Source organism: Crocodylus siamensis, chromosome 5 (assembly GCF_052110815.1).
Source record: "Crocodylus siamensis isolate JL-2025a chromosome 5, ASM5211081v1, whole genome shotgun sequence".
NCBI classification, from domain to species: Eukaryota; Metazoa; Chordata; order Crocodylia; family Crocodylidae; genus Crocodylus; species Crocodylus siamensis.
This window is the reverse complement of record NC_143399.1, coordinates 32801706-32872882: the sequence shown is the minus strand read 5'-3', so window position 1 is coordinate 32872882 and position 71177 is coordinate 32801706. Positions and strand designations below refer to the sequence as shown.

Sequence of the window (71177 nt, the reverse complement as noted above, 5' to 3'; positions counted from 1 at the left end):
TGGCCTGATTTAAAGTAGGAGGCAGGGGGGCTGGAGGAGGGGACCATGGGAGGACCCCTGCCAGCCCCCATCTGCTCCCCCATCCCCACCCCAGGCTCCCACCTGCTCCCCCAGCCACCCCATGGCTGTCTTGCCCGCCCCAGCTTCTGGTGCTTTAATAAAAAGCCCCCACTCACCAGGTACTGCCAGGCAGGGGGGAGAGGGCTGTGATCCCTGTTGCCCCCCACTATGTGGGGGGCTCTGCCTTGCTCTCCCAGGCCCCCTCATGGCTGCCCTGCCCAGCCCAGCTCTGGCCCTTTAAGAAAAAAAAAATGGTAAGAAAAACCCTGTGACTCACCAGCTCCTGCAGGGGGCTCGTGCAGACCTCCCACATGGTGCAGGGCAGCGGGGATTGCCACCCCACTGGACAGGAACAGCAAGTACAGGGGTTTTGTTTGTTCTTTTTCTTAAAGGGTCGAAACTGGGGCAGGCAGGGCAGCCATGAGGGGAGCTGGGGGAGCGGGGGGGGGGGGGGGGGGGTCAGGGGGCTGGTGCAGAGCCCCCCCCATGCAGCATGGGGCAGTAGGGGGCAGCAAGGATTACCCCCCTGCCCAGCAGTTCCCAGTGAGTGGGGGCTTTTTTTCCTCTCCAAGTGCTGGGAACAGGGACAGGCAGGGCAGCCATTGGTAGGCTTGGAGAGCGGGCAGGGGATGGGCCTGGGCAATTTGGAGATTTGACAGCAGCAGAATCTCCGAATCAGATTTGGCTGAATTGATTTAGGATAGTAATTCAAATCACCAAATTGAATCACTGTCCCCCAAATTGGCTGAATTCAAAGCAAACACTAGCTGATTCACACAGGCCTAGTAAATACCCAGTGGCCAATGTCCCCTTTCCCCAGTATTCCCTGAGCACAGGAGAAAGCCCCTGAATGGCTGGACGCTAAGGAAGATGACGCTAACTGCAATTTTCCAATTGCCCTTCTCATTAACATCGACCTGAATAAAGATCATTCCTGCACTTCAAAATCTGTGTGAGGTGCCCAGGTGTGTGGCAGGGGAAGCTGCTTCAATGTTTCCAAGAGCTGGGTGCTCTGGGGCCGTCAGAGGTTTTGTGGCTTTTAAAGAGTACTTTCTCCCCCAAGTCTTCCTGGGGGTATGCAAAGGGCTGTCCCTAGGGGGTGGTGAATTGGGGCGACCGCCCTCGGCCCTGTGCTTTGGGGGGCCCTGCAGAGCAGAGCGGAGTAGCAGCGGCACAGAGCTGGGCAGAGCCACAACTCCGCATCCAGCCACTCACTACCCCGCCTGCTGATGGTGGCAGTGGCAGCTTCTTTGGGTCCAGGACCCATGGGATCAGAGTGGGGGCAGGGCCCTGCATGGGCTGATTTGCTCTGGGCCCCACACCCTGCTCAGGCCAGGTCTGGGTATGAAAGTTAAGAGCCCTTGTACTGCAATCAGAAAATGAAAGGTGGCTAGGGTAGCAAAAAGAATACAAGTGTACTGTGGGCCACATTCAGACACATCTAGCTAGTCTTTTACTATGTGCTCATAAGACCTCACTAAATGAAATGGCACATTTTCTAACAGCTGTTGTTCCAACGTAGTCTCTTAGACTAGCTCACACAGAGGATCCAGTATGGTTAAACCCAGAAATAACCACGCCCTATCAAGGCCCTTGTCTAAAACAGCGTTTCTCAACCCGTGGGTCACGACTCAAAAGTGGGCCGCGAGAATATGTGAAGGGTCACTAACTTTAAACAAGGATTCTCCTTTAAAGGAGAAAAATGTGGGAAACTGGCTTCTCCCTTGCAGACTGGCAGAGCTCTAGCCTACGAGGGGCTACTTGGGGCTCCCCCTGCCCCACACACTGGACGCCTGGGGGCAGTGGGTCAAGAGTGAGGGCACTGGGTCAGGACTGGCCATCGATGTTTACAAATAGGTCCTGGCACAAAAGAGGTTGAGAACCACTGCTGTGAAAGGACAGGCTGGTATATCACAGGCAGATTCAACAGCAGGTTCTCTGCCAGGCCTCAGGCAACGTTAGTGCTCTGCATGTGCATAAACAAGCTTCACAAAACAGGCCCAAGGACTTCAAATAAGAATCCATCACGTTAAAAAAACCAAACAAACCCAAAACAAACACTGGGACTTGCCGTGGTTTCCCCAGGTTTTTTACAAGAGAAAAACTGCTGCCCTGTTTTTCCATAGGCAGGAAAGCAGAGTGGGCCGGTTCCCAGGGAGCCGGGACGGGGAGGGCTGAGGAACAGACGGGACCGCGGCCCTCTGCGACCTTGTCACATGCGGCCTCGGTGATCCGAGCCTGCGGCCCGGCAGCGGAGGAAGCCACGTTGAGACCCCTCTGCTGCCGGCCGGGCCCGGCGCGGGCGCTGAAAGGAAAAGAAAACTTCACTTCAGTGACAGCCCCTCTGTCCGGCCCGGCCCCGCCCCGCGGGGAGGAGCGCATCGCGTTGCCTAGCAGCGTCCCCCAGCCGCGGCTGCCGGCGGGCTGCATAGGGAGCCCAAGGCCGAACGAGAAGCGGGCGATGCGGGGCTGCCCCGAGGCGCAGGGGCACACCGAAGGAGGCGCCCCCGCGGGCCGCAGCCCAGCTCAGCCAGGCCAGGCCAGGGGAGGGAGAAGAGCGGGCTCACCGCCGGCACAGGGCCTCGGGCGCGACCTCCTACGCCGCCGCCCACACCTTGTGTCCCAGACTGTCCCGCGCGTCGCCCGGTCCCCAGTGTTCGAACGGCGCGGGCCGTTACAACCGGCCGGAACAGCCACCACATTCCTCCTGCGCACGCGCGAGTCGCGCCCCGCCCTTTCCCTCCGGCCCCTGGGAGCTGTAGTCCGGCACCGCAGCCTTGCCGCCTCCGGCCGCGCCCGCAGAACTGCGTTTCCCACAACGCCCCGGCAACCTGCGTGTCCGGGAGCCGGGAGTCCCGCCCCGCGTGAATAACCCCTTCGGTGCCAGGCTCAGAGGCGGAAGCTTGGGCCGCTCTTCCCCAGCGCAGCGCCCTGGGGCCGGGAGGCGGCTGCGGGTCAGTGGCCTTCAGAGACTCGCGCCTCGCCGGGCAGGGGTAGGATGGGGGCGCAGATCCTCCGCCTCGTCGGGCCCGCGCTGCTGCTGCTGTTGCTGCTGCGGCCGCCTGCCGGCGCCGCGGAGTTCGCGCAGTCCCTGGACGGAGACTTCACGTTCACGCTGCCGGCCGGCCGCACGGAGTGCTTTTTCCAGCCCATGCGCGCGGGCGCCTCGCTGGAGATCGAGTACCAGGTGCAGCAGCGCGCGGCGCCGGGGCCCGCGGGAGGGAGGGGTGGGCGGCGGGCCTGGGAGACGCGCCCCGGATCGCCCGTGACAGCGGGTGCGGCCGGGGTCTCCTCGCCGCGTGGCGGGCCAGTCCCTCCCGCGCGGACACGCGCTGCTGCGGCTGAGGCGGCGCCGGGGCCGGGCTGCTGTGGCGCCACCCGATAGGCCGCCGGGTGCTCCCACAGCGCCCTGCCCGGGCTCGGCCGGCGGCTGCCAGCGGCTTGTCAGCGCCTCTTCGCGCCTCGCCTCCGGGCTCGCAGATCGTCGTGGCTCTCACTCATCCCAGGCGCTTCCCAGCTCGCTTACTTCTCCTTGCGCAGGGCTTATACAGCCAGCGCGTCTCGCTGCCGTCCCCTCCCCTGTGGGACCAACTTTACGTGAGTGTCGCAGGTCGCGGTCTGGAGCCCAGTCCCAGGGCAGCGGTCCCCGGTGCGCTCTCCTTGCACTGCTGCGCCTTAGTGCAGATGAATGCTTTTTTTGTGACGGCGCATATTAGATTGCTGTGTGTTAATGTTTTTTGCAAGCCATTGCGTATTAAGCATCTCATACAGCTATGCTCCGTGGGGAGAGAAGTGTTTAAAAAAACAAAAGAAATAAAAATTAAAGCAGAAAAATTGGCAGGGTGGGCGGATAGGAGCCCTGCTGCCAAAATTGGGCTTTCATTTTTTGCTTCAATAGGTTTCAAAGTGACTTGATTTTTAAATAGTAAAGGAAATACAAGGGCTGCTACTTGTTCATTTCTTTCCTGCCTTCTGTCCCTACATCCGGCCTATGTCTTCAACACATTTCAAATGTGGTTTTGGTAAGGCTACCAGTGACAGGGATGGTGGGGTGTTCAACAGAGCTTGCCATGGAGCAGGGCCTGTTTCCAGTCCAGCCTACACCACTCCCTGGTTCATCCCCTTCCCATACCCTGTCCCACATTTCTCCCAGCCATCATGTAGGCAGACCTCTCTGCAGCCTGGACAGAAGTGATAATTTTCACCTGATCTGGCCACAGAAAACAGTTTATAGCTGTGACCAAGCACAACTGCATGACTGCAAACAGTTTTAAAAATGGCCAAGAGGGTGAAATTCTCACCCCTCATTCCATGAAGTACCAGATAAGGGCATTTCAAAATGTAGCATCTGCTGTAACTTGTGTCTGTGGAGCTCTCAGCCTGTGGCTGTTTTCAGAATGGGAGGGGGGAAAGGAAGCAGAGGGAATTCAGTCTGCCTGCCCCCAGACTGGAGCGGGTATATTGGAACCTTCCCAGGTGGAGGGGCTCCAATTCACCCACCTCACCATTTGGCACCAAGAACGGGCTCCCTCTGCTGCCTTCCCCCCTCCACCCTTCTGAAAATATCAAGCACTGCCACATTGCTATGGTGCTAACTCCCAACCCCAGCAAGATTCTTCTCCCCTCTGGAACCAACAGTGAACTTCTGTTTAGTCTGGGGTAACACTGTAATCCAGAAGGCTTTGCAGAAATCATTCTGAGTTACAGCTGGGAGCCACACTTCTGTCTGCAGCAAGTTCTTGGGCGCTTTATTTTTACATTCACTTTCAGCATATAAAAAATAGACTGAGGCATATTTTCTCACATGCAGTGTGCACCAGAGTAAGATGTACACCTTGTTTTTGAAAGGCAGAATGAAGAATAAAGGGTGCCTGTACACAGGCATAGAGGCTGCTCAGATGTGCTGTAAATACCATGTTCCAGCAGACTCCAGCGTCACGTGTCAGTGTCCCCAGGCTGAAAAATGGCAGCAGGGATGTTTTAACTAAAGCCTGTTGTAGTTATAGCGCCCCCTGCCACCACTTTTCAGCATGGGGATGTTGATACACATGACACTTTGGGCACTTTAATTAGAGCAGCTCTCAGAGCCACTCTAATTAAAGTGCCCCCCCACCTCCCGGAGCACATGTATAAATGCCCAAAATTCTTTCCTTGTAGTACATAACTGAGTAGTAGGAGCTAGTGAACCAAGTCTACTCACTGTTCTGCTCCCAGTGGATCAAGCAGCAGAAACTGCTCTTGCTATATTTCTCATATCCAATATGCACTCCAATTTCTGGCAGCTGTTTCTTGGAGAAAAAAGATGTGCACTGTATGTAAGAAAATTAAAGCATACCTTTTAAATACATTGGAAAGGAAATGAATCATTTGATGTTTAGAAGATGTTTGACCCTATCAGATATTCGTATCATACCAGCCCTGCAGTAGTCCTGATCAGTCATTGGGGGTTTTTTGTTTGTTTTATCTTTAATTTTAATTGTGTTAAGTAGAAAGGATTCAAGTTATAGTTGTGAATGGCTAAGCAGAAAAAAAAGTATTTAAATGTACAAGTCATGATGACTAAGTACAAGGAGAATTTTACCTATGGTTGGTTCAAGTTTGCCAGTGACAAGTCAACAATGTATGCTATGACATCCGAATTCTGATCCAGCATGCTTAGATTATATGGCAGCTTCAAAGTTAGGTTGCTAGTGATCTCTTCATTTTGGTCAGCATGTGTCTAATTATTTTCTTCCCTCTTCATTTTCATAAACTCCCAGTCTTGCAGCAGTTAAAGTCAGTGTAAGAGTTGTCATTGACTTCAGAAGGAGGAGGATGTTATACATTTCCTTAACATATCATGGATAGGTTAATGTCTATACTGGAATTTGAAAGAGCATTAAAGCCTCTCTTGGAAGAACTGCTTTTAAACCTGAATTTGGCTAACTTTGTTTAAATTCTAGGTTAGGTGTATTTGTTCTTAAGAAATTGCTGCACAGATTAATACTAATAATTATTAGTAGTATTGTAGTAGTATTTAATTTTTTTCTTTCAATAGCTCAATGGCAGTGGACATTTATTTATTTTTTTGGCTTTACAGGTTCTGGATGGAGCAGGATTAGATGTTGATTTTCACTTACAATCTCCAAAAGGTGTCACCCTCATTTTTGATCGGAGAAAATCTGATGGAGTCCATACGTGAGTTTTAAATCTCTAAACTTAAACCTTCTTGTCATATACACCACTAATCGCTTCTCGGTCTCTTGAAGGCTCAGATCGAGTGTTTATTCAAATACGTTTTCAGAAAAGTTAAGTTAGGACTTTGAAATCATGGCTGTTTTTAATATTCATAAAACCTGGCTTTGGTGAACATCAGGAACCTTAAGTCATTCTTTGAAAGTTAAATCTAAAAGGCTAGTCAGTGATTGCTAGAAAATGTTTGATAAATAAGGGTATTTCAGAGTGTTTGATTTGTGTGGATATAATATGGACTTCTTTACAGAGCAGCTTGAGCTCATGAATATTTGTTGTGGTATGATGTTCATCTGTTCATTAGAGGTGCATCAATACATTGGTCCTGTATGATATTGGCACTGATAAAAGGAAAATTGACATGATCGGCAGTCGGCTTTTTTTGGCTGATATGGTCAATAACGTCACCGATAAATGTCATATACATGTGCGCAGCTGCGGCGCAGCACGCAAGCAGCCAGGAGCTCAGCCCAGCAGTGTGAAGAGAGCAGTGTCTGGCTGGTAAGTCAGTTCATGAACACCTCACGCCACCCATAGGCAGCGGGAGCGGTGTTGATAGGGACGTGGTGGCGACAAGCAGGGACCACCCGCAGATGTTGGGGGCGGGGGAGTGGAACGTGAGCCCCCCAGATCTATGCACAGGGCTAAGGCAGGCTGCTACTGCAGGCTGGGCCCAGGGGCAATGCTGGTCTCTTCCCAGTGGGAGGCTGAGCTAGGGCTGTGCTCAAGATAGGCGGTGGCAGTGTTAGAAAAGGTGCTACAGGGTAGGCTATAGCCACCCCAAAATTCTCTGTAGCCACCCTGTAACAGCATTGCTGCCACCCACCTTGAGTGCAGCCCAGCCCAGTCCCTCTGCCAGGAGCCCAGTGCTGCCCATGTCCCCAGGTTGCAGTGGCAGCCTGCCCTTGCCTCATGTACAGATCCAGAGGACACATGCCTCCCCCATGACCTCCTGGGGTGCGTGCAGTGGTGAGAGCCAACCCCCCCATGCCCAGGATGAGCCACAGATATGTCCCACGCCCTGCCTCACCTGCGCAGTGCCTGCCCCAGCTCCACTCCCTCCCTCACCAGAGGGGCCTCTATCTGCTTCCCCACACTCCTTCCCTCCCCACTTTTCCCTTCCCTTTTCCCTCACAAAGGGACATACCAGCCGAACACGCTCTCCATGCTGCTGGGCCGCATAGCAGCAATCGGACCAGCCAATGTGGCTCATGAAAAATCAGCCATCCGTACTGGCCCAAAAAAATCTCTACTGGTGCACACCTACTGTTCATTAGCCATCAAGAGATCAAAAGAACTTATTTGTGGAGTTCAAAAAGGTTCTTTCTTTAATATACAAAATAAACTTTTCAGTAACCTATAACCATTTCAAGGAGTTGTGGGCTTGGCTTGTCAATCTGATTCTTCTCTACAAGTTTGTATATATGTTTTCTAAATAGTACAATTAAATTAAAATTATACTTTCCCATTGACTTGAGTGAAACAGGATCTATTTGTGAAGATGGGAGTGCTCCTTTTTACAGCCAGTGCTCAATTTAAACTTTAGCTATGGTAAAACAAAAATACAAGACAACAGTCAGCTTGTACTTAAAGTGCTGATTGCACACAATAATCTTTCAAAGCTTGAATTTAAAAAAATTCAAGGAAACCACTGTTCCTTAGGATCAGATTTCAACCTAGCTGGAGCATATGTTTTTAAGAAAACAATGTAGATGTTGTAGTAATCCCAATCTGTAGCGTGTCCTAACTTTTCATATACATTTTATAGTGTATTTATTTATCTGTAATCACATGACTAAGTGATGTAAAGAACTGTATTTAAAATGCAACTTTAGAGTCAATATTAAAAATATAATGTGTTTAATTGTATTTGCTTATATCAGCATAGAAGCAGAAGATGGAGATTACACGTTCTGCTTTGACAACACGTTCAGTACCATTTCAGAGAAGGTGATTTTCTTTGAACTGATCCTAGATAATGTGGGGGAAGAAGGACAAGACCAAGAAGACTGGAAAAAGTACATTACAGGCACAGATCTGCTAGATATGAAACTGGAAGATATTCTGGTAAGTATTCTGTTCTACAAGCATCAAGTGACTCAGGTTTTAAAACATTTGAAAGAGGCATCAACTTTTTATTCTGGGAGATAAACCTTTTATTCTGGGAGATATGCCTCCTTGTGCTAACATGATGGTCCTTACCAGCTCAGATAGAACAGTTGGTCAAGTCCTTTATAGCGATACATAGATTTCATAGACGTTAGGGCTGGAAGGGACCTCAGAAGATCATCAAGTCCAGCTCCCCTCCCAAAGGGCAGGAAGTCAGCTGGGGTCATAGGATCCCTACAGCAGCATCAACTCATTCTCCAAGGTAAAGGTTTCTTTTTTCCTTATGCATTCTCTGTGATTTAACTGCTTGTTGCCTTTAAGAAAGGCTTGATACTGAAGTAAGAAAGCCCAATTAGCTAATTTATTATAATCCTTAATCAGGAAAATGTAAAGCTGTGTGGATGCTTATCTTGCTGGGATCCTATGACCCCAGCTGACTTCCTGCCCTTTGGGCAGGGGGCTGGACTCGATGATCTCCCGAGGTCCCTTCCAGCCCTAATGTCTATGAGATCTATGAAAATCTAACCATAGAGGAATGGTCAGTTATGGCAGAGGATGCAGCATGGTAACATAGCATTAGTCAAGCTTTCAGGATCAACCTAGTTGTTTACAAATGATGAAACGTGTTCTTTGTTGTAGCTTATGCTTTGCAGCCTGTAAAGTCTCAAAAGTTAGGAAACTCAGAAGAACATTTTCACAACTTCCTCTTATGTCTTTGTGTCCTTGCTGTTGGGGTCTCAACTGGGAAACAGACCAGCTTTTACTATGTTCTGATTAAAGTGTTCTGAAGCTCAGCAAAAAACAAAGTTGTATTTTGCTTTTTCTACTCAAACTCTGATACAGAATATGTTTGCTAGTCCTTAAAATGCACCTGACATTTTACTTGGCATAAGCAAAAAGTGTTTGGGGAATTGTTTAAGTATAAAGTATTAAAAATGCCAGATATAAGTTATAGGGCAGCTTTTCCCAACCAGCATGCGATGCGGCATTTTGGGCTGGAGCTATGCCCCACCACCTGCTGCTGCTGAGGACACAGACAGATGGGGAGCGTGGCTTCATCCAGGCAGGGGGCATGGCTCCAACCCAAAATGCTGTCCAGCTGGCCGTGCACCACCCCCGCTGGTGTGCGGTGGTGCTTTATTTAGGTAAGTGTGCCGTGGACTGAAACAGGTTGGGAAACGGTGCTACAGGACACTGAGTCATAGGCCAAAGAACAGCACTGAGAAATAAGAGATCTGGATTGTAGTTCTGACGGTCATGAACTTGTTCTTTAAACTAGGCAAGTCATATAATCTCTTCATTGCTCAAGTAGTAATCCCAGCCAGAGAGTTATTAACTATATCCCAGGGGAGTTTTGAGGCATAATTGATTAAACCACATTGAATTTCTTGGAACATGATTTAGGTATGGAAAGTGTTTCTATTAAGATTAAAGCAGGCTCCAAGTAAGTACGTTGGTAGAAGACTTTATCGCTATTTTTTGTCTGCTGGGATCTTGCTGTATCATAGCTTTTATTTTAGATGTAAGAGAATGAACTTGATACTTACATAGCTGTACATGTTAGGAATCAAACTCAAGGTCACAAACAAGGCAGTGAATCTGACTCCTCCAGTAGCCATATAAGCTGACCCCTCTTATCTTCATATAAGCAAACTTATACACGGCCCTGCTCTTAGAAGGCAAAAAGGAATAGCACAGCCTGAGGAATACTATTTTCAATGAGCCCCTAAACATTTATATCAGTGAACTGCCTTCCTGAGTACTTTAGTTTTTCTTTCTTAAATACAGCTCTTCTGCATACTGAGTCAGATGGCTTCTAGTGTACAATAGGATCACTGGAAATTCTACTGTCAGCCACTACATACATTGCTTGCATTGATTGGGCATTACTTAAATTTTACATTGGCCCTACTTTGTCTTCTTCTCTGCGTATACTCCAATTACAGCCTTCCATACCTCCCTACACTGTTCCTTTCACTGTACGCACTGATGCTTGCTTGCATTACTGTGACCATTTTTTCACATTGCTGTGTAAACAGCTTTGCACAAGCTTCAGGCAACTACTGGGCCTCAGCAGTAGTGCAGGGATCCAGAGTACCAATTTTAAACAGTGTACAAACAGGCTGCAGTATTGAACTCTGAACTCACTTGCTGGTAAAGCGGCTGTCAAAGCAGAAACACAGTGCAGAGAGAATCTGTCTTGAAACAGTAGTTGATTTACACTGCATCAGTTGTCCCATGAATCAGTTCAGAAAGTCATGCATTTTTATCATGCTCTAATTTTATAATGAAGCAATAATTTGATTTAATAAATACCAAAATTATTAATAAAATGCTTGAGATGCCAAATATGTAATGTATTTTATTTTTGAAAAGTAGATAGTTTTCATTTTGCCAGTACAATTAAAGATTTTAATTACAAGGTACATGGCTTTTCTAATCCCTAGAGCCATATAAAGGATTCAGGAAGGCTTAATGAGTCTGACAAGTCCTGATGAGACAACACAGATCTGAACTCTGCCTCAAATAGCAATGTCATGCCAGTTCCCCTTTTAAAATTGGGGCCATGCCAATATCTAGTTAGAGAAGGTAGTTAGCAGAATGAGCAGCAGGAGAAAAGCAATTCTTAAGAAAAATATCCCTCTTTCATGCAAAGTCATTTCTAAATGTTCTTCTTCAAAGAGATACTTACGCAGAATTTTGAGCACTTGGGCATCAGTAAATTTCACTTGAGCATCAGTAAATTTTAAAGATGAATAGTAATGTAAATGAATGATATGGTTATTTATAATGCTGTCATTAACTTAGTCAAGTTATTAATTCTGTGGAATTCCTGGAAGAGCTTTTAAATTAGATATTGCATAAGAAACTTGCTGGGGAAATTGAAGAAGTGTAGGTAGGATACTTTCATATGCAGACTGCTTTGGGCTGTAGATACTCAGTGTTCAGTAACATATTATCTTTGGCATCAACATCAAGTTACTGATATCCAAAAATAGCCGTTTTGAAATGAATACACATCATGGCAAGTTGAGATTCAGGCTTATACCTTCTGCATGGCTTTTCCTCTAGGATGTCAATATTTAACTTTCACTAATAATTTCTGTAGTGAATATAGGAAGTTGTAGTAGACAAAAAAAAAACTGAATTCCAAAGTCTGAGGGCTCAAGAGTTCTGCAGTATGTCAGTGGTAAGGAAATGCTGAGCACCAGGTAAACGCAGTGTTTTTAGCCTCTGATTCTGCGTTACACTGAGGATGGATACAGCAAAAGGCAACAGATTGCAGGATTGGGTCTCCAGTTTGTAATCTGAGAAGGGATTTTAAGATGCTACTTCCCTAGAGCCAAAAGTTTTGTAGGAAACTTTTCAGTTCCCCGAAACAGCCATTACATTATAACTCTGTAAAGACCCTCGGTCATTCCTATAAAGGTTTCATGGCTAAGTTCAGAATCCTTCTGGTTTATCAAGTCCGTAAGATAAAATTTTAATGATTACCAAAAGGGATAAAAGAGAAGTAGAAATTGTATTGTTATATTTTCTGGGAATAAATCAAAGGGATATTGAGCCACCAAATGATCTGATCAACTGGCTGTTCTTAATACTTGCTTGCACTGGGTGTTTATACTATGGGACTGACTACAGTCAAAAGGGAAAATGCCTTATTTAAAAACTACACTGAGAAAGTGGCGTTGGCTAAACTCTTCTTCTACATCAGTGAATCAGTAAAGCAATGAATGTATAGGGCAGTAACTCATGTTGTGTTCATCTGGATCATAATACCTATGGAGCCCACAGCAGATTAACTGTTACAGAAATGCCCACAGCAGAGCTCTGTTAAAAAATGTGAGGTCTTATATGGTTTACATTGGTGCTGCTCGCAAGTGGTACTTAGTAAAAATCACTTAACGGATCTTTAAATGCTGGAGTAATAGTTCTGACTTATCTACCTCCTGTTCTATAGATAATGTAATGCCACTTTGGAAAACTTAGATCTAATTATATTCAGAAAGATAACAATATGGGATCTTTTATCCTGGATTCTAGCTGCACTATCAAATGTTTGCTACTCACAATATCAGATATGATAAGTTAGAAGGCTGTTCTGAGGGCCTCATCTTAGGAATTCATTTTAAAGTTTCATATTATTTGCTTTTGGAACATTCTGGAAGGTCAGTTTACTTTCATGGGTTGTAGCAGAGGCACAGAACCCAATGGGCAGAGGTGTAGCTGGGGTTTGGACTTGGGTTGCTGTACCGTTCAAGCAGTGCAAACAAGCAAGTATGTAACATTGCAGGCATTTGCTACCAAGATGCCAAGAGCAGCTTTCTTGGAGCTAATGGCTTAGTCCAGTGGTGCTCAATGTTTTGGTCCCAGGGTTTGGATAAGTGGCACAGAGCCAATCTGTGGGCTGGATTAGGCCCTGCATGGCAGGACCAGGCCCCAGTTGCCCCTGTGCTTCCTCAGTTGGCCCCATGCTGCCCTGCACTGCCTGGTTCTGCCCTGTACTTCTCCAGTTGATCTCACATACCCAATCTAGTGTGCAGAGCCATGCTTTCTGGCCCCCAGGACTCCCCCCAGCAGTCTGGCAACCTAACAGTAGGGGAAGCAACAATTACCTGCCACCACTCCCCCACAGCAAAATTTTCAGACTCACAAGGAACCCTGTGGACCAGTTGATATGGCTCCACAGGCTGGATCCCTCTCACAGGCTAGAGGGTGAGTACATGTGGCTTAACGAATGGACAAAGCTGTATGTTCCAGTGGATGGAAGGCTCTGAGAAACATACATACTAATCATGCTTATAGTAATTGGTGGTTACAGTAACTAAAACTCATAAGGAGCCAGCCCGGCCAGGCCCCTGCGGCTGCCGGCTGGGTCCTGCTGTGTCATGTGGTTCTGGGCACGCACTTGGGAACCGCAGGGCCTGGGTCAGGCCAGGCTGGCTCCTGCTGCTTCACGTGGTCCTGGCCATGGAGCTAGGAACCACACACCACCAGAGCAGCTGGTGGGGCAGCAGGGAGAGGCAGAGGTGGGTGGGGAAGGAAGGGAAGTGGTAGGGGAAGAGTAGCAGTGGCAGGTGGAAGTCAGGAAGTGGCAGTGAGTGGGCAGGCAGGAGTGCAGTGCCCTGGGGCCAGGGCCAGTGGCAGCAGGAACCAGCTGGGAACCGCAGTAGCCAGGCTGGCCCCTGGTGCATTCTGCAGTCCTCGCCATGCAGCTGGGAACCATGTGCTGCCACAGCGGTGGGTGGGAAGAAAGGAAAGTGGCCGGGAAGGGGATTGGGGACAGGTGGGGGTGGAAGTGACAGCAAGTTGGTGGGCGAGCGTGCAGGGCCCACACCAGTGCTCCAGGTCCAGGGCCATGGCTGGCAGGAGCCCAGGGTGGGGAGACAGGAGTGCAGAACCTGGGCTGGCAGGGGCTCTTATGGAGCTGGGCCATTTCCGCACCTCTCCCTGCCAGCAGCCTGGCCACATGCAGTCATGGGTCTTGCCGGGACTGCGTACCACCAGGGTGTCCATCTACTGTGGGCCATGAACACTCTGAGGCCTCACGACCTGCTGGTGGTGGTGGTGGCAGCAGCAGGGGCTGCACGCAATAAAAGGAGGGGGAGCACATTTGTAGGGGGTCCCCCCCACAACCCACCATACACATGCACCCACATACCCCACACCTAAACTCCCTCACATACCCCAGCTACCCTCCTCATCCACACATGCCACAACCCCTCAGCCACCCTCCTCTCCACTCATGTCCCCTCCACAAATCCTGTACCCAACACTTCCACATACAGTATGCCCACGCTTATCTACACCCCCACACAGCCACACCCTCCCCCACACTCCACATACACAGTCCTACACAAACTGTGTACCCACCCCTCCATACCCCCCCCACCAATGCATAAAAGTAAGACTTCATTTTAAGCTATCATGCAATCATCTCTATGTACATAAATCAGGACAATATTTTTTAAAATCAAATTAATGTATGTTGTCCAATTGTTGATGTTGATATAATTTGTTTTTTTCCTCCAGTTCCAAGATGGCAAACTCCCTAGCCAAAAGGAGTATTTCTGGGGGCAAGGGGAGGGACTTCCGGTTCCAAGATGCTGACCAGGGGGCAGCCCTCAACAGGTGCCCTCAACAGCTGGCCAAAACTTGTTAAGCAGCTTTCCAGCCAAAATAACTGCCCACCCCTGCCTAATAACTATACAAGTGTGCAGGACAGAGCACATAAATATCACACAACACCTTTTACCTTTATCAAGCCACAAACAGACAGCTGCACAGTAACTAGTGGAATTAGCATCACATAAATAGATGATTCCCAGAAGAAATGTCTTTCATTTAAGCTTTTTGTCACAGAATTTCCTTTGTTAACAAAGACTTTAAGTTTCCCAGTATTATCTCAGGCACACCCTGACTTCCACGTTCAGCAAAATGCAAACTTTTGAGAACTAGGAAATTAAGTACTCAGGTAATGTATGTGCAACCTCCAATCTCCCTGACTTCAGGCAAAGCCATTGGAAACCAGAGAATGTGTGTTGGTAAGTGAGGTAAACTGGAGGGGGCATTTCCCTTGTGGAGGGAGTGTGAGAGCTCCTCTGCCTGACCCCTCTTAGGCCTGATAAAAAGGAAACAGGTGGATGTGCATGCAAAGAAATCCACTACATCTTGTAGACTTATTAGTGTGGCACAGGGACTTCTTGGTGTGAAGACTATTAATTAAAAGTAGGAAGATGACTGGTCTATGAATTTAACAAAAGGGAAAGTGAAGCAGTGTTAAATGGCATTATGCAGTAGGGAAAAGGGGTCATAGAATGACCAGATTTGGTGTTCTTTTGTAGATGAGGCTAAATGTTTGATAGTTTCATAGTTTCTAGGGTCGGAAGGGACCCGAGTAGATCATCTAGTCCAACCCCATGCCATGACAAGAAAGATTACTGGGGTCAAACAACCCCAGCAAGGTGTACATCTAACCTCCTCTTAAAGACCCCCAGGGTAGGAGCCAGCACCACTTCTTTTGGAAGTTGGTTCCAGATCCTAGCTGTCCTGACAGTGCAGTAGCACATCCTGATATCTAGCCTAAATCTACCCTCTACCAGCTTGTGACCATTATTCCTGGTCACTCCTGCTCAGAGGAACAAGGACTTCCCCAGTGCCTGCTGATTCCTCCCCCCCTCCCCCCCAACTAGTTTGTAACAGGTCACTAGATCCCCCCTCAGCCTTCTCTTGTGGAAGCTGAACAGGTTCAGATCCCGTAGCCTCTCCTCATAGGGCCTGCCCTGCTGCCCCCTGATCATACGAGTGGCCCTCCTCTGGACCCTCTCCATGTTGTCCACATCCCTCCTGAAGTGTGGCGCCCAGAACTGGATGCAGTACTCCAGCTGCAGCCTGACCATAGTAAGGCAGGTACTTTGAATGGTACAGACCATGAACTAAAAGGCAAAGATGCATGTATGCTATAAGCTGATCAAAGATGGTAGAGTTAAAATTGTGTGGGCATGTGCTTAATTTCTACATATGGGGGGAGGGGAGGAAAAAAAAAAAATCAGGAAATAATGTTTTGCTAAACTTCTATATTCTGTAAGGGAACAAAACACCAATGGGCAACTTTGGCACTGCTAACAATGTTTTTTCCATCGCATATACAATAAATATACACTAATCTAAATGAAAGAACAAATGAAGAGCCTCTGAGATCATGCCCCATTCATACTTACTGTCCAGTAGACAAGTAGTTAAAAGTTGTGCACACAGTATTTTCAAGTGTTGTTTGTGAGAATAAAAAACAGCCATATGGAGTGGTGATGTTTCTTGAAGTGAGAGCTGTGACATGTATTTAGAAGTATATTTTCTGTGTTCCTTTCCGAGTGATTTTGCATTCTAAAAATACTCTTCTGTTTGTTCCTTATCAGGAATCCATCAACAGCGTCAAGGCAAGGTTAAGCAGAAGTGTCCAGATTCAGAACCTACTCAAAGCATTTGAAGCTCGCGATCGCAATATACAAGAAAGCAACTTTGACAGAGTGAATTTCTGGTCCATGGTCAACTTGGGAGTTATGGTGGTGGTGTCAGCTGTTCAGGTTTACATGCTGAAAAGTCTTTTTGAAGATAAGAGAAAAAGTAGAACTTAGTATCTGCCATCCATGTTCATAATACATGGAGAGAGGAAAACGCAGTAAACCACTACAGAAACATGAATCTTCCCTCCATCTTGTTTTGAAAAGGCACTATACTTAACAAACAGGTTCTTCATTTACATGCAACTTTTTTAACATGAACAAAATGCCTTTTCTAGAACCCTTCTATCTCTGTAAGTGCTATTAACAGCAGCAAGATTTTAAGCTGGTTGCATTTATCAATAACTTTTTACTAGGTTATGCATAATACACAGGATATTGGAACAAATGCAAAGTAATGTTGATACCTGCTATATAATCATATTTCCATAATCATTTAAAAAATCTTTCTATGCCAACATCAATACTAATAGGGTGGGGGTTGCTTTTTTTTTTTTTAATATCCGAACTGAGTGAAGTTATACATGTGCCTAACCGTTTGCAGGTTTGGTGTGCAAATTAGTAACCTTCAATTGTTGTCAGTTGACTTCAAGGATGTAAATGTGTAAATTTTCCTCCAACTATTTTTTTTTTTTTTTTTTAACTGTTACTGTACAACTTAATGCAGAAACACTGGGCTGACACTTACAAAATAGTTAATTTTTTCCTTTCACTTTTGTATACAAATGACTGACATCAGCACTTTAAAGAAACATGGTCAATGTGAAATCTATTTTTTTTTAACTAATTAAAAGTAGTTCATAGCCACAAAGCTTGCCACCTTAGTCTTTTTGTCAGTTTTTGTGGTTTTTACAATCCTGTTTTTGTTATTGTTGCTGTATCAAAAATCTATACAAGCAAGTGAAACTGACTGCCTGAAGTAGTCAGATGCACCAAATAAGCCAATTGAAATGCAGCATATAATTTTAGTTATTGTAATTGTAAGTGTACTTTTAATAACTAACTTGAACCAAAAGTATGGTTTCTTAGGCAACTCTGTTCCTTCAGTAGTGCTTAAGGGTAAAATTCTTTGGAAATGTTACCTTGATATTAAATGTTTATATGCTTTTAAAATTTGTTTTTGTTGCTGTTTTATTTACTGGTTTTCCTAAGACTTGCTAAAAGGTTAAGCAAAGTAATGCTGCAATGAATAGGGTAGCAGATCACAAATGTCAAAACTCAAGTTCAGTAAAATCCTTTCCTACTCCCTATAAGCAGAAACAGCAAATCTTTAGTTGTGTATCTATTCTTATAGCCTGCTCTCATGTGTAGGCTGTTTGCATTGACAAAGTCATCTGAAAGTAGCCAACAAGATTCAGGTCTACATTTTGGGATTAAGTTAATAGCATAAGTTAAGATGGTCATCTCTCAATAACTATGCAAATGGTTTGCAAAGATAGAATTTTCTGATGCTCAGGGAATAGAAAGTAGAAGTCTCAGATGTGTATCTGTTTTCTGTCATAATATAAGATTGAGTTTATTTTCTTTAAAAAAAATGTAAAAAGGAAATTTTTAATTTTTTTTAAATCAAAACAATACTATGTCTGCATGACATCTATGAGCTAGCTCAAGAAATACAATAGTGTGGACACATCATTTCAGCAGTGCTGTGCTTTGCTTCATGTAAAAAAAAATTTCTTGAAGAAAAAATAAGGCATACCCTGTAGTTCTCCAGTGCCTACAGAACCATTTTCTTACTGACACCCTTTTTGTGAAGCTGTGACTGATAAATCTGGTGTTAAGCTACTGTGTTCTAGTTCTCAATTGAGTTAGTTGATAGAAAAAGCTTTCCTATTATCATGTAGTCACCATGACAATATCTTAGTCTCATTCACAAAATTCAGCATGTGTTTTGTTATTAAAAAAATAGATCAGTGGTCATGATGGGTGAAGGATTTGGTGTTCAAACATAGACAAAAAGCTTTAAATCAAGGTTTGAGGAGTAATGTGTTTTTGTATAAAATGTACAAATCAATGTTTTTTATGCAAATAAGGGAACATAAATGAGACTGGTTGATTGTTTTTATTCTGAAGTAAGTATTAAACAGTTAAGACCTTTTGAATAAAATTATGCAGAAACATGGCAGATTTGCAATAAAATGGAAGTTAAACTTGTGTTTGTGTACTTGTAATATTTGTAGGAAGAGCACTGCATCTGTGCTTTTTACTCTTGTGGTTTGATCCCAGAAGGGATGGAGCAGAATAAGTTACTGATGACTACAGTAAGCATTAAGGGTATACAGCAGACAACAGCAATGCTCAGTATCTTGCAAGACTGAGCAAGTTTTGTAATATTAGCATGCAGCCTGACTGCTCAGTAACGCTTTATGACTTGGGCAATCTTACAATTCAAGTCAGTACAAAGACTGGACTTCCCAAATTGTTGTTTTGTTAACAAAGCAAGTGTCACTTCACATCTCTAAGGCAGGGGTCAGCAACCAATGGTCTGTGTGCCAGATCCAGCACAGCAGACTTGTTCTCAGGGAGCTGTGCCCCTCCCCTACAGCTCTCCAGTGTCTGAGCTTTCCCCTTAGAGCAGAAAAGTTAGGAATCTGGTAGCCAGCCAGTGAAAGGAGAAGAGGGGTGGAGATGTCTGGCCTGCTATCAGCATAGATAGGCAAAAGGATGCCAAACCCTGCTTTAAATAGTAATACTTGTTAGTATCAGGTGAGTGGCAATGAATAAAGGAATTAAATCTGTGATGATAATCAAGTATCAAATGTTATTTAATATTTTGCCAAAATGCTATTTGATATCAAGTAATATCAGATACCCATCTTGCTTAAAATTCTGTAACATTTACAATACTCCCTTGTTACATTTCTTTTCTTAAGAGATCTCCCCTACAAATGTAGCCAATCAAATGCTACTCAAAAGACATCAGGTATCCACATTGTAGCCATATTGGTCTAGAGGAAAAGGCAATCAGAACTCATAGTAGAGATTAAATCTTTTATTAGACCAAGATTTTTGCAAAAACAAAAAAAAAAAAAATTTTAAGGCATGTAAGTTCTCTTTTGAACCTATGTAATTCACAAAAACACTACTGAAGGAACAGCTAAAACTTTTAAGTTTCCATATTCATTATTACTCATCTGACTATATAAAGGGAGCCAGTACCAGGAGCAGCACTAGTATTGTTTTTTGAAAATATTGGTGGCACAAGGAAAAACACCTTACTCTGTCATTTTAATTTCATCTTAACCATAGAAGTAATATTTTTAGGGGCAAGGACAGTGAATAATACTTCCTCAGTTTTCATTGGTTCAAGAAGGTGGTGTACATTATAAATATCACTAAGATGAGACCCTACTTGTTTCAAGACTGCTGATAGACACAAAACAATGAAGAACAAGAGTAACAAACAGTATTCTATAATATAGTAATACGGCAGGATATCATCTTTTGTTAAACGAACTGAAAACTATGATTCATGCCAACAGAAATAAATTACTGACCTTTTCCTCTGTTCCCTTTACCATGCAAGAATACAGAAACATTGTGACATTGAGCTAGAAATCTGCGTGTGATTGGGCATATTTCTGTCCCCCCCAAAAAACAGGCAATATGGCATCCAGGATCAGTTGTGGAAAAGCTCCTCCTATTATCCATTTCCATTAAGCTGCATGAATGTGAAAGTGAACTATTTTTCTACAACTGTTAAAAATTAAATTCCCAAGTTTCCAAAGCAGAGTACATTATACACTACTGGGAAGGACTAGCCAGAGGCAAAAAAGGAATTACAGACAACTTAAGTGTGCAAATATGGTGATCATAAAATAATAAAAATAAAATGTTTATCCTCCATAAAACAGCCCAATTCCTGCATGAAGGAGTGGCTTTATGATGAACTATCAGTGTATTATACAACAGCAGGATCAGTCCAGCATTTGGGAAGAAAGAAAAATATAAGCCTATTTTCTCATTAAAGGCAAGGGTAAACATGCCACTAAAATCACAATAGCAGTCTGATGTAGCAACTGAAAAGAAGCAGGGTGTTTTGTCGTTATCATCAAAACACACGATTAGTTCATGTCACATTCCATGGAAACTGATAAATCACTCAAAATAATGTTTAAAAAGGCATTTAAAAAGATAAAAGCCAGATAAACTAGACAAATATTGTTTCCCTAGAATATTGTTTAACTTGGTGAGAGATCTGACAGATTCTTTAATTTACCCCTTTTCAAGAGTGGGGGGGGGGGGTATCGCAACCCAGAGGGTCTCTCTTATGGTGCTCTGCCAGTGGATACATTCTCTAATGTAAGTGCAAACTCATTTGGTCCCAGAATCTGAACTGAAAATTACTGTGAGCCAGGCCCAGATCAGGGCTTCTCGCTATGGCTGTCTATGTCACTGTGTCAGTATCAGTAGCCAAGGAGTTGATGCAGACATCACTCCACAAGGAGCCTCAACTGCCAGAGAGTCGCAGTGTCTGTGTAGCCCCAGACAGGGAGTGGACACTGCTGGTTTTAGTCAGCAGCAGTGACAAAAAACAAAATTCTGCAGTGGCATTCACTTCCTGTATGATGGCCATGCTGAAAACTGAGCCTGATAGTCACAGCAGTGGAGTTGAGTAGCTGTGAAACATTAACATTTTGGCTTACAACAACCACAGTGAAAACCCCTATGGGTCGGATGACCCAGCTCCATGGGCTGGACACAGGCCACATATTCGACACCAAAGATCTGAGCTCTTCTATTATACTGTCTGAAATCATTAAATATTAAAATCAGGCTAAATGTGGAGAGCAAGCATAACTCCATGACTCTCCAAAGCTTATAACTTTACTTAAGATTCTTATTATTATGACTATTACCAGTTGTGCTAAAACTTTTTAAAAATTAATAAATAGTTTTAACCACTACTGCTTCCTTACAAGGGCTGTAAGAGACAGCTGAGCTTGTTTATACCTCAAAACACAGGCCATTTACAGGCCATGTTTGGTTTCTACCAGGGTAATTGCCATTTTCCCAGTAGAAAACCAAAGAGTGCAGGAATTAAAGTTTGTCTCCCAGTGCAAAAAGGGCTATTCCAAAAGAAAAATCAACCTAGGAATGCAATTTTCAGACACCAACAACAGTCTACTATTTGTATAGCTATCAACTGCCTCCAGAACCTTCAGCCTACAAAACTTCTCCCCAGGGAACATAAACCACTGATCCACATACAGAAAAAGAACAAACATTTCTTACCTAGCAGCAGCAAACAAAAGAAAATAAGCCCAACTTCCAGTAGATATTTACAGTGCGATGTCACAATGATGAGGTGCTAAACTTGCACTGGGAGAGAGGGAGAGAACATATGATACATGTATCTGCACAACTTTGATTCCAGACTTGTGTAAGAATCACTTCAAATCAATGAAATGTATAAAGTAAATGCAATACCTATGTAAGTGTTTACTTTCCTCTTCTACAAAGATGGTTCTTCATAAATTTGTTAAGGCTTCCTCATTCCCTCAATGCTGTGTTGAACTGACCCTAGAGTATTTAATTTTATTTACCAAAAATCCTTAAAACCTATACACATCTAGACAAAAAAAGAGAAAAAAGATTACACAAATAATGTTACTGTAGTGATTGAGTCCAAATATATGAACCATTGATAATTAAGAGTAACCAACTAGTTTCAGAGCTTTTTTTTCCTTCTAAAGAGACAAAGGCCCCAAGATAGAAATAATAAAAATAAAAAGGCAGTTTCTTCAGTTTTTTTAGCACATGCAGTGAAATCAGAATTTATTTAGCCCTTCAGAGCAATATGTAATGCAGAGTAGGCAAGACAGGAAGCCAGTTAACCACAGTTACTGTTATGAAAAGGATAGTTCCCTTTTCTGAAGTGCTTAAAAATTAATGAGCTATAGATACTAATAATTAAGGTCCTACATGACATTGTTTGACATGCTAATTAGACACTGAGAGAATTAAGATGAATAAACTAATTTTAATTAGTTATCTGCAAAATGGATATTATCCCAATATTTTAATTTAAACATAACCAAGATACTGTAAGCATACTGCCATACTTCCTCTGCTCCTCTCCCAGTGTATAGGTAACAGTTAAAAGAGGTAAGCCATGTGCCTTTACTTGTCCCAAAGCAAAATTCTTATTTAGAAAGGACATCTCACTGAGTACTTGTTGTTGTATCCTTCAGGTGCCCGTAGGCAGCGATCAGAGAACTGACTTAAATGATACCTTGATGTTAGGGAGTTGGAACAAAAGGTTTTGGAGAGGATTTTAAAACAGTCTGTATGCATGCCAATCTTGCCAGCCTCTGACTGTACCTTAACTAGTATCTTCTGAAACTACAGTACAACCTATATCTGAGTCTATATGCTCTGTCTTGAACACATTCCCTTTTCAAACCCGCCAGAATTTTTTTAAATTTATGAGGTAAGTTAAAATAAAAAAGAAGCTGCATCTCAGTATGCGTTCCAGAGTTAAGGGACACAGAAAAATCAGCCCGCCCTTCCTCCTTCTCTCAATAGCTTCCTATTGAATCAATATATGCTAAATTAAATATATCCTGTTAATGTTGTATTGACCTGTTTACATATTACAGAGTAGCTCCTGTGACAGATTTCTCTCTGGGTCAGCCTTATTTTAGGTTAAGAATGAATTTAAAGATAAGACTAAAATGTGTTATCAAATTGCTTGCCACCATAAGTAATAATAAAATCAGTTAAAAGCCAGATGGCATTTCCAAAACAGATAATCATACATCCAAATTTCCATTTGGCAGGAATTTGGTTTCAAAATGAAAGGTAGAAATATTGTAGTTGCCTGTGGAAGGGAAAAGCTGAAGAAAAAAGAAGTTAAACAATCTACGTATTTCATTTGCTTATACCTTCATAACGGAGCAGTTTGGAAACCCTGGCTGGAGTAGTCCTCCCGGTGGAACTATGATCACCAGAAGCCACAGAACTCCTCACAGCAGGCTATATAATGGGGATGCCCTGATAACACAGTCCTTGAATCCTAGGCTGCCTAGAGCAATTAATAAAGCTCTAAGAAATCAGCACAACTAACTGCCATGTCCCTTCCTTCAATTTAGACTGCATCAGGTGTCGTGTGTACTGAAAATTAGAGAGTCTTTGATCCTCTCCATTCATTGCCATTTTTCAAGTCAAACACCGATTATGTGTAACTGGAGTATTCAAAACACATGGAGTTGCTCAGTAATGACAGTTGTAAAACTAAAAGATAGCTCAGTCAGTCTGTGCATTTAGATTTCAATCCAAACTTTGCATTCAGGGTGCAAAGTACATGCAAATCTTTTTGGTTCAAAAAATAAGCTATTAAGCCTGTCTGAAAATGTCACTGAGTAGGGAATATAAAAGTCTGCCAGGGGAATCGTTTGGTTCATTTAATTTGCTTTTTTTAAGGTTAATTTGGGATCATCTACCAAGAAAATATCAACTATCCTAGCTGCATGGGATGAGCTGGTAGCAGAACTCAGTGCCATGAACATTCTTTAATCGTTTTTTTTACATCACTCCTATTAAAAGCCTTAAAAAACAGCCTCCTTCACTGTGTGTGAAAATGGCAGCTAGTCACTTAGTTAAAACGACCAACGTTCAGAAAACAGGATGAGAAAAAAGGAAGTCAGGCCCACGTACTAACCAAATCAGGCATGGATTCCTGATCTAACTGATGGCTTCGACAGCTGCTGCTCAAAGACTGCAGAGAAGAAACATTTTGACAGTATACCATCTGGAATCCAGCTGCAGAGAGAAAAAACAGGAGGGTGGAAGATCAGAGTCTATACTTTGGAGAGGGTGAAACAAAAGCAAGCTCAACTGTATAGGTGGGATGGGAGTTAAATGACAGAAGAGCTAAAATGAAGGAAGAAATAGTAGAAATAGTATGGAGGAATCTGGATCACGTCATATATGGAAACATACAGCAGATAAATCAGGTGTGCATGTACTGCAGCAGCTGTGTACACTGTGCATTTCTTGGCAAGTTTGCTGAAAGTCAGCATTAAGTTAAGCCTCATGCAAGTACGACTGACATCCTAAAATTAGATACAGAAATTTACACTAATTAAAAACTATGGCAATACTAATCATACATTTCCCAGATGCAATTTTTAGTTTAACACGTGAGCTAAACCTTCCCCCAAAACTGAAAGCCTATACACATCATTACAGAAGCCAATTACCCCAGTGTTTACCTCAGAAAAACTTAAATGCAAGTTTCATAATCTGTCAGCATGAGCATGATGCTCAATACACAGTATGGTTTTGCTATTTGCCTTCTGATTCCCCCTCCCCACTTCAAAACTGTCTTTCTACAAAGCATCACTTTTTAAATAAAAAAGCCCCTAAGCTGTAGTCTTCCCAACTCCTTTCCTTTCCTACCCCATTAAATGAAGATTTTTATCTACTCCCCTCCCTTAATGCACCCATTCTCCAGCATCCCCACCTTGTCCCTTCTCAACGTCCGACTCTTCAGTTTCCTCTGCTTCAAAATACAAAGTTTGACCACTTTATAACCATTACCCTTCTTCTATTTATTTCCAAATATCTAGTTACCTGGAACTTCTGTCTTCCAATTCCATCCAACCAGTGCTCTCCAATCTAACTTTTGTTCCTTCTAATCCATTGTAACAATTGCCAAATGTGCAATAACCTCTTTCTGGCCTAAGCTCAGTTTCCCATCCTCATCCTTGACCTGTCAGCTGCCTGTGACAGGGGCAAAGCTTTTTCTGAAAAAAAGTGTTGCTTACCCTCAGTATCCATGACTTCTCTCCATTTTATTTTTGCCCCTCACTGCTCTATCATCTCATTTCTCCCTCCAAATCTTTTACAAACAGAAGGGAATTCTTTGGGGTCAGTCCTGCTTCTCCAATTCTTAGGTGATCTCATTTGCAAAAGAAAAAAAAAAAGAAAAAGTCAGGTAACTCTATACATATCACCTCACAGATCTCTCTCCACTCTTGACCTCTCATTCTTGAAACCGAAATCTGAGCCTAAATTCTCTCCTGAAAGTACAGCCATCCATTTGAACTCAACATAGCCAAAACTGAGCTCCTGAATTTTTCGTATTATGCCTCTCTCGCTGTAGACATCATCCTTCCTGTTACTCAGACCACTTCATTCTACATAGCATTTGGACGATCTAGATTTTGCTATCCATGCACAAAGTTAAATTCCCTAGTTGAGGTGTCCATCATTTTGTGTCCTGACTCTTGCAGTCTTGCAAAATTTTCTCTCTGCCTACATTTGTTTATTCAAAAAGGCTATGGAGAAGATGACTTTTCTAGGCTGTTGCTCTTACCACGTCAGCCTTCCCTATGCATCCATTCACTTTTGGCTCCACCTTCTTCACCATGAGCTACCTTTATTCACTTTCAAATTTCTTTACTGTTTATTTCTGTCATATCTTCTCTTACATAGCATCAAGATGTGGCATGAAGCAAAGCATCTACAAAGTAAGATTGCCAATTTTTTAAAATTTTCCAAGTCTCTCATGCTTTCTCTCATGAATCCCACAATGCACACAAAGACTTACTCACAAGTAAGCTACTTCCCAAAGCTACTTCTCCCCTTCAAATCCCTCCTTGAAATGTTTCTATTTTGATGCCTCCAAAATGCAAAAGTTAAACAAATGGCTTGCTGTGAGCAGTTTTTCCAGGCTGACCAATAATTTGTTTCTTTTTGCCCATAGTACTTTATCTTTCTGATGCAAGAGAAGGGACTGTCTCTGTTACTTGTTCATACATTGTCTAATACAACTGGCCCTGGTTTCTAGATACTACTGTACTACAAATAAAGACGTAACCCTGTGCAAAGACTTTGTTCATAAAAGTATTAATTAGTCATGCAAGGAAAAGGTTGCAAAAACTCGGTGAACGTGCATAAGAAATTAAACACTGACAATGACAAAGTCACACTAAAATCTAATGGTTATAAATAGTGATCTTTATCCCCCTGACAGTCCACAACTATGTATACTTAGGAACTGCATACAAAGGTAGCAAAGGATTCACAGATGAGAATCAACTTGCTCCAGTAGCATCGTTTCTTAGTCAAGTTTCCAGTTCATGTTCTCAAAACCAAAACATTTGCTGAAGGTATTAGAAAGACTTTCAGGAATCTAGTAAATACATCTAGGTTTATGTGCAAGGCACAAATCAAACTGGCTAGAGTGCAAGGGAAGACAGCATAAAGCACTAGTGTGTATTTCAGGTGAATACAGAAGCAAAACTCATTCTTCTCTCTTAAAAATACACACATTTAATGTCGGTCTCTTTTAATTCTAAGAAAAGCAATTCCAGAAATACAAACTGAACATCAGAGCCATGTCAACCACCGTAAAATGAAACAGACATTCACAACAGTTAAAGTCTATGGACAGTTTAGTTTGACAAATGTTCTCCCCCACAACTCCCAAGTACATTCCAATATTTATCTTAAAAAAGGAAGCATTACTGAAAATACTGCTGGTGTTCAGTTAGAATTAAATTAAAGGATTTGGGTAAAACAAAACAAGACAGAACAGGTGGTGTGAGTAAGGTTACAAAGGCTTTACATTTTGCATTACCCCAAGATATGAACATTCAAATGAATATGAACTTATGTTATCAAAATATTGCAGCTACAGGCAAGGCAACATTAAATTAATAGCTGAGGGTGTGAGAAAAAAAAGTAGAGAAGTTAAATAGAAGTGGCAATTTTTAATTAGCACTTTCGTAAAGCTCATTTATTACCTGGCCAACTACAAACCAAGCACAGGGCAACAAAGTTCTCTGCTTCCTTTGGCTATAAGGTGACAGAAAAATCATCTTTTGAAGATGCTCAAAACAGGCAATAATATTAAAAAGAGAGTCAAATAATCAAGTAATGGAATAAATAAGTAGCAACTCAGGCAGTACATTTTAAGCCACTATGTAATTAATAAACATTACATAATTTTATTTTGGTGGTAAGTTCCAAGTATGTAAGAAAAGAAGCTTCAAGCAGTAAGATAAAGAACCACCAAAATAAAAATATTCTTCTATTAACTCTTTGGCTAAAACCCCTCAAAAAAAAAAAGACAAGAAATACATCTAATACTGGCAATAAACTGTGTGGGTTTTTTTTGTTTTTTTTTTTACAAATAAGGTAAACTAACTTAGCAATTTAAAACTTGGTACATTTTTAAAAACAAAAGGAGGTAATGTTGTAATAAAAGCAGTAATGTTACTTAAAGTGGCAACATACTGTTTGTTGACCCTGTGCAACAATATACTTTGTTCATACTACATTTATCCAAACATGACTAACAATCACCATAGATATTGTAAGATTTTTTTATGAGATTCCCATCAACTTTTTTTTATTATTAAAAAACTGGGACACGATTTACAATCAATGGGCCACAAAAATCTTTAAAATACTTCTAGTAGAGTTTATGTTCAAAATATTCAAATCCTGCTTTATGGTTTTGAGCAGTTGATTTTTAAGGAAACTAATTGAGTACATTTTGAGGAGTATATGGAGATATCAATGACTGCATCCATTGTCAGAACACACTGCACTGATTTGACACTTTTCCTTAGTACATAGCAAGCAACAGCACCCAATAAAGCCTGAGAAGAAATGCTGCTGTAAATACTGCAACTATTCCTGATAAAAAAAATTATGGGATTTATACTCCAAAAGCTGCCCGATCCCATAATTTGTATTGCATAGGTCACAATCACACATACACACACACACACACACACACAGAACGTGTGTGCATATATGTATATGCACACACACACGCACGCGCGCACAAGCACGCACACACACAAAGAATATATTAAGACGACAACAAAGTCTAGTCACAGAGCAATTTACAGGCTCAATATATTTTTTCTTTTTTTTTCCTCTTTTTTCTCTTACACTTTGCTTGAAAGAAAACTTCAATATTATTTTACAGTCTTCAGTAGGCATTATATACACTGCACTTTAGGAAATCTAGAGGATATTGAAATAGAAATACATTTCTGCAAACATTTGGGTAAGAAAACAAACCAAGTTTCTCCAAAGATTTGTGCTATTTACATAATATTTTTCCTAATCACAAAACTGCGTCCATGGAATGTTCTCTAGAAAATGTCTTTTTTTAAAAAACATGCACATTTTTAAGTAATTGTAACCCAAAATATTCCAACCTAAAACAATCTAACAATGCTCAGATTAAAAAATTTAAGTATCAGATCTGATTTTAAAAAGATACGTCTTTATTACAATAGTTGTAATGTTAAGAAGTACATGTTAAGGCTAAATTGGTTTGTTGGGGTTTTTTTGTTTTTTTTTTTGTTTGTTTTTTTTAGAAACACATTAAAAGACACATCTCCTGCAGGGCTCCGGGTTAAAAACTGTACCTACAGATGACAGTGCAGTGAACATAATGTTCAGTCCTACAGTCAGGATGCAGTTGCTCCTTCCCACTCCACAAGATACTGCACCTTTCCATCAAGTGTCACCCGACGAGCCAAAACACGATATTTTTCACCACAAGCTATTCTACCTGCTGCACCAAAATAACTAGTAATTGAGTTCTTCAGATGATTGAGCTGTAATTCCTGATCTGCTAAATTATTAAGAATCTCTGTATTGAGTTCATCATATGGATAATCTTCTTTGCCTTCATCATCTTTTACAATTTCTGAATTCTGAGTCTGGAGTGCTTTTCTTGGAAAGCGACCTCTTCTCCTCAAATGTGGTATTGCAGCAGGCCAAGTTCTTCCTGTACGAGTCCTTTTTCTGGAGTCAGATAAGCTAGACAATATAAAAAAACACTAATATTACCTTGTAGAATATTACTTTACTTCAGCAATGCTTGTACCATTCTCATTAGTGATAAAGTTATTGGTATCTTATTTATCATTAGTATAATATCAAGAGTGCACATGGTGCTTTACATACAAACTCGTAGTCCAAAGCATTATCTACACAAGAAATTACAGCAGTTGAACTAAATTACTTTAAAAATTAACTTCAGGTAAACTGATGACAAACGCATGTAGGCTCCTACTCTAGAATGATTTTTTTGGTTTAGCTTATGCTCATTCTTAAAAATCACCATTCAAACAAAAAATTATATCATCCTCCAAAGGGAACTGCACCAGCTTCATTTTAGCAGTTTAAATTCACATTTTAAATTAAGGTGAAATTTTTAGGCAGACGAGCCCTCTGTTACAACCCACAATACAGTATATTCCATTTAAGCGCATGGTTTTAGGATTGAACGAGGTTTTGCATGCAACATTTATGCACTTATATTGCCCTCCTCAAAAAAAAAAACAAAAACACAACTGGGCAGAGCAGTTTACTTAGCCAAACTTAATGTAAACAATCAATACTTTTTAAGTACACAGTGTTACCAGTAGTATAGTAAGACCAGCCCCAAACCAACTAGGTTCTCCTCCTTTTCAAAGTTACTAACAACCACTGTTGGGACTATTATTAGAATCCATAGATACAAGGGCAACTAATCTGTTTCGGGGTTGCTAACATGGCAGCATTTATGGAGTCATAATTACAGCCTGCAATGTGCATCTGGGACCTGATATTAGATAAAACTGTATACAACCAAACAAAACATATGGCACAAAAACTTCCCATTGGCAAATTGTTTGGAAATTATTTTTTTCCCCCCAAATCTCTCTCTCTCCCCCTGCAAAAAAAAAACAACAACAACAAAAAAAACAAAAAAAACCTTTTAAAAGGTCTTCTATATTGTTAGTGTGTGTCAATACAATTTTACATTTCTGATCACTGACAGCCTTTATCTCCCCCACATGACCCCAAGCAATTTCTAAATGCAAAGTTCAGAAAGACTAGCTGTACCAATGGCAAGGAAAAAAAAAAAAAAAAGATTACAGAAGTAAGCACTAACCACAATTGCAGGTGTCAGGGACATAAGTCTTTGTTAAATTCATGTTTATATCTTGCACATGTTAGAATGGCATGTAGAGTAAGATGTTGTGTTTGGTAAGTTCCTTAAAAAATTAAAATTCCAAAGCTAAATGTATTTAAATGTTTGAAACTTTTCAAACAAACTTAAGAAAAAGCAAAAACCTAAATGCTGATTGTTTCCATAGCTATTACTTTTCAAAAGATCTTATTTAATGTACTGTGATTTAAGAATCGGCATTAGATTCTCAGAATTCGCATGAAAATGATTCATTAAAAAAAAAAAGTGTTTGGCAACTTTATAATAGAAAGAGGAAAATGAGATGCATTTGGAATCCGAAAACTAGGACGTGATTTGCAAGGGACCATCTCAACTGATAAAGAATTGTTAGGACTCCTAAATATGAATATGTATGGAGAGGACCTTTCCAAACAATAAATATTTACATACCATTCAGAAAAGTAGGCTGTACTTAAATAATAATTTAATCAATATTGAAATGCTCTACAATAATTGAAGTCCAAAATACACTGCATTTGATATCAGTTTAATGTAAACTGGGTATTTTTCTGAAGCGAATAAGAATTGTTATAACAAGTGCTTTCAAAAAGTTAACAGAAGTCTAATGTGAAGAAATGGTCATACTGCTAAGTTACTTCTCCTATAAATAGATTAAGTGCAGCTTGTATGTAATCATTAATCAGTAGTTAGTAACAACAGGAAGAATGGATAACAAGAAGAACAAATTCAATATTACAGCAAGTCTGACTAGAGCTCTACAGGATTCCTGAAACATAAATGCTGCTTTGCCTTAAAAGGCAAAGTTTTTCAAAAGCTTTCCCCTGCCTCTTCTTCAGAAAAACAGCATGGAGGAAATCAACACTTACCATGAGGTAAGTTATATTAGATATTTTAAAATGATACATACTACTCCCATAATTACCTATAATGTCGTGAAATGCTAGATGAGGTAGTTTCTTTTGTACTGGCAGCACCTGTGGATTCCACATCTGAGGTATTAGATGAATGTGCAGTTCCATCAGCTCTCCTGAGATGCAAGATAATAGGACTGCCATGTAATGAAAGCAATCTAACTTTAAAAAACCTGGTATTTCATAAGAAAAGGATAAACAAGATATCTTAGAATTGGCTTGAGGTCATTTCTCATTTACCCAACAGAGGAGGGCAAATCCAGGACTGGGGTCTCTACCACTGGAACTGGTTCCTTTTCCTAAGAGAAGGGAGAAAAAGAAAGTCACTTCAGACAGTTTCAAAAGACAGGTGATCAATTTTTGGAAAAAAAAACCCAAAACAAAACAAAAACAGTTTAAATCATAGTGATCACAGTTCTGCTTAGGAGTGATATACTGCACTACAGGGAAAATATGATTCCAAAACTTACCAAAGAAGATGGCTCTGGAGTTTTGGGAATCATTTTTCTTGTATAGGGACCAGGGGGACGACCTACTGATTTTTTCTTCCCCTTCCTTTCTATACCATTAGTTACTTCCCTAGAAGAAACACAACATTTTGTTTACATAACTGGAGAGGTCATGTTTATAAAAGTTTCTCTAAACAAATTATTTTAAATTGTTACCCTTGTAAAACACAAATTTTATTAAACAAAAAGTTACAGATATTGCTTGTAGTGCAAACCAACATTGTTAGGAAATGGATTAAGCTTAAGATTTTTTCCAGTAACATACAAAATTAACAGGAGTTGGTGTAAGAGTGCACATTAAACTGCTTGAACTCTCATGCAGAAAATTCAACTTTGATATAAACTGTTAATAAATTAAACACTGTTCCAAGATAATGACGTGTTGCACAAAAAGTAAATGGTTGTCCATAGTCTGGTTTACAACTTTAAATCCTACTTCCTATTTAGATTTATTGTTCAGGTAGTTACATAACAGAACTGAGCATAGAAAACCTATGTTTTAGTTACTATTCTTAACACTTCTAAATTTCACTATTTTTCAGCATAACAGCTTCAAAAGGGTAAAATAAAATCAACCACAATCAAAATGCAGAACTAGCTAAATCTATATGTTAATGGTTTAATAATGAACAATTAGTAACATAATTTTAAAAAAATGAAGTTGATTATATTCTAGGCCTAGAAGTCAAGTTAGCTTTAAAAAAAAAAATGTTGTAAATGTCTAGTTGTTACTATGGGAAACTTTAAATTGTCACTGAAAAAATTAAAAATGATTAAATTTACAGGATCTACAAAACTGGCATGTTCCTTCTGCTTAGCAGTTATTAATACACTAACCCCAGAGATGCAGACGTGTGCTATATCATAATGGTAATGTTCATTTCGAGAGCTATTTCTGTAAAACCTCAGCACCACTACAATGATTACTAAAGTCACTGAGCTACTGACTTATTTTACCTTGTATCAGGTATTGGTTTAGATGATTTCCTGCCCTTAATTTTGAACTCATGAGATGTTCCTTCGGGTTCTTTCTCAGCCTTTAAAGCAGCATTTGGTGGCACTGGAGGAACACGAATTCTCAAGCCAAACAAATGCTTCTTTTTCTTTATTTCTTTTCCAGACATAAACCTAGATAATTTTAAAATAGTTCTTTTTAAATTCAGAATAAGAAGGCTATATAAAATCATTTTATACATATAGAAACTTTAAAGAGAGACAAACTAGAACCTTCTTTTTATATTACGCTTTTTTTTTCTATTTTATTTTCCTTCCTCCCCACCAGTACATGATGCCAACAGTGGAAAGAGGGATGGAAGCTAAAGCAGTTTTGCTAATGATTCATCTCCCATAGCTACCTCAACTATCATATGACATTAAAAGCTGAAAGAGATAATTTATCTAATAATAAAGTCATTTGAAGTCACCACTGATCATATTTCTGAGTAAATATTTTAAGGTGCCTGAGAATAGCAGAATCTACATTAGAATGAAATTTGAAGAGCAATTTAAATGGATAATAAAACCCAATCAACTTACATAGTCTTGTAATCATTTAATGCCTCCAGTACATGCTCATATCTTTCAGATTTTGGTGTGTCTGCCAGCTGTAAAGTATTGAGAAGTGATTCACCCTACAGAATTTTCAATAGTAAAAAAAACAAACTTGTTGACCTAAATGAAAGGTCCTTTAAGAGTATAGGTTCAGATTTATAGTAAGCTTTAGAATACTATTTGTTACTGAAGTTGCTTTACTCCTAACCCTGTGTCATTATAAGCAGAACCCCAGGTTTTCCATTGTTCTTCTACAACAGTATTTGCTGCAGTCTGCCCATCGCCAAAGAACGTGAACTTTAACATCGACCAGAATTTAGAGAGACGGAATATAAACCAAGGTTGTGTTGTTTTTCAGACTCTGTTGGCACCCTAAAACAAGAACTTGAGTAGTGACCTTGGAAAGACCCAAGATTTACCAAGGAAAAAAAAAAAAAAAAGAAGAGGGTGACTCAGGCTGTCCAAATTACAGTTGTTCAGCATTTCCACCTGCCCCCAAAGTGAAGAAAAGACATGGAGCCCTAGTCTTGATAATCTCTTAATTTCCAATTTTGCTCTACTGTCTTCACTATCTTACCTGAAGTGCTTTACAACAGGGGCTGTCAACTGGAGGTACATGCACCTCCAGGGGTACTTGGAAAGGTGCTAGGGAGTACACACAGGAGAATAGGGACCGAGTGCCACCATCTACCACCCTGCACCACTGCCTTCCAGAAGCAGGGCCAAGGAGTGTCAGGAGGGCAGCGGCTCCCCTCTGTGGGCCACACAGACACCACCTGGGTCAGCCAGATGCGAGGGGCTTACACATGGCAGCCACTGCCATCATCCACCACCCTGCACCATTGCGTGCAAGCCTCTCCCACCCCGCACTCCGCATTTGGCTGCCACCACCAGAAGGGGTACACTCCTTAAAAGAAGGTTGAAAACCTCTACTTTATAACAAAGAGTGCTCAACCTCCAGAACCATTGCATCTAGTCTGAGGGGCTCCCCCCTGGGAAATTTGGTGGCATGGGCAAGGTGGCCATTAATACAGTGACTCTACCCACACCAAATTCCTTAATCCCACACTGCCAGTTGCAGCTGGGTCCCACCCCCTCCCCTGCATCTGGGTCACAGGCTGGGCACCACTCCCCTCCCCCCAACTAGGGGCCAATTTGGGGCAGGCCATGCCCCTCTTCACCCCCCCCAGGGCCAAGTGGCAGCTGGGCTGCCTCAGTTCTCTCCACATGGCTCCACAGCACCCAACGCACCGGCCCCAGTGCCAGATTGGGCCTACCAGTGGGATCTGGCTAGCAGACAGAAAGGATACTGCCCATCCAGCCCACTGGGGAAAAAGCTGAGCAACTCTCAACATTTGGTCTTTAAATGGAAAGCAAGCAACTTCCTTTGGAAGTCTAAATGTATTGCCACTTAACCAACTGGAAGTACCCTTAAAAAAAGAAAGCCAATGTCTCTCACTTTATACCCTGTTTGAATGCTTACTCATCAAGATTCTGCTTAGATTGGAACACAGTTAAATGACAAGTTACATAAATTGGTCTAATAAAAGATAACAGATTTACCCAAAAGAACCTTTTCTGCCCATGTCCTTAGACCAACACAGCTACAACCTACACCCCTGTAAATTATTTACTCCTGTACCACTTCTGCCCAATACTAAAAAATCAAAAGTCAAAATCAGACATAAAACCTACTTTTCAGGCAGAGTAAGCATTCCAAAGCCATGTAGCCAGCTGGAATATTCAATTTTTTCATAAAACTTTATTCAAAAGATATGAAAGAGTAAGAGCCACAGCATTCTCTGCTCTTGTGCTTATCTTTTGAACCTTAAATTAATAAATAATGCATAAATGAATTAATGCATTATTTGAGCAAAAAAGTCCTAAAAACCTTCTAAATATAATCTAAAAGTCATGATTACAAGATGACTTTTTTTTTTTTCAAAATTGCTGTACAACTAAAAGGCTCTCCAGGTGAGAATTTCCACAGCTGTCTAAGACTGGATTATCTACTAAAGGGTTTACTTAGAAAAAGGTAGCAACTGTTATGTATCAGGTTCTAAGCTACATAAAAATCAAACAATCAAGATGAAATATGTTCAAGTGTACAAAATACATTTGAAGGGGTTCAAAACTTTTAAAAATATTCTCATGTATTTGTCAACTATCCTAGCTATTAATTTTGTACTTACTATGATGCCCAGAAAGGGAAGACTGATATATGCTCTCTCTAAAATCAGCAGGGATCCAGGTTTTCCATTTGCCATGGAAAAACATGGATTTTCTCCTTTAAAGAAAAATTGCCGACCTAAGTTTCTTGGTTTTTTAAACTAACATTTTAAAAGTAAGAAGGGACCATTATAATTATCTAGCATAACACAGTCCACTAACTCACTCAGTTGTTTTGTGACTGTTTTGGCTGAAGTAACGCAAAAGATTAGAATATTTCAACTACCTACCTCACCAGGATGCAATCGATCCCAGTTTTCATTAATGTATGCCATAAGTTCAAGTTCCGAATCAAAGTATTTCTTCTTATGAATAACACTTAGGTTGTAAAGACATAGATGTGCTATATCTACCCTAGAATTCAAAAATATTGGATCAGGAAATTGATGGTTATTTCTTTAGTTCATACGCTTTGAACAAAGCTTACCCCAAAACTGTTGGCCTCACTTGACTAAAAAGTCTCTCAAAAAATTTCCAGGAACATAAGTCTGCAGTTAAACCACCTTTCTGGAGGATTTTTCTTCTTTGTACCATTTTCATCCAACGTCCAGCATCACGGTTATGATGTTATTTTAGTTCCAAAGTTTCTTTGCATCTTATATCATTTAAATGATGCAGATTTAATGCATTTTCCCTGCAGCTAATTAACACTTAATGTTTTTATTTTAAAGTGATTAAATTTCTGAGTAACCTTCATTTCTATAGAAATGCCAAAGTTACTCACTTCTCATAAAACTTTATTCTGATGCATCTTAAAATGCCAACTGCTATGTGCACTGTGTTTAATTGTCCACTGGCAGAACGCTATAATCAAAGATCCTGGTTAGCCTCTGGAGCAGGGTATTGCATGCGTTTTCTTTTATGCTGTACTTACCATCGCAAGGGTAAACGTTTGAGGTATTCTGGTCCAGAACTGCAAACTGAGCAAATGAATGTATAAAACCTAACAAAAAACAAAATAAAATAAAATTAGTTAAATGCTTTATGGAAAGACTTAGTTGTAATCAAGTTGTAACATACACAATACCATAATTAGTCATCTACTGGTCACTCTACAGAGCCTCTGAATTTTTAAGCAACTATGTACTGCAAACCTGTCCACACATCTAACTCACAGTTAAGCCAATCACAGTTTTAATCAACTGCTTGAGGAAGAGCCAGAAAGCCAAAAAAAACCTCTCTCAATTTTGTAATATAATTCTACATAAAAGTATATGGAGACGTTGCTTAAGTTAAATGCACTATTACAACAAAACCTATTAAATACACATGGAATATTTAACACCCAACATTTCAAACAAACACATAACAAAGAGTTGAGTTCAAGCTTCTTACCTGTCACCAAAAAGCATTGGCTTTTGGAGACACTGCACACAAGCTTCATGAAACCACTGTTTACATTTGCAACACTGCAGCATCTTTAAATACCAGCTTCACCAAAAGAAATTAAAAACAGCCAAGTGTTAAAAAAAACAAATTGTAGCAAATGCTCCACAAAACTGTATGGTCACATTATGTTAAGGGAGATTCTCAGGTCAAAGTTTATTTAAAATTTTTACAAGGTATCTATACTATACAACATCAAGGTATTTTTATCTGTTCCATCTAGAAACCTAGGAAACAGTCTACAAACAAGAGAAACAATCTGGTCTGTTTAATCCAGGGGTGTCAAAGATATGCCCCATGGTACTGCATGTGGATCAATGATTGGCCTCACACACTGCATGCGGGGTGCACACAGCACTACAGCCAGGTCACACACACCTGGTTTGCTGGCCCAGTCTGGCACACAAACTGGCCCCACACCCCTCATCTGGCCTGCAGAAACCAATGAATTTGATACCCTGGTTTAATCAGATGGGAGAAATGAGAACAATAAGTGGCTATAAAACATAAAATAATTTTAGTTTTTAAAAAAAATGTAAATGGTTTATGGCACAGAAAGGGGTATGTATTCAGAGTTTAAAAGTAAAACATTTTTATGTTAACAAACCTCTAGCTCTCAACAACATTTAAAAAAAACAAAACAAAAAAAATATTGATCATTGGGATAATTATTTTATATTACTAGTCTAGGTTACTTATATGCAGGGTTCTAGGTTTTCCATTCACAATGCAAAAACATGAAGGAAAAAAAAAAAACATGCATGGATTTTATCTTTTTAAAGGAGAAAAATGTGGGGAGGAAAAAAAAAAAAAAAATACAGGAAACTTTAGGTTTCACCCTGCTGGCTGACAAAGTTCCAGCCTTCAAGGGGCTGAGAGGAGGGAAAATCAGGCATGCGCACATGGTGGTCAGGCAGCATGAGAGCAGTTCCTGCAGGTTCCCGCAGGTAAGTCTACAGTGGGGGGGGCAGGAGGCGATGGCCGAGGGGCTGGCTCCCTGGCAGGGGGGCACGGGGAACACACTCCTGGCAGGGGGGCACGGAGAACACATGCCCCCCAGACTTGTGCTGCGGGATCAGGGCTCCCAAGCTAGTGTCCCTCACTCCCAAATCACAGGCCCATGGCCCTGCCTCTACCACTTGTAACCGATTGCCCTCCTCCGATTCTCAAGGGGGCCCCTGCAAGCTGGAACTCTGCTACCCTTCAAGGAGAAAACCAAGTTTCCTGGGTTTTTCTCCTTAAAAGGGAAATTATAAAAATAAAATCACAGGGGAAATCTGTGTTTTTCCATGAGAAACATAAAACCCAGATTCCTGCTAATTACTCTAACTCCTCCAGAGAACTTTCCTGCCACCACCACGACATACCTTGGTGTCCTAAATCAGCGTTTCAACCCATGGGTTGTAAGAATATATGAAAAGGTTGCAAAACAAACGTTTAAAATGGATCAAGAAGCTTTTAAAAATGGATTCTCCTTTAAAAGGAGAAAACATGTGGGAAATCATGGGTTTTCCCTTGCAGGCCGTCAGTTCCAGCCTGTAAGGGGCTACCTGGGGACTCCCGCCCTCCCCCCTCACCACACATGGGAGCTGTGGCAGGATTGGCCAATGTTTACAAACGGGTCCTGCTACAGAAAAGGTTGAGAACCACTATCCTAGATGTTAGCGTAACAAATAATACACTAGCCACCATGATAACAGTGTAAGCATGTATAGCAGACAAATGCAGCGAGCCTATCATATTTATTCAGCAGTTATCCTAGCAGATACCCCTGCTAGGGCTAAGTTCTTGCTGACGCCACTGTTCAAAAGAATATATATGTGGTCCTAACAACATTCTAGTAGTAAAGAAAGCCCTTTTGTTACCACCAACCCCCCACCACACAAGATAGGAGGGGAGGTTAAGCATGCCCCATGTCATGGAACACTGATGGATTCAGACTGCTTTAGAAATATTCTGATCTAAACTCATAGTTCAGCATACATTTTATGCATATGAACTAAACTAACTTTAACAGAACTACTCTCATAAATAAGGTTCTGAAAAAAGTATTTATACAGATTAAAAGTAATGCAACAAAAAGGCAAGTCACTTATCTTTGCATTCAGATATTTTGTTAATGGTTGTCATGAGAAGACCATACAAAGAAAAAGAAAGACTTGATGCAATATAAAGAGTTAACATTAAATGTGTTTACCACAGTCTGTCCTAAAAGAAAATATATGCATTCATTTCAAAAGGTGTATTCTTCATTAACTGGCCCCATTGGAGGAGGTAGTGAGGGAACTGGCAGCAGAGCAGCAGGCACAGGCATGGGGAGGGCAAGGGGCAGAGGGGCACATAGCAGACAGCAGGGGAGACAGGAGGTATGGGGTGAGGAGCAGCAGCAAAGGGCAGGGGTCTGGCCCTCACTGCTGCTTTCCCCCTGCTCACCCCACTGTGCCAGGGATGAATTTAAGATGACCCTCCAATAATTTGATTCTATACAAATTATGTAACTTTAAATATATTCGTTAGCATTTGTAGGATCAGGGCCAAAAGTTGACACAGCTACATTAAGATGAAAGAAGACTTCCATATGGTTACTTACTCGCCAGGGCCTCCACAATAGCAGTAACACTGCTGGAGGTTAGTTTTATGACCTGCATCCCATTCAAGATCTGTTACATTGTATGGTAAGGTTTGCTTCATGACTTGCAGTGCTTTGGCATTGGGTCCTTTCTTAAGTGCACCGCCCCTCTGCAATGCAACATCCATAGTTTATATAATAATCAATATGTTTTTGTAATTAAAAACACCTTGTAACTTGAAGACTAACTGGTTATAGTAATAGGTGGATAAGAATTTTCACCTGCAGTCATGCTTAAAATACTAGCTTGACTGCTTTTTAAAAACAAATGTCCTAAAGATACACACACAACTCTGAATTCACGAATCTTCCCAAAACCAGGTCAAAGCAAAAGGAATTCTTCAAAGAGTCATTTTCAATTTCATAATATGAACATTTCATTGAGCAGTAAACATAATTTTTGAATTTCCATTTAGAGTATATCAGCCAAACAGACAAAATGTATTTCCATCCCATACCTTAGTTGTTGTTGCAAAAACACATTGTCGACAAAGCCATTTATCATCCGAATCAATCACGCTGGAATCAATGTTTGGTGTGTGACACAGCTGATGATAACCTGATTTCAAAAATATAGGTTTTACTCTTTAGAAGAAAATTACACATTGTTTTTAAAACTACTTTTAGTTCCTATCAAGTAGCTGTTTAATATTTCTATACAGAAAGTAAAAGCAAACTTCCATCAAAGCAAAAATCTGATAAGCAAAGATGGTAACTAGCAAATTCCAAATACTCTTTTTGAAAAGCTCTTAGAAGTTTTAATGATTAATATGGTCACTTTGAGTAGGTTTAGTTACCTACTTCTACAAAAAAAAACAAGCCACAAAACAAACAAACAAACAAACAAACAAACAAACAAACCTCAGCAGCTGAAAACCCTTTAAAGGTTACAAAATTCAGGTTAAAAAAAAAAAAACAGTCTAGCACTGACCACTGACTTTTTGCCTTTTCTATTCTACACCTGAATGTGGCCAAAACAAATATCCCTCTTCAAAGTAGTAAGCAGAAATGTCCTTTTAAATGCAGCAAATACCAAGAAATAAAAGTTACCTTGGCCACATTTATCACATATAACCATTTCATTAGGTGCTTCTGAATACTCCTCCTGACATATCGTACAGACCATTTCCCCACTTTCAGTGGCTCCTAAAGAGAGATAAGTGTGATTCATTATTATTAGAATAAAATTGTTGTTAGGTAGGTTGTTGGGTGCTTTTCTTTCTACAATTTACTTTAGGTACCATACCCATGTGTTGTTGGAGCAGGCTAGTGGTATATGCTCAAGTTTCTCTCAGTTATTCTATACTAACTGTATCCTTTTTCCATCTGTAATGGAAGAGATTCCATATAGCTCTGTATTTTTCATTAGTCAGGCGGTTCAGCAAACCCATGGTATCAACAGTTAAAGTGAAACACCTGCACAAATTGTATATGCAAACTAAGTGTACAGGAACAAAAATATTAATCTATATAGATAAACCACCAAGCACTTGGTTTTGCATACAAAAATTCATTTTGCATTCACAATGTCTGTATATATAAATAAATAAATAAATAAATAAATAAATAAATATAGGTTATATATATTAAAACAAAGTTATAACTTTCCATGTATAGTAACCTGGGCAACAGTGACCATGAAATTATCAGGCTCACCGTCCGCCGCAAAGCTGACAAATCAACCAGCAGGATTAAAGTCCTGGACTTCAAAAATGCTGACTTTGACAGGCTCAGAGCATTAGTACGGGAGGTGATGTAGGACAAGGAAGACAAGACAAATGGGATGCATGAGTGGTCATTCCTCAGGATACAATCCTCAAAGCACAGAATAAAACCGTTCCTACAAAGAGGAAAGGTAGCAGAAGGGCTGGCAAGCCCCCCTGGCTTAATAGGGACAATGCAGTCCTCTTAAAAAAGGGGGGGAAAAAAAAAAAAAAAAAAAAGAAGAAGAGGTGTACACACAGTGGAAGCTAGGGATGGTCCTCAAGGAGGACTATACAACAGTGGCCAACACCTATAGGAAAATGATCAGGAAAGCCAAGGTGCCAACGGAGTATAGGTAAGCCACGGGAGTCCAGGACAATAAGTCCTTCTTGAGGTAAGTAGGCAGTAGAACAAAAACAAATGAAAGTGTGGGACCCATGCTTAATACCACGGGACAGCTGGTAACTGACATTCAAGAAAACTGAACTCCTGAATGCCTACTTTGCTTCGGTATTTCACCGAACCAAGGGGGAAGTCAAGCAAAATAAGGCTCACAGGGGACATGCCAGGACTGACAGCCTCCCCACTGTGGATGCTGAGTGGGTGAAATACCATTTAGAAAAACTAGACATTTATAAGTCAGCAGGACCCATTCAGGTTGGTGAACCTCCTTCGGCGGGCTTTAAACTAGGCTCGTCGGGGGAGGGGGAAGATGAGGGCGGAGGAGACGATGAACTACCAGGCCCAGCAACAGCCAGCGAGCCCAGACCAATGGTCAAAAGGGAGAAACAGGTAAGTGATGGGGGACGGGGCATTGCTGAGACTAGGGGGTCAGTGGGCACAACCGTTGGAGGCCTCAAATGCCTCTACACGAATGCTCGAAGCATGGGGAAGAAGCAGGAGGAACTCGCCCTCCTCCTAGCTGTCACCAGCCCTGACATAGTGGGGATCACAGAAACGTGGTGGGACTCATCGCATGACTGGGCGGTGAGTGTCAAGGGCTATAGGCTATACAGGAGGGACAGGATAGGAAGGAAAGGTGGAGGAGTAGCACTCTACATCAAGGAGGAATATACTTCCTCGTCAATTAGCAAGGGGATAGAGGGGGGGCACTCTGAGGTGCTCTGGGTTAGAGTAAAAGGCAGTCCAGGGGATAGAGACTTAACGGTGGGAGTCTACTATAGACCTCCCAACCAGGGAGAAGAGCTCGACCAGGAATTCTTAGGTCAGCTCACAGAGGCAGTGAGGGCTAAGGATGTGGTCATCATGGGGGACCTGAACTTCCCAGACATCTGCTGGGAAGAGCAGTCAGCTAAGTCTGATCACTCATGTCGGTTCTTAGCCAGAGTGCAGGACCTCCATCTAACCCAGGAGGTGCACAGCCCCACCAGGGGAGACGCCTTGTGGGACCTGGTGCTGTCCACGGGTGATGACCTGGTGAGGGGGCTGCGGGTGATGGGCCACCTGGGAGACAGTGATCATTGCTTGCTGGAATTCACCATCCAGCGTAAGGTGGCAAAGGGCTGCAGCAAGGCAACAGCCCTAGACTTTAGGAGGGCTGACTTCAACAAGCTAAGGAGGATCGTTGGGGAAGCGCTGAGGACCCACAGGGGAAGGGAGCCAGATGTCCAAGGTGAGTGGTTGCTCCTTAAGGAGATGATCCTCCATGCCCAAAGGGAGGTAATCCCAACAAGGGTCAAAGGGAGCAGGAGGGCACATAAACCCCCATGGCTCACTAGGAGCATCCGGGAATGTCTCCTTGCTAAAAGGGAGGCATACACCCAATGGAGGGATGGGGTCATCACCAAGAAGGACTATGTTACAGTCGCCCGAGGATGTAGGGGGGCAGTCAGGAAGGCCAAGGCAGAGATGGAGATAGGACTAGCTTCCCGGATTAAGGACAATAAGAAGTCCTTCTTCAAATACATAGGGGGTAAAAAGAGGGTCCCGGGTAATGTGGGGCCCCTGCAGGACACGATGGGCAACTTAGTCGTCATGCCAGATGACAAAGCTAACATATTTAACGATTTCTTTGCCTCTGTCTTCCTAAGTAGGGACCAGCTCAGCCACCTCCCTGCTGGGCCCCCCTTGGGCCCCGGGAGAGACACGCCTGGGCCAGGGGTTAGCGAGGAGTTAGTTAGGGTACTTCTGGAGAGGCTGGACATGTTCAAGTCCGCTGGTCCGGACGATCTTCACCCTAGGGTTCTACAGGAACTGGCCGAGGTCATTGCGGGACCCCTGGCGCGGCTCTATGAGCACTCGTGGTGCTCTGGTGAGGTGCCAGAGGACTGGAAGAGGGCCAATGTGGTCTCTATCTTCAAAAAGGGAAAAAAAGAGGACCCGGGAAATTACAGGCCAGTTAGTCTTACCTCAATCCCGGGTAAGCTCTTTGAAAAAATTATCCTGGCACACATCCAGGAGGGCCTTGCGGGGGAATGCATGCTCAGGGGCAACCAACATGGGTTCATCAGTGGCAGGTCTTGTCAGACCAACCTGGTGGCCTTTTACGATCAGGTCACCAAATCATTAGACGCAGGCGTTGCTGTGGATGTAGTCTTTCTGGACTTCCGGAAGGCTTTCGACACTGTCTCTCACCCTGTCCTCATCAAAAAGCTGGGAGACTGTGGTGTCGATGCCCACACGGTCAAATGGGTCGCCAACTGGTTGGAGGGCCGCACCCAGAGGGTGGTAGTGGATGGGTTCTTCTTGACCTGGAAGGACGTGGGCAGTGGGGTTCCGCAGGGCTCGGTCCTCGGGCCCGCACTGTTCAACATCTTCATCAGTGACTTGGATGAGGGGGTAGAAAGCACCCTGTTCAAGTTTGCTGATGACACTAAGATGTGGGGGGATGTGGGTGCACTAGAAGGGTGCAATAGGCTACAAGCTGACCTTGACAGGTTGCAACGGTGGGCGGATGAGAATAGGATGGGGTTTAACACTGATAAGTGCAAGGTGTTGCACATGGGGAAGAAGAACCGGCACCACACTTACAGGTTGGGGAACTCCCCTCTTGCCAGCACGGAGACGGAAAAGGATCTTGGAGTCGTCATTGACTCCACGATGAACATGGGCCGGCAGTGTGGGGAGGCAGTCAAGAAGGCCAACCGTACCCTGTCATGCATCCACAGATGCATCTCAAGCAGGTCCAGGGAGGTGATCCTCCCCCTCTATGCGGCACTGGTCAGGCCGCAGCTGGAGTACTGCGTCCAGTTCTGGGCGCCACACTTCAAGAGGGACGTGGACGATATGGAAAGAGTCCAGAGGAGGGCCACTCGTATGATCAGGGGTCAGCAGGGCAGGCCTTATGAGGAGAGGCTACGGGACCTGAACCTGTTTAGCCTCCACAAGAGAAGGTTAAGGGGGGACCTTGTGGCCTGCTACAAACTGGTCGGGGGGATCAGCAGGTATTGGGGGAGTCCCTGTTCCCCCGTGCGCTGCCAGGAGTGACCAGGAATAACGGTCACAAGCTGGCGGAGGGTAGGTTTAGATTAGATATTAGGAGGCGCTACTTCACAGTCAGGGCGGCTAGGGCCTGGAACCGGCTTCCAGGGGAAGTGGTGCAGGCTCCTAGCCTAGGGATTTTTAAAAGGAAGTTAGATGAGCACCTTGCCAGGGTCATCTGACCCCGGTGCTCTTTCCTGCCAAGGGAGGGGGTCGGACTAGATGATCTTCCTAGGTCCCTTCTGACTCTAGCTACTATGAAACTATAAGAGTGCTGATGGAGCTGGCTGAGGTCATCGTGGAAGCCCTGGCAAAACTCTTTCAGAATTCATGGTACACAGGGGAAATCCATGGGGATTGGAAGAGGGCCAACATTGTGCTCATCTTCAAGAAGGGGAAGACCTGAGCAACTATAGGCCAATCAACCTAACCCCCATGCTAGGGAAAATCCTGGAAAAACTTATTAAAGAATCTATGTGCAATACACTCGCAGGAGGTAAGATTCCAAATGACAGCCAGCATGGATTTGTCACAGATAGGTCTGGTCTTACCAATTCATCTCCTTCTATGACCAGGTCTCTTGCTACCTGGACATGGTAGACATTATATACCTAGACTTCCAAAAGGCTTTTGATCTAGTATCCTATGATATTCTTGTGGGAAAGCTGGAAGACTGTGGGATCAGCTGCTTGCCGGTTCAGTGGGTGGGAAACTGCGTACAGGGTAGGACCCAGAGAGTTCTCATGAAAAAAAATCTGTGTCATCCTGGTGTGAAGTACCCAGTGGTTTCCCTCAGGGGTCCGTGCTTGGGCCAGTGCTTTTCAACATCTTTATCAATGATTTGGATGGGGGAATTAAAAGCTCACTAGCCAAGTATAAGGATGACACCAAGTTATGGGGTAGTGTGGTCATGTCAGAAGATAGACTGCAGATACAGGCAGACCTGGACAGGCTCAAGAGTTGGGTAGACCAGAACCAGATGAAGTTTAACACTTCCAAGCGTAAGATGCTCCATCTGGGGGCAAATAACCCTCAACATACATACAGGCTCGGTGGTGACAGCTTGACTTGCACCATGGCCTAGAGGGACATGGGGGTAATGACTGACCATCGTATGAATACGAGCCATCAGTGCAAGGTGGTGGTCAGCAGGGCAAACAACATGCTGGCATGTATCAACAGATGCATCTTGTATAAAACTAAGAAAGTGATACTCCCGCTGTACTCAGCACTGGTGAGACTGCAGTTGGAGTACTGCATCAAGTTCTGGGCGCCACACTTCAATAAGGACGTGGAAAAACTTGAGAGGGTCCAGAAAAGAGCCACCCGTACAATCAGGGACTTGCAAGGCAAGTCATATGAGGAAAGGCTGAGGGACCTGGGCCTCTTTAGCCTAAAGAAAAGAAGGTTGAGAGGAGACCTGATAGCAGCTTACTGCTATATCAGAGGAGTGCATCACAAGCTTGGCAAACCCCTAGGGAACCCCTGGGGAAGACCAGGACCAACGAATACAAACTCCTGGAAGGCCGCTTCAGGCTTAATACCAGGAAAAACTCCTTCACAGTCAGGGTGTCCAGACCATGGAATAAACTCCCTCCAGAGGTGGTGCAAATCACCTACCCTGGAGGTTTTCAAGAGGAGACTAGACAGTCACCTTGCTGGGGTCACCAAACACCAGCTGTCTTCCTGCCTAGAGCTGGGGGGCTGGACCCAATGATCTGCAAAGTCCCTTCTAGCCCCATACAATCTATGAATTTATGCATAGAATCAAATTACTGAAGGGTTGTCTTAAAATTTTGAAGTCATCTTGGATTCAGGTGAATATAACATATTTACCGCTTTGCTATACATGAATTGCAAGAAGATAAGGCACAAAGACTGTGCAGAACCAAAGCTACAAGTGACTTTCTAAAACCGTCTTAGAAACTAGATGGAAGAAATGCATTTATTTGAGAGAGTATTAGAGAAAGCATTCAGCCTAAAGTATTAGCAACTCAAGTAAAAGATGAAAGCTGACCAGATTTGCTAATGGTTAGAGAAAACTGTGTCCCCTCTTTTTTGATGTAGAACTCGTAAGGATCACCCAGCCAGGCCTGCACTACTTCAACATCAGAGGACTCCAACTCAGTCTATTCCTTAAGGAACACCGAAGATTAAAACAATTGTGAAATGCAACTGTCTACTCACTAAATGGCTCATCACATCACAGGTATATAAAATAATCAGCACTCCAGTCTTCATTACCAAGTGGGGATTTTGGGGCAAAAGTTCTGTCATCTTTGTGATCGGCCAAGCCCCAAATAAACTTACACAAACTGCCTGCTCCTAGCTGCCATGGTAAGTTATGCCAGACACAAACAACTCTTTCCAGCTAGCTGTAACAGCACCTATCGCAGGCAACTGCCTACCTGGATGGCAAGGATTGGCACAGAGATAAAATCTGCTAGGGAAATGGATACAAGTCAATAAGCCACTACAACTTAAAGCAGTGTACATTTACCCCTCACTTTGAGAGGCAGCTTTATCTGGGAGTGGAATGACTTACGCTGGTCTAAAGCTGTATATCAGGCATCCTCTTCACTTTACTGCATAATAATTTACTCTGTGATAAGCGTCAAACACCCACACCCCTCAGTGTCAATGATTGGTGGCTACTGCTCATAAGTTATTATGGGGTCCTGTTTCAAATTTGCAGGAACAGGCAGGGCCGAGGGGGGAGGGTCCCACAGAGCCGGGGAGTGCGGTGGGTCCGCACTACTGCTAGCTTCACACCCGGCCGCTTGCGAGGAAGCCCATGGCAAGGGGCAGGGGTTGGCATCCGGGGATGGGGCCCCCGCACATGCCAATTTATGGCCCCACACCCTGCTCAGATTGTTTCTGGGAACAGGAGTTTAATAAGTCTGGTTTACTGGTGCAGGTTCATGATAAACTATACAGCTGCTCTCTGAGTGAACTTTTAGGTCATTTCAAAAGAAAAAAATAAATAAATAAATCAGCTGACAACCCATTTTAGCCTTTAAAATGCATTAAATAAAAGGCTGAACAATGGTAGTTTTACTGAAGTCCTTGCCTGTTTGTATGTCCTTCCACAGAACCCAGGATTTGGAACTGTCTTCAAATATAATGAAGCAGCTCTGTTTCAGTTTGTTTATCTGAAAAGTAAAATAAAAATAGACAGTGGAGACAATGAGCAGTAAAAGAAAAACAAAAGTCAGGTATATTTAACTAAATATACACTTAATATACTGTGGTCAAGTTTAAGCAATTTATGTGCGTCTTACAGCAGTGCTTCCACAACCTTTTTTCAACATGACTTTATATCCTCCTCAGCATGGCTGCTCACTCCCAAGTCACAGTCCCCAACCCTACCCAGGTGCCTCTCACTCCTGACCCAGCCTCCTGGCCCTTCTAGTGCCCCTCACTCCAAATTCACAGCTTCCCACTCTCCCAAATGCCCCACAGCCCACTGCCCTCCAACCCCAGCAGCACCTAAGCCTTGGCTACTGCCCTCAGAATCAGCAGCTTTTGAGGCTGGAGCATCCTCCTGCCCCCTCCCCCGTGGGCAGACCAAGGGGTGGGGGGAGGAGAGATGCGGGCTGCCCACTGTGGGCTTGAGTCTCCCCTGCTGCCATTCCCCTGGGGTCAATGCAGCCCAGTGGGCAAGACCTGGTGCAGAACAGCACTGTACCATGACCCCGTATGCTGATGTTGTGATCCCACTTGGGGTTGTGACCCACGGTTTGGGAACCACTGTCTTACAACCTCAACAAGACATACTATAAGCTTATTAAAATTAATTACCTTTTTGATGGTTCCAAGATAAAACAAGCCATCTGACCATCTAGCTAGGACATCCTGACCTTCTTCAAATTTACACACGGGCTTTTTGGCTTTCTGTCCATCATGTATGGACAGCTTGGTCAAGGATGTTGGGGTCTTTTGGTTTCGGCGTAAAGGAGACCGCTTGTGGACCAATGAATTACCCACCCCTGTAGAGTCTCTAAAACAAGAAGCCAAGAGAAAGAAAATCAAGTTGTGACAAGTTAGTGGTAAGTTTGTCTACATTAAGAGCATCTAAGACTAAACCCTTACCCTGCTTAGCTCCAGGTGTCCAAGTCGTGATACCAACCTGTCTGGTTTCTTAAACTTCAGATCTGCTTGTATTCTTTGCCAAGGAAGTTCTCCCCTCCCCTCCATACACAAAAACAAAAGCAAAAAAAAAATCCACATCTGAGGGAATCCATTATTTAAAAAGAGAGAAACAAAGTCTGGTTGAACATGAAGCTAGAAAAGCAAATATAAGAGGTAGATCATCAATAGACAATCTAGGTCTATATATGAAATGACCACTCTGATATTTTGGGAATCCTAAAGAATTACAATTTGGGTCATAAAGCAAAGAGAAAACCCCAAATCCCACATACAGTGTCTTCTTGTGTGATAAACTGATGATCTGATCCATCTTTAAGCAAATTCTCGCTACCCTTCACCCCAGGATGCTATGAATAACCAGCATATATCTAGCTTCACTATAATAAAATAAAAAAATAAAAATAAATTAAAAAAAAAAAACCCCACCACCTTTCCTTGCATCTCAGTTTCCATGTATACTGAAAAGCAGAAGAATGGTGTTCTGGGCATGCAGCACCTCTTTACTAAAATTTCTTTTCTTGGCTCAAAAAGTTGAGCCACAAACTGCACACAAGGGAAAATAAATGTGGTTGGTTATGTTGTCCCCAAGAAGCACTATGGGATACAACTGTCATTCAGTGTCATTTGTGAAAGAAGTCATGAGAAACAAGTTTCATTTTTCATGTAAGGCTGAATAATGTAGATATCTACAATTTAAAAAACAGGACAGCAGCTGGTCCAGGAGGCACTATTTATATTCCACTCATGAGAACAGGTGTTTTGGTGGCTACAAGCTGCCAAACATTAAGATTTTTTCCTAACCTGATAAAAGATACAGCAGTCACGCTAAACTCAAAGAATTAAAAACACTTTAAAGTCTTCAGAAGGTTGGAAAAGATTTTTAAAGTTGTACTTGTGTTCTTTTTGCTTACTTGGAATGCAAAGCTCACCCCAGCCTTCCAATTCTAATATTATAAAAGCCTATGTCTGGCTGTAACACTTCATATGTGCTCTCATTGGCTGACAAACAGCCAATCAGAACATGAAGAAATGCAGCCCACTACCATGATGGTGGGGAAACAAGGGACGGAGCAGCAACAGAGCAGATGGAAGCGGGGGCAAGGCCAGAAGGCTAGCCTTGCCCCCCCCCCCCGCCCCCTTCAGTAATGCAGGGGTGGGCAGAGGAACAGGCCCAAGTGGGGAAAAGGCTGGCCTGCAATTGCAGGGTGGGTGGGAAAACTGCGGGCCTGACTCAACGCAGCTGCAGCAGCGGCTAGGAGAGGGAAGGAGCAGGCCTCCTCCCCCACCTCAGACCCACTCTTCCCCCACCCCCTTCCCCCATATTGGCCCCAAGCCCACTCTTCCTGTCCCCGAGTGGGCTCGATGGGGGGTAGGGGAGAGAGCAGGCACACCGTGGCGTTGGTGGTGATGCTGATGCTGGGGCCAGGGGAGGACTGGACCCAGGCCCGAGACAGGGTGTGGGAAAGCGAGCCCAAGCTGGGGGAAAAACCAGCCCACCACAGTGGGGGGATGGGGAACGGACGGACAGTTGGCCTGGCCCAGCCCATCACAGCATCTGTGGAGGAGGAGGGGAGGAACAAGCAAACAAGCCTCCTCCTCCCCCTGCTGGGCCCAGGCCCACTCCTCTCCATATTGACTGCAAGCCCGCTCCTCCCATCCCCCTGCCGCCACCAGGTGGGCCCAGGCCTACACTCTCCCTACACCTCCCCCTCCCCCTAGGCAGCCCAGTCCTTCCCTGCATCAGGCACAGCCCCACTCCTCCTGGACTCCAAGCAGCAGGAGGGAAGGGGAACCAGCCCAGATGGGGGGAGTAGCACAGGGCTCCAACCCCATCTGCTTCCCTCCCCCCACCCCCAGTCACTCTTGATGGGCAATTGGCTAGCAAACAACTAAACAGTCTTAAAAATAAACAAGAATGTCAGGTTTGGCCATCTTCAGTTTTAAGTAACTGGTTTTAGGAATGCTTGTTTTGCAAGGATTTGTCTGTAACTTTTAGATAAAAACAAAAGACCCAAAGCCGCAAGTAATTACCTTATTTCTCTTTTCATTTCCTCCTTTTCATTCATAATTCTTGTCACGAAATCTATAGTTTTCTACCCAGTTTATAGTAGGTCTGCAAAGCATAATGCAGTAGCATACAGAGAGAACTGGCATGAGATCTGTACAAGCCAGTGATTCTCAACCAGGGTACCAAGGGATCCTCTAAAAGGTACCATAGAAAATGGGAGGGAATAGACAAGGTTTGAGAAGATAAACATATAAGATCCAATTTAGGATCTCCCTGCCAAAATTATGGAGGATGCCTTGAATCTAACAATATTGAAAACCACTGGTATAAGCCAACCTGGGTATGAGAAGCAGCGTAGCTGTGTTAGTACATCAGTCCACCTGTGCTAATCAAGCTATACAACTTACAGTACCCAACTGAAGTTCTTCTGATATAGCTTGGGTATTTCTACACATTAGTCCATGGAGAATATACCTATGGCATCTTCCAGTTAGAAACAACATGAAGGTATAATATACACACAAAAACAACTTGGGGAAAGTAAGCCTTTCAGCCCCGTTATACTCTTTTGTGAAAAAGTATTTTGTGTTAAGTAGTATAACATATAATATAGTTCTTGCCTATAAGCAGGGGCTTTCTGGAGTGCTAGAACACCACTGCTACCATCACCACCAATAATGCAGCAAAAAGGTACAAGGCCCGAATTTCTCATTTTTAAATCTTAAAATGCAGACAGGAAATTAAAATTTAAAGAGCATGGAGAAGAAACTAGAGCAGAACTGAAACAGAGCAAATTATGACTATTTATGCTATCCACAAGACAGCCAAGCACCACAGCTGGTAGAGGCCACTGGCTAAGTGCCTGGAATCAGTTTCTTATGAGTTAAACCAAATTTTGACAGCAGTTGTTCCCTCTGCAAGTGCAAGAGAGACATTTCCTGCATTTCATAAAACACAAACAAAAATAAGATTAACCAACTGTTAATACATATTTCAGTTTCACAAGAGGTGATGATTACATTGTATGCCTAGGACAAAAAGAATGAAAAAGAGTGGGAAGTCAAAGTAGGATCAACTCTCCACAAAAAGGAACCTTCAAAACTGAAATACAGGATCTGAGATTAACATAGGTAAAAACCAACCTCTTCTATATCTACACAGAAGTTTTCTTTAGAAATGAATCTATGTGGGTGACTGCTACTAGGTTACCACCACAGAACAAAGAATAAAATGGAATAATGCAATTTCTTGAAAGATCAAAAAGTTTCAGCTCACAGCAAGTCAGTTATGTTAGAATTAACATGAATAATTAAATCAAGCTGTGTCAAAGTTGTACTAAAAACTCAAAAAAAAGCTAAGTCAAACACCAATCTTCTCCCCTAAAGGCTATTAATACTTTCAGTATCCCAAATGAAACAGGACAATTCAACTAAAAGGGAAAATCCACTTTACAGAGTGTATCAAAACTGCAAACAGCAAGTCAGAAAGCAGAATCATTTAATCATGACAAATCAATATCTGACAAACAGCATAAAAAATTCAACAAAAACTAATTACAAGAACGACTTCTTTTCAACCATTCTTCTAGCATTTGCTAGAATGTTTAGGGATGTGCAAAATGCTTTAAAATTATTTAGAAATGTTTAGTTTTAATTATTTAAAATTTAAAATTTGAAATGACTATTTATGCTACCAAAAGACAGCCAAGAACCACAGCTAGTAGAGGCCAACCGCCTGGAATCAGTTTCTTAAGAGTTAAACCAAATTTTTACAGCAGTTGTTCTCTCTACAACTGCAAAAGAGATATTTTCTGTATCTCAGTTTATTCAAAATGGTACAGTTCAAATAACTAGTCCAGAGCTGTCCAGCTTCTGGGCTGCCAAGGGCTGCACACCAAGCATGCCACAGACACGGGAACCACACAGGCTGTTCATTGTGATACGCCCCAACCCAGTCCCTCCTCCCAATACATGGGCAGCCTGGCTCCCCACCTCCATCAGGCACACCACACAGGCAGCCTGGCTCCTTTCCTTGCCACATACACAGCACAAGCACCCTAGAGCCACTCCCACCACTCCATCCCACTTCCAGGAATGGTGTAAGGAAGTAGAAACAGGAGGGAGGCGGAAACACAGAGACCCCAGCCAAAGCCACAGCAGAAGCAGTGGGAAAAGGTGGCTGGGCAGGAGCCCATGGGCCGCATGCTAAACCTCACCAGTGAGACAGCCCTCAACCAGCAGCAGATCTGAGGTTGAGATTTTTATTTTTTTGGGGGGGGGGGGAGGAAGAGAGGGGAGGTGGGGAAATAAGAGGTGGAAAGATGGTTTTCCTTTTCTTAACCATGAATAAGAATAAAAGCAAGGGGATATACAGCAAGAAAAATGGCAAGAACCTGGAGGGATGTGGGCAGCAGGGTTCTGCAGGGCTCGGTCCTCGGGCCCGCACTGTTCAACATCTTCATCAGTGACTTGGACGAGGGGGTAAAAAGTACCCTGTTCAAATTTGCTGATGACACTAAGATGTGGGGGGATGTGGGCATGCTAGAAGGGAGGAATAGGCTGCAATTGGACCTAGACAGGTTACAGGGGTGGGCAGATGAGAATAGGATGGGATTCAACACCAACAAGTGCAAAGTGATGCACCTGGGGAGGAACAACCGGCACCATACCTACAGGCTGGGGAACTCCCTTCTTGTCAGTGCAGAGGCAGAAAAGGATCTTGGAGTCATCACTGACTCCAAGGTGAACATGGGCCGGCAGTGTGGGGATGCAGTCAGGAAGGCCAACCGTACCTTGTCATGCATCCACAGATGCATCTCAGGCAGGTCCAAGGAGATGATCCTCCCCCTCTGTGTAGCATTGGTCAGGCTGCAGCTGGAGTATTGCATCCAGTTCTGGGCAGCACACTTCAAGAGGGATGGGGACAACGTGGAGAGGGTCCAGAGGAGGGCCACTCACATGATCAGGAGACAGCAGAGCAGGCCCTACGAGGAGAGGCTACGGGACCTGAACCTGCTCAGTCTCCACAGGAGAAGGCTGAGGGAGGATCTAGTGGCCTGTTACAATCTAGTCAGCAGGGATCAGCAGGCACTGGGGAAGTCCCTGTTCCCCCGTGCACTACCAGGAGTGACCAGGAATAACGGTCACAAGCTGGCAGAGGGTAGATTCAAGCTAGACATCAGGAGGTGCTACTTCAGGGCAGCTAGGATCTGGAACCAACTTCCAAGAGAAGAAGTGGTGCTGGCTCCTACCCTGGGGGTCTTTAAAAGAAGGCTAGATGATCACCTTGCTGGGGTCGTTTGACCCCAGTAATCTTTCCTGCCATGGCAGGGGGTCAGACTAGATGATCTACTCAGGTTTCTTCCAACCCTAGAAACTATGAAACTATAAAAGATACAAAAAATAAAGCAACAGGATATGACTTCAGTAAGTTTAAGCCCCCAAGACACAGTAACCAAAAACAATTCACTCACTACAATCATATACATGTCCATTGTTTAATAAATCAAGTTTTAAAATTAAAACTATTTGATAAACTTGTATATGGGACAATGTTTTTAACGGTTTACAGAAAACCTTAACAATCTTAAAACTGCAATCTTTGTGCATTTCAAGCTGCTGTCCAAATTCAACCTAACACAAACCACAAAGAAAAATGAGAAATCCATCTTTCACCATATTTTAAACAAAATACAAGTTATCTGAGTAAATGTATGTTCACCCATCTTAGAGCTGGACTTAAACTTCTCTGGGACTGCATACATTTTTTCTGTCCTATACCAAGCAGCCATGCATTATCTACCCTGCCAATTTCCTGCAGGACCAGGCCAAGATGGCAACCCTGAAGAACTGCAGAAGGCAGCACAACTCTGGTACCCTCCAACTCTTCTGGTTCCTTATCCACACACAAGTGTCCTTCAAACGTAGACACTTCATCTTGCAACAAAATTATGATCCAGTGCATCATAAACTGGTCCACAAGTGGGTATTCTGCGAAGTGGGAAGACAGATGGCTAGTTCTAAATGTATAACCACATGAAGAGTATTGGCAGGGGTTCAAACTGTGTTGATATGGGTATTCTCTTAATACACTTTCACCTTTTGTTTTAATTTTTTTTAATATAAAGATTTTGAAAAGTAAATGATAATAATAGTGTTGATAAGAGTGATCATACTTAAATGCCATATTTATGCAAATCCAAGACAACCCTCCAATAATTAGATTTTAGACATGCAATTATATATTTGTTATAATTTTTCATATCTAGAATCCAACTGTTGGAGGGAAGAACAAAATTAAAGATTACCCTCCAACCCACTGTTGCGGGTACAAATGACAGGGCAAACAGAGGCAGGGAGGCCAGCAGCACAGGAAGCAGGCAGCCTGAACCCCACCCCTACCTACACCTCATCCCAGCTGCCTGCATCCCCCAGCATCTGCCTCTGCACCAATTCTCCTTCAACTAATCTAGGTGCCCAGGGACCCCAAGCAACTCCTCACCTCCACTGCAGGGAACAACAGCCTCGCTTGGCCAAGGACAGCAGGGGCAGTGTAGATTCCTCCCTCCAAATCCTGCTCCTGTCCTCTCCCCCTTCCCTGCACCTCCCCTGGCCCTCTGATCTCTCTCACTTGTGAGAAGCAGGAGATAGGAGGAGGAATCTACATGATGCTTCTGCTGTCCTAGGGTGACAGGCATTTAGGGAACCCCAAAGCTGCTCTCGCTTGCCACTACAGAAAACCCAGCTTGGCTAAGGACAGCAGTAGTGATGTGTAGGTTTCTTTTTCCCCTACATCTCCCCTCCCATCTCCCCCACTGGTTGACAGCAGGCTGGAGGGAGAAACCTGCATAGTACCACAGCTGCTCCTTGCAGTGTGGGACAGAAGCAGCTCTTTCTGCCCAGTTTCTTCCTCCCCACTCAGTGGCAGGGAGTTGCATAGGGAAGGACGAATCTACATACCAGTGCTACTATCCCTGGACAAGCCAGGCTCCCTTCACAGCTCCCAACTGAAGCAGTCCAACACCAAGTGGACACAGGCACAGGGGGAGCCCCACAACTGCTCCTGACCCACACTGCAAGGAGCAGCTGTGGCAGCATGCAGGTTCCTCCTTCCAGCCTGCTCCCAGGCAATAGAGGAGTTGTGGGGTTAGGGAAGAAGGGAGCCAGGCAGGGAAGGGAAAGAAGAACCCAGATGCCATCACTACTGTCCCCAGCCAAGCCAGGCTCCCTGCACAGCCACTCCCTGCAGCTCTTAGCTAAAGCAGTCTGACACTTGATTCAAAATGAGGGCTGGCTTTCCATATGTGAATAGTGGGGGAAAACCTCATCTTGGAATTGAGTAAATACAGTAAAAGAAATGTAGTCTCCTGGTTAGCAAGGAGTACCATCTAAATTCTTACCACCATTAACAATCTACCTCTCCCAATGACAAACTGATGCTTATTTTCCCCTTTTATACAACCTTTGATCTTAATTACTTATAAATCAGTCTGCGTCTTTAGAGAAAGGAGTGAAGCACAGTGTTGGTCTATCAAAGGGCCAGCTCCTGGTACAATATGGCAGCAAGGCCCCTGCTGCACAATCCAATTCCTGGCACAAGATCCGATTCCTAATCCCAACAATTGCTCCTACCATGCCACACATGCCATTGCAAGGGAAGCCCAGGATCATAATACTGGGCTCCCCCTGTATCAGCAATTTGAAACAGGAGTGCCTGCAGGTCAAACTAGGGCCAACAATCATGATGGTTTATCTGACCTCTACGACTATACTAGGGACTCAAATCAGATGACTGTCATCCCAGCCCTGACCACACTGGTGTGGGTTCAAGTCCCCACTTCAGTGGTCAGCTAAGTCATCCCTGGCTGAAACAGCCCAAGGTCCAGTTCAAGACTGGGTCTGTGGGGCCAGGTCAACAATCAGCTGACTGTCAAAGCCACATGCCTGGCAGCTCTGTCTGGGCTGCGGGCAGGAGAAGAGAAGCACCCCCCTGCCAAAGGACTTACCCTGCTGGGAACCTCTAATTCACAGCAGTGTGGCTAGAGCTTCTGGATGCACAGTTTAAAATTCCCCAACAGGGAACCTGCCTCAGCATGCTTTCCAAAGTCTCCTGAGAGCCAGAGACCAGGTAAGCTTCTGGGGTCCAAGCACTCAAGAGTTTTAAAAAGCACAGTGGTAGCTGTACTCTTTAAAAATCCCCAGGCTCCAGGACCCACCATGTGGGGGAGGGGCAGAGACAGCTAGGAGCTCCCAGGTGCCCCTTCCATGGGTGCGCTAGATGCTTAGAAAAGCAGGTGTATAGCTGGAGCTCCCAGCAGGCACAGTGAGCCCAACATCAGAGAGATGCTCCCTAATGTTGGGCTCATAGCATCCACCACATCTTCTTCCAGGGACTGGGCAGGGATGCTAAATCCAGGAGCTGGTGCTCCCCCCCAGCCCATTTCTGCAGCCTGGGTAAAAGATAGCTGTGCCCTGGATCCAAGGGCTGCCCAATTCCAGACCCCTAAGTTGTGCTCAAGTGAGCATCAGGATCTGTCCCAGGTTAGCCTATACATACCAAATGTTCAGTTTAAAGCAAGACAGATGAGCCACAAAAGATGTCACATGTTATATGTGGAATAACTGTGTGTCATGTTTGCTATGTTATCATACCATAAATTGGCTTTAACATTTGGGTGGGTTACTATATATGCTGTGATTAACATCTTAATTGTGTCCTAAATGTAACATGGGCCTTAAGTGACACTAGGGCAGTAGAATTATATAAGCCTGAAATAAAAATGCCTCATGGTTTTAAAATTATTTGTAATATTCTTGGGAGGTTGTACATGGACAGCAAGGAAGTCATGAAAGCCAGGATGCTGGATGTTTAGTTTACTTAGCAGCTCTTTCAGGACCATAGTACCAGAAGGGACCTCCCAGGCCATTTAGTACAGTCCCTTACATTCACAGGCAACTCTTTGTACAAAAGAATGTTCACTCTGGCTCCTCTTGAAACCACAGCCTCAAAGCATCCTATATTTAAAAACCAACCCCAATACAAAAACGCTATAAAATGTGTTCCTTTTCCTGTGGCAAGGGAGAAGGAATACTGCCAATGTTTTTAGCCTCTGCAATGGCAAGGAATCTGTTGGATTAAAATATATGTGGATGACCAAGGAAAAATACAATGCCCACACTATAAAGGAAAGCAAAAAAAACCCCGAGGGTCCTTACTAATCTGACCCAGGAAAAAAATTCCTTCCTAACATTAAACCCCATGATTTTGCCCTTAAGCACGTAGGCAAGAACCACCAGAAATGTACCCAAGGTTTCTGCACAATATTTGAATATAGCATTCAAACAACCAGCATACCCCAGCTAATCACACACTAACAGGAAATGATCATGTAGCTCTTTAGAGGAAAGAAGCCAAAAAGAGACCCAAGGAAGGGTACCGAGATACCCCAAAGCTTGCCTAAATCTATTCCAACTATATGGTTGATCCAATAAAAGATCTCATCTAAATACATTGTGTTGTCCAGAAATTACTCTCTCAAAGATGTAGAGTGACAATTTCAAAACAAGTTAAGCATTCACAGGGCAGACATTGAAGGAAAAATAAATAAGTAAAATGAAAAAGACTTTGGAACAAGAAAAATAAAAAGTTGGGCAATGACCAAAAGAACTAGATGAACAAGAGGCAGGCAGTTCAATAAGTATGTTGCAAAGAAAAGCTTTAAAATTGGATCCAAGCAATGGCAACACAAAGGTATGTACCAGCATTAGCCAAGGCTGAAACAACAGCTGAGAGATGTTAGTTCCTTTTGTGGAGGACCACCAACAGGGTGCTCACCACTTAAGGGCTGTTCCAGGCGGTGAGGGAGACTGCTTTGTGAGCAGCAGGGAAAGCCTTCCCCAAGAACCATTTTAGAGGGGGAAGGTGGATGGCAGAGCACCTTTCAGGTCTGCCACTTTAAGGAGAGCAGGCAGCAGAGAGGTGCAGGCCAGCTCTGATGAGGCAACCATTTTAAGATCCTGGTTCTCAGGGCTGGAGCACCAGTTTGCTGCCAGCACCCAAGGAACCAACAGCACCAAGCTGCGCTGCTGCTCAAGGGACATCTTGGAGGTAAGGGAGGAATTATGGGGATGGAAGTTCCTAGGGGCCCAGTGAAGTCCCAACACCAGGGAGAAGGCTGTGGGTCTGAAGACAATAAGGCCTAGCCTGGGAAGAGGCTTAGTGTTTGTAGGCAAGCCCCTGAGTAGATCTGGTAGGGGAGATGCCTGGGGCATTCTCTAATGGGGCCCAGAAGGGGACCTGTTGTCCATGGAGAGCAGCAGCTGCTAAGTTAACTTTTGACCCTTGGACTGGTCAATGTAAGGGGACCAGGACCAAAAGGTTGAAGGGTTCACCAAGAGGCCGGTCAGGGCTCAATGGAGCCATCTGGCACTCTGACTGGCCTGGAAATACATCAAAGGTCCTCTTGGGGTGGGGGAGACATCACTGCTGAAAAAAAGAGGGTAGGCGTTAGCCAGCATACATGCTGCCATGATGGCAGCAGCCAGCAGAAGTTGGTTGCAATAAAGGGCCCAATTGAGGTAGAGCAGCCCAGGAACATCTCAGACCCAGAAGGAGTAAGATCAGGGCTGGTAGACCTGCTTGGTCCTGGACATGACTGGCAACTGCACCCTGCCAGAGAAGGGTAGTCTGGTGGGACTGTCAGTGGCAAGATAGTTCCCCAGAAATGCCAAGCCAGTTACCTCCCCAGTGACGGGTCGGTAGGGGTACCTGGTAACCCCACCCCCACCATCCAGAAAGGAACAGGGGGGAGGAGGAAGGGGAGGGCAGGCATGCTTATAAAGAAGTACCCGAGCCCTATAGGGGTGTAGGACCCTGGAGTGCCAGGCATGCCAGGAGTGAGACACTTGAGTCCTAAGGGGTGCAAGACCCCAGGCCTTAGCAAGAAGGTAGAGTATGGGCCCCAAGAGGGGCAAGAATCATGAGGTTCCCAGTGAGGGGCTAGGGTAGAGTCAGCCCAGAGTTTGGCTAGTTGAGAGGCCACCACTTGGATGAGGGTCAAGGAAGGGACCCAAGAGGCTGACCCAGGGCCACTCGGAGTAAAAGGACAAGCTTGATGGTCTATGGGAACCACTCAAGAGAGTAGGGCAGCATGTATCACCTTTCAACATCAGGGCACATGAAGGGCAGCTTTCTGCCTAAATAACATCCTAATTATTTAACAAAGTGTGGCAGGAAAGTAAGGCAGGCAACCTGCCTAAAGACAGGCGGGCAGGCCAGCACTGTGACTGGGCCTGGGAGTTTGCCCCTGTCGCACACTATTCATGTCAGATAGATATCAACTAAGATGCCAATTACATTTTAAGATGTCAGCATTTAATCGCATTGTTCAAAAGCATAGGAAGAAAGAAAATACTATAATTTGCTTCAGGCAAAGGATTCACAAATAGGTAGACCAGAGAATACCACCATTATTCTCCATTAGCTTGGAACTACAAGGTCAAAGAGTCCAGCAGACCATCAGCATCCCCAAGAGCATTTGAACACTAATGACAGGAAGCTCAAAGGATCCCTGACAGCATGCACAATCATGTTCTGAACACCTGCACAGTCTTAGGGGCACTACACCCCTCTAAGGGCACTATACCACTAACTGGGAGTAAAATCTAGATTTGGAGGGAAAAAAAGAGAGACAGATGATAGTGGTAGAAAGGGAAAAGCCAAAGTAAAAGAGCACAGGGTAACCACAAAGCTGGCAGTGACAAGGGAAAGGTAAAAAGTGGCCTACAAACAGCCAGCTTAGTCCTTCAGCTACTTAACTCACAGCTGTTCATCTGGTAACCCCTGAGCCACATTCAGCCCCATGGGGCTTGCCTGCTTCCCCCTAGGCTCCTGGTCCAGGGACTGCTCTTCCTATTGTTCTAGTGCTGCTGTCATTGGAGTCACTAGTTTCCTCCCCCCTGGTTCTACTTTTTACCCTTGGCCCTGGGAGCAGCAATGGTCAGTGGGCTCAAGGGAAGCAGAGGACCCTACACAGTGCAGGAGCACCAATGCAGCATGGGGGAGAGGATGGCCCCACAGCCCCCATATACTCAGAAGTTGAACAGCCTGGGTTTAAATTAATTAACGTTAATGACTACTCTTTTTTGGGGGGGGAAAAAGAAGGAAAAAGTAAGCTAACACCCTTAATCCTTCAACCAAGGCTAAGTCTATGCATGGTTTTGTAAGACATTTGACTATTTTAAGAGAGATGTAGAATTTTATAGTGAAGACAAAGTGGTACAAGTTGCTTCTCTGGATGTAGTTTGATTGCTCATTGTAATTAAGACCAAGACAGTCTTTTTTGCTCAATTAAGGTATACAAGTTCAAACAGCTCTACAAGTATGTAAGCCATGCCAATAGCTGGGGGGTTGTATTTACTTAACTATCATTTAGATTAGACTGAACTGATTAGCTCATGAATGGTGAACAGTCATTCTGTTCTGTACTTGAACACTGCACAGCAAAAACAGAAGCCTCAGATCAATAGGATCCCAGCCAGGGTGCAAGAATAATGAAGTAGTACAAAAAATGGTGTTTGTTTAGACAAGACCCTAAGGTCTGACACCTCAGAACTCAAAGCCCACCGCACCTTCCCAGCAACCCAAGGGTGAACAAACATGGCACTCTTTATATTTAGAGCAAACAGATGTTTTAAGGACTGAAGTCACAAGGGCCTGTTTCTTAAGGAAAAAAATAAAAGCTAAATTTTAAGCATATTACAAAGTAAAAGACAAGTATATGAAGTGTCACTGATTAAATGTAAGAAATTTTAAGATACTATTTTGTTATTTAGCAAGAAATTTAGTTCATTTTTATCATAATAGCATCTTAAGTCACAGCACGGTTTATTTGAACACAGATTCCAGTATACACTTGACTATTTTCCACCATACTATGAACTCTACATAGGCTAAATACAGAAGATAAAAATCAGTATTTATGTATCAGTCCATATTCTAGATCAGTGGTTTTCAAAAAGTTCTGAATGTCACAGAACACCTTTTGTATTACTACTTCTACTGCAGAATCCATATCCCCTTAGCTCTGTGGACTGTGTGAACTGCCAGAAAACCAGGGGACCATGTCCAATAATAGCAGCATAACACCTCCTGGCCGACTCGGCCATTACCCCCAGTCTCTTTGCGGAACAAACCCCTGACAACCTATGACAGAACCCCAGGGTTCTGCAGAACAGTTTGCAAACTACTGCACCTGGTGTACTTGCATCCATCCTTCACATAATTTTACAGGCCTTTGAGCACAACTGGAACAAGCTGTGCTAGTTGGAAACTATACAGAGTTAACCATGCCTACTGTGGACCCAACCAAAAGATTTTACAACCTAAAAAAGTAAAGTGGGAGATAATTGTATGCATCTAAGAATTAATTTATGTACATAAATCAAGGCAATCTGAAAGTCCAGAGCAGCCCATCTCCCATCTATTACTCAGGTCATCATTGATGGATTTCTTTAAGGCATCACAGCAGAAGTAAGTCTTGAGGTATGTCATGAAGGAGGAATTATGGCCTTATGGATCAGTTCAGGAAGACTGTTCCACATGAAGACTGGTTATCATTGTTAGCAAGATGAGGCTAATTTAAACAGCAACTGAGACAAGTTAAGACCTTTAGTCAATTCCTATATTTTAATTTTTTTTCTTTTTAAGTTTGTCAAGACAAGTGTGTAGAAACACCCTGGACAATAAAGCGAAATAAAATACATGATTAATCCATCATTTTCTATTGCATACATGTCTCAAGTGTTAAGGTGGAAAAATGCCTTCCAAGAACCAAGTTTTGAAATTGCATACAGTGCTATTATGCTCAAAGGTACAGGAAAAAAAAAATCACCTTTTTCTTGGGTCTTCTTGAGTTAAGTAGCGTTTAGTGGTCAAGAACATATTATGCTGAAGCATTATATGAACAATATGTAGGATGAATACTGCAATACATGTGTGCATCAGCTCGCTAGACATTATCACCCCCCAAAAAACAAACAAACAAACAAAATCAATAATGAAAGATTTAAGCATCCTCATGGCCAGTTCTTAAGAGCAATCCTTAATACAAGCAGCAGAAATTAGTATTGGGAGAAGTCACTTCAGTTCACAGTTGATGAAATAGTTACACAGTGAATAAAAAAAGTTAATGATTTATTATTATTTTTGGCAGTGACTCAAAATAATGTAACACCTAAGGACACCAGAATTTACTAAGTTCAGGAGAAAATAAAGCACACATTCACAGTTTGGCTCTTTCAACCAGAGGCGAGTCCATCTTAAGCTAATCAGATCAATTATTTCATTGATTGCAGACAATTAATGTAACTAGTTCACAATTAGTACATTAGCAGGGAATTTGGTTTTTCCTGACAACCCCCCCCAACACCTCCCCCCCCACATCCTCATGCCCCTCAATTCCTCCCCCTACCCCCCAACATTCCCCCCAGCCCTGCTCATGCCCCACGTGCCCTACAGCCCTCTTCCCCACCCAGCCCTGCTGGAAGGAACCCCCAGCTGCCAGAGCTATAAGGCCAGGGACCCCAGTACACAGTCTTCTTTTGCCTGACAGAAGACAGCAGAGCAGATCCTGTCTTCCCCCTCCCCACCGCTGCATGTACGCCTGGGGAAGGGCAGGGGGGACCTGGGCCCCCAGATCTGTGTGTAGGGCATGGGTGGGGGTGGGCTACCCACTGCAGGCTCAGGCTCCCACCCTGCTGCCCTCCCCTGGGGTCTCCACAGCCCACTGGGTGCAACCAGTAAAGGGCACAACACCTCTGGCACCCCCCACTACTGCTGTGCATACAAGGGATGCCTTGCTAGGCTAGCACAGAGCTTGCAGCAGCAGGCAGCTTTCCTGTGTGGCCCCACTCTGCCCTGCACCACTGGGTCACACCCACTGGGCTACAGAGGCCCCAGGGGAGGGCAGCGGGGCAGAAGCCTGATCCTGCAGCAGGCAGCCCATGCTTGCCCTGCACACAAGTCTGGGGCATGAGCCCCCCTGGTCCCCCAGAAGAGTATGCAGCAGCAGGGAGCAGTCCCTCTTCCTCCCCAAAATGAGCCACCTGCAGCCCCATCCCACTCTCTGCTGGGGCCCTGTGACCATTTATTGCAGACCCAGGCCCCATGCACCACAGCCCTGCCTAACTCCCTCCTATGGAGGCCTCAATCCCTCCTCTTGCCCTTACCTTTCAGAGCTGCTCTCCAGGCTGCCTGACAGCCATGTGCATATACATGCACATGGTGCCCCCTGCCTAATGGCCCTCCTCCCAGCCCCCTGTAGGCTGGAACTCTGCCAATCTGCAGAGAGCTTTTTGCAAAACTGCAAAATCCACAGATTTCTCCACTAAAATGAAAAATCCCTGTTTTCCTGCAAAGGGAGAAATAAGTGTTTTTCTCCATTTTCTGCAGTAAATGGAAAACCCAGATCCCTGTACATTAGTCATTTTTGCTTGTATTATATAAATATAGTATTCTTGTACAACTGGGTTTTTTTTTTCCTAAAGTAAGAACACAAGCATCTGATTGTTTGAGACTTTACTATAACAGCAATGGGCTGAACATACATCTTACTTTAAAGAGATTTTTACAACAAATTGCAATAGCAGTAAATTTCCTCTTGCTGTTCGTGACAGAGCACAGGTTGTGCCTGTCACTTTAAGGGGTCTAAGCAAGTTGTGGAGCAGCCCATAGGTGCAGTGCGGCCTGACAAGCCGTCAAATGACTGAGGGAGGGCTCCTGGATTGGAGGATGTGAGCTGAGTAGCCTCCATATAAACCCAGGCCCTCAATAGTGAACTGGCAGATACTGCATGAAGCCAGCTAGGTAACATCATTTTGCTAAGGCTGCTTCTTCCAGAACATCTTGGAGGTAAAGGGCAGGAACTATGGGGATGGAGAAGGTTCTTGCTCCTAAGGCATAATCTACACCCTGCTGGGAATGGATGGTGTGGCGGGATTACTTATGGCAGGATAACTTCCAGGAAATGCTACACCTATGCCTCCCCAGGGAAGGGTAAGTATGGGGCACCAGAAAGCTTCAGCCCCTGCTGTTCTGTGGGTGACCCCATGGAGGGGAAAGGCTAAGGAGCCCTGACAGAAAAACACAGAGCCAAGGCCCACGGGATGAAGCCTGAGGCAGGGTCCAGGCCATGAGAAGCCAGAGACAGGGCCCAGGTCCACAGAGTGAAACCTGAGGCTCATAAAGGAGCCAGGTGCTGAGGCTCCAGGATGGTGGGATTGAGGGCCCCAGGAGGAGTCGGGTGCAGAGGCTCCAGGAGGATGGGACTGAGAGCCCCAGCACAGGGGACCAAGAGGGTGTGGGGTAGAACAGGGAGCCCAAGAGTGAGTGAGGGAATAGGAGCCCAAATTCTGAGGGAATTGAGCCCCCACTATGGGTGGCATGGCCTCAGGAGTCCTCAGATTTACCTGGGTCTCAAGTTTAGGCCTAGTAAAGCCAAGTATAGCTCAGTTAAGGGGCTGGGGAGTTTGGATACAGATGCTAGCTGTGAGGCATGGGACACTGTGTAAGGGGAGGTTTGGAGCAGTGTATACACCCTTGGCATCAGGGCAATTAAATGGGCAGGCTCCTGTATGATAAACAACTACTTCTAGTTGGCAAGATCAAAAGTGGGGCAGGTGGTCATGCCAATATATGGACTGGCCCCAGGAAAGCTCACTTGTTACACTGTTATATTTGCTCTAGTCCTAATTGTGATCATAACCAACTATCATGCTCTATAACATCTTAGAAATTATTTTTAAAAGCCTTAAATGTTGCTAGGGTACCACAAGCAGAATCTCCCTATGACTGATAAAAGGTGTTTGTGCCTGAAAGCTTGCGAAGAACCTTTTTTCCAACTATTTAGTTGGTCTAATAAAAGATATCACATCTACCCAAAGAACCCTGCCTGCCTTAAATGTTGCCAGCCATTTGTTCTAAATTTCTCTTTTCTATTTAAACACCTAGAGCTCATACAAAGCACACATCTTTAGTTGTTTGTTTTTTAGGATGGTAAAAGAGCTTGATCCCACCAAGTACTGATATCAACTAGATGCAATTGACTGTCCTTAACAGGGCATGGGGAACTCTCTACTTTTATTTTAGTAACTAAGGTACTTGGGAATTTCCTTCACTCCACACCTGGTAGAGACCTAACTACCCTTAACAAACAACTTATCCTACAGACTTGAATGTGAAGCAAGCAATGAGGAAACTGCTTACAAAGAATTAAAATCCTGATGAATAAGTACTACCCTACACACAACTGTCCTTTTCTGGTTATGTTCTCCCTCAAGATACTCAAAATGAAAGTCTAAACCTTCTCAATTTAGTAATAGGTACAGAATGAGCACAACTTTATATAAAACCTAGTATCATTTAGCCCATGTGAATCCATTTACTTTAAAATTAGGGTTGTAGGTTAACTTTGGGGTGATCATATGGCAATGCAAACTGGGGGCCAAACATTTGGGAAGGGTACAGGGCTGATTTGTGGCACACCGGCCGAAGTGTCACTCTCATCCTCCGCCTGTACCCAGTCTACTGCTCAGGCTTCTGCTCCCTGCCCAATTTACTACTTTGTCCAGTGCCATACTGCCTGCCCCCTCACTGATCTGTTGGATGCCATAAAGCTGCTACTTGTGGCACTTGTAGTGCACAGTGGCCATCCCTGTGTTACTGCATACACAAAAGAACAGAGCAGAAAGGTAGAAGTTAAGGTACCAGTACACAATGACTTAAAAAGACTAGAGTGGGGCAAATGGTTTAGAAAAGGGAAATAAAGTAAGTCTTTATGTCCTCTGAATAAGGACCTCCTTTTGTGTTAGTACCTACTACACTGAAACTGCCACAAACAGAAGGTAATTTACCGTCTCAGTAGTATGAGTCCACAAAGATGACTCAATCTTCACTTTTCTTTTAACACACACACACCCTTGTATTCCCTAAATCTCTTTCTGTGGAATAATTCCCTTGTGCACCTGACAACATGAGAGAAGTCATTCAATATTAAAAGCATATCCAAGCTTATCAGGAATTGATAAACAATTATTTTCTTTAAAAATTAAAATTTAACATTTCTGACAAATACAAGTTCTTTACCACCCCCCCACAACCAAATTATCACCTTCTAAAAAGATGCTTGAAATCCAGTTATTTTCAAAAGGCTAGTTAGAAGTAGTCTCGGGTACTACCCTGCCCTTGTAGCTCTTCAGCGATGTGTGCAACTTATACCAGGAAAAGTAATTTAATTTTTTTGCACTCTGCACAAGAAAGGGAAGGAAGACCCGCAAAAATATAAGTCTGTCAGTATAAAATATGTTTTTTTGGGTTTTTTTGTTTTTTTTTTAACACACACACACTTAAATGCATAAGTTAAATTTCATATAACTTTCCAGTTATAAAATACAAACAATGTAAAGTTATCTAACATTTAAAGTACTAGGCAGAGATCAATTAAAACACTCTTTAAAACAGGGGTGGGCAAAATGCAGCCTGCCAGGCCATTCTATCCAGCCCGTGGGGCCCCTAAAAAAAAAAAAAAATTAGAAAATTAATATTCATCTACCCCATAATACCCATCATGCGACATGCGGCCCTCCATGGCCTGTCAAAACTCAGTAAGTGGCCCTCCGCCCAAAATAATTACTCACCCCTGCTTTAAAAGCCATTTTTAAACGCATCAAAAACATTATTACTTCCTCCTTCAAATTTATCTCCAGCTTTATTAGATACTACTTACTGTCCATGTTTGACAGAGGGAAAGCACACATATACATGCACACTTGAAAAGAACCTGATCTTCTGGGATGAAAAATAAGGATTAACTGGTGTAGCCTACAGCCTGCTGCATCTTCATCCAACCTCTATATAAACAAACATCTGGCATTCAATTGCACACCAGCCACATGAAGCCACCCTTATAGAAACAGACTAGTTTCCCCTTGCAGTGAAAAAACACTTTTGCTAAAAGCAAGGTAGCTCTGTCCACCCAAACCTGGATGGCTGTACAAAGCATCCTTAAAACCATAAAGCTCCTTCAGGAACCGTCTTACATCTCCTATGCTTGTAGCTCCTAGCAGAAATCCCCTCCCCCATTTCACTGCTTCACTCCTCATTTCCCTTTCCTCCCCTGTCTCAATCTCTTTGTTTCCCCTTCTCCCTCTTCAGTTTTCTTTCCAAGGGAATTAAGATGTAAAATGTATTAATTTATACTTCACTATTGAAATACTCGGGCTTTAAGCTTTGATCCTCAAATTCTTTGAACTGTAACTTGAGATATTTTTTCCTGAAGAGACAAAACATTCAGTAAGGGGCCAACACTTTCAACTGCAATAGTTCATTAAAGGAAGTATTTTCTTCTGTCGATTACTCCGCTTTTGACAGTTTAGCTCAGTGCTGGGGAGCTGACAGGGATGTACAGACTGACTGCTTTTCCTGTTTACATGGGAAAACAGATGGTGTTTAAATATCCTTTCAAGTATCACTAGCAACCGATTTTTTAAACTGCAAAATTAAAAAAAATAAATAAAGGGGCCATCTTATCAGCAACTCAAGGAACAAACAGAATCTTGGGGTTGAGTATTTCATTCACCCAATACTATAAAGTCCTTCATATTCCCAAAATGACCCCCGTCCAGGAGGCATCCGAGTCCCTCCCCCCCAAGTACAAGAACAGCATCAGCCCTTCTCTTTTGCAATTCAAACGGCAAGGCTGACGGGAGGGGGCGGCGGGGGGGCCGAGCCAGGAAGCACCACGGCCAGACCACGTCCCGCGCAGGAAAGTTTCGCCCCCACGAGACGCCCCTTTGTGCCGCCCCGCGGCTTTGTCGCCGCTCACCCAGAATCGCTTCGGCAGGAGAAACACCCCGCAGCGGCCCTGCGTTCCCCTTTGTTGCGGGCCCGGGACCTGCCCGTCCCTGGGGCCCCGGTGCCCCGCCCGCCTCTGCGCAGCGACAGGAGGCGGCCGCAACCCGCGCCCCCCCACGAGGACGGGGCGGCCCCGCTCCCCTTCCCCAGGGCACGGCGGCACGGGCAGCCGCAGCCCCCTTACCCCACCCTCGGCCCGGCCCGGCCCGGCCCGGCCCTCACCTCATTCGGTCTCTCCAGTGGTGCCAACCGCCGCATGCAGGGAAATCAGCGGGCTCAGCGCCCTCCCCAGGGCCGCACCGCGGCCGGGCCCTCCGCGCGCAGGAGGGGTCACACCCGCCTCACGGGCAGCCCGGCTCCGCTGCGGCCCTTCGCCATTTTTGTTTCCCGCGGAGGAGAGGCTGGTGCATTGTGGGAACTACAAAGAGCCCCGACCCCATCCCCGCCCCGGCGGGGCTCCGCCTGCGCCGAATGGCCGCTCCGGGCCGGGGGGAGGGGCCGCGCGGCGGCGGAAGCACACCCCCCTCCGTGCTGTTGCCGTCGCGCGTGAACAAAGAGGAACTATTTCGGCCGTGGTGGCAGAGCGCGCGAATCCTTCCCCCCGCGCCCGGGACTACTTGTGGCGGTACGGAGTGCTTGGGGCTGCCCCTATCACTCGTTACCCCCGGTCCTGTAGCGCCTGCTGCGAGCACCTCTTCTCCTCCCTCCCCGGTTCGCAGCGCGGAGCCCACCTGAGTGCCGGTCTGCACAGTGCCTCCAGTAGCAGGGCTGGTTTCGGCGGCTGCTGAGGCGGCACATGCGACCCGTCTCCCCTCCCCTCCCCTCCCCTCGGCCGGGGGAGCCCTCGGGCTCGGCCGGCCCGGGCCCTGCCGAAGCGGCTCCACTTTTCCTCCTCCCGCAGGAGCTCGGCTTCAGGGCGGCGGGTCCTGTGGTCACTGGGCCCCTTGCTGCACGACGGGCTCTGGCACTTGACTGTGAAAGGATCCGAACCCCTTGACAGGATGTTACAGGCCACAGAAAAAGGAGAAAAAAAGCACTCTCGGACTCGTTCGGAAATTGTTAGAAAAAGAAAAATTATATTTTTCTGCAAGGTTTCTGGCTTTTGTCAGAAGGTAGTTGTGCTTTGGCTGCAAGATTAAACACTTGGATTCCCCCCTTGGCATTGGTGACGCATAGTGGGGGCACGTGCCCCCCCCCAAAGTTGGCCACTGCCAATGCTGCTGCCCGCATCTGCAGTCAGCACTTGTCACCCCACCCTTGCCGCCCACATGGTCACAGCCACCTGCAGGCAGTCCCCGCTCACCACGGCCACACCCCCGACACTGCTGCAGCCACCTGAGGGGGGCCCCAGCCCTGGGAGATGCAAGTCGTCTGTGCCTCGTGGTAGAAACAAGCTGCAACACAGGAGTTTTCCAGTTCTCTGGACTCCCTAGTCCTCGAATGGCACTTCCCTGATACAGTATTATTCCTTCATGAGCAGGGTATCTTCACCACCTCCATGAGATTTAGCACTTCATCAGATCTCTTGGAACCATGAGTTCACCAACTGCTCAGTCAAAGAGGAAGGAATGGAGGCTTTTTTCTACTGCAGCTGAAAGTTTTAGCACCTAAACAGATTAGGAGCCACCATGAGACCCATCCCCTCCCAGCATACATACCATTGCTGTCTTGCCACAGTCATTTTTCCCCTTCACCCCACGTTCCTGTTGCTTTTTTGGAGGGTTTTGTTTTGTTTTGTTTTGTTTTGTTGGGGGGGGGGTTGCAGCCTCTAGTGGCTGCCTCTCCAGTCATACACAGGATCTGTTTTCTCCTTGTGTTTCACAGGCTGCATTAAAAAAATAAGAGATCTCAAATCATCCTTTTTTATGTCATCAATCCCTCTGGACAAGTTCCTGTAAGTTGTTGACAGTATTAGAGCTGGGTTGTGCCTGGACTATATCACCTTTAGAGAGTCAGTGCATACCTTGTACTTTTGCCACTGCTTGTGACAGCTTCCAGGCCTTTCATAAAGTATTTGAAAGTTTCCTTCTCTTTTCTCCTAATCAGTTCCTATGTCTGGTATTATCCACACATTACAGCAGTCTCAGATCATGGAGAGGCAACATTTTTCCCTTCCCACTCAAAAGTCTCCATTAAAGGGAGGGAACAATGAAGGAAGAAAAAGAGAACTTTAGCCAAGATTACCACATATTTTGAAAAATTCAGGAGGACATCTGTTTGGCCCTGTTCACTTCACACTTAGAAGGCAGGCAATACCAAAATTTCTGTCAGCCATAGCTGACATCACTTACGCTGTTTGCATAATGAGAATGTTAGGGAACCTAGGTATTTATCTTGATTTACCACTAGTGCTAACAACAGTAGAAGCACTAGCA

At 43.8% G+C, this 71177-nt stretch overlaps 3 protein-coding genes and 1 long non-coding RNA gene across 14 annotated transcripts in view; 1 reads left to right on the top strand and 3 right to left on the bottom strand.

Moving 5' to 3' along the window:
• Nucleotides 1-2966, bottom strand: part of CCDC18 (coiled-coil domain containing 18) — a 53596-nt gene extending 50630 nt beyond the window's left edge. For 3 of the 8 annotated variants that reach the window (XM_090046627.1, XM_090046630.1, XM_090046631.1), the window contains exons 1-2: nt 2628-2823; nt 2128-2365 (exon numbers count right to left, since the gene is read on the bottom strand). In XM_090046627.1, coding sequence (XP_089902753.1) covers nt 2128-2184 — 57 coding nt within the window. In that variant the 5' untranslated portion in view covers nt 2185-2365; nt 2628-2823. Of the gene's footprint in view, nt 1-176; nt 194-2127; nt 2366-2627; nt 2825-2891 lie in introns of those variants that run through there. The other 5 variants (XM_090046629.1, XM_090046634.1, XM_090046628.1 and 2 more) reach the window with 5 other exon arrangements.
• A 92-nt stretch (nt 2967-3058) lies between these two features.
• Nucleotides 3059-17232, top strand: TMED5 (transmembrane p24 trafficking protein 5). The gene is made up of 4 exons (XM_090046636.1): nt 3059-3247; nt 6140-6237; nt 8175-8358; nt 16317-17232. The coding sequence occupies exons 1-4, from the start codon at nt 3059-3061 to the stop codon at nt 16533-16535; spliced, it is 690 nt and encodes a 229-aa protein (XP_089902762.1). The 3' UTR covers nt 16536-17232.
• A 1483-nt stretch (nt 17233-18715) lies between these two features.
• Nucleotides 18716-24355, bottom strand: LOC149863690 (uncharacterized). The gene is made up of 3 exons (XR_016442249.1): nt 24085-24355; nt 21852-21993; nt 18716-21743 (listed from the first exon to the last, which is right to left on the bottom strand). It is a non-coding gene; the product is annotated as an uncharacterized LOC149863690 (long non-coding RNA).
• A 3915-nt stretch (nt 24356-28270) lies between these two features.
• Nucleotides 28271-69287, bottom strand: MTF2 (metal response element binding transcription factor 2). Of its 4 annotated transcripts, none has more exons than XM_090047013.1 (15): nt 69025-69287; nt 48537-48735; nt 47806-47887; nt 40641-40736; nt 40049-40149; nt 39552-39700; nt 36911-37006; nt 36450-36518; nt 35806-35929; nt 33332-33426; nt 32753-32923; nt 31757-31865; nt 31527-31585; nt 31298-31423; nt 28271-29216 (listed from the first exon to the last, which is right to left on the bottom strand). In XM_090047013.1, exons 1-15 carry the CDS (start codon nt 69027-69029, stop codon nt 28862-28864), a joined length of 1836 nt encoding a protein of 611 aa, XP_089903139.1. In that variant the 5' UTR covers nt 69030-69287; the 3' UTR covers nt 28271-28861. The 4 variants fall into 4 exon arrangements, with proteins under 4 accessions (XP_089903139.1, XP_089903141.1, XP_089903140.1 ...); XM_090047015.1 differs by having other exon boundaries at nt 33332-33399; nt 69025-69285; XM_090047014.1 differs by having other exon boundaries at nt 31298-31402; nt 69025-69283.
• Nucleotides 69288-71177: the final 1890 nt, after the last annotated feature.

What these genes read in the sequence shown, in the direction of transcription:
- MTF2 (XM_090047013.1), bottom strand. An exon ending in GTGGAAGGACATACAAACAG is followed by an intron (nt 40,737 to 47,805) that starts GCAAGGACTTCA and finishes ATCTCTCTTTAG; the next exon opens with GAGCCACTGAAAGTGGGGAA. An exon ending in GATTTGCCCTCCTCTGTTGG is followed by an intron (nt 31,424 to 31,526) that starts GTAAATGAGAAA and finishes ATTACATGGCAG; the next exon opens with TCCTATTATCTTGCATCTCA.
- TMED5 (XM_090046636.1), top strand. Translation starts at nt 3,059, where the DNA reads ATGGGGGCGCAGATCCTCCGCCTCGTCGGGCCCGCGCTGCTGCTGCTG. An exon ending in CGCTGGAGATCGAGTACCAG is followed by an intron (nt 3,248 to 6,139) that starts GTGCAGCAGCGC and finishes TTGGCTTTACAG; the next exon opens with GTTCTGGATGGAGCAGGATT. An exon ending in TGAAACTGGAAGATATTCTG is followed by an intron (nt 8,359 to 16,316) that starts GTAAGTATTCTG and finishes GTTCCTTATCAG; the next exon opens with GAATCCATCAACAGCGTCAA.